Consider the following 72,089-nt stretch of genomic DNA (forward strand, 5'->3'; position numbering starts at 1 on the left):
ACATAAATTTTGTTCAAAAAAGAACAAACACTATAATAATCAAGGCGTGTGTGTACAACTTTCACTTTAACCCAGGCATTTTTCTCATGGGAATATTTGTGGACATTTATTGTATCTATTCCGTCGTGTTTAGCTAACACGTAAAGTTCACACATGACGTTAAGAGACCAAAAGCAATAAAATCCTGAAAATTCAGCTAAAGTTTCAAACTTGTCAAAATTTTCAGCATCAACTTTTGTTATAACATGATTAGTTTTTTCATCATAATCCTCATCTAACTCCTCAAGTCCTTCGCATACCAAAATGCAGAATTTTTCCTGGTTGCAATACCTCGTCTTATAGTTCAGCGTTGGTCTGTCTCGATAAAATTCCTCTTTGTTTTCAAGAATTTTCTTTGTCATTTCCAGACACTCTTCGTTGCTTTGGAACACAGTAGAGTTGCGCGTATTGTAAGATCTGCCTAAAATTTTCTTCAAAACTGATTCAGAAAGCAAGGGAAGACGGACTGTTAAAAGAAGATCCTTTGCAAACTTATTTCTCCGATTATAGTAATGCCTCAACCAAGAATCAGCTAGATTAATGATTTCCAACTCCGAAGTGATATTTAATTCAGAGCTAGATAGAATTTTTCTTACTGAAGCATAATCTAGTTCTAAAAAGTTATTTGACTGAACAACTTTAACGAAACTACGCTCAATATATTTAAAGCAGTTGTTGGCAATTTGAGGTAAGTAAAACTTTTTTGCTAAAAAATATGATAAAAAAACACTGCGTGAACTGATGTTTTCTTTTATAACTTGAGTTATTCTGGCTTCGTCTTTTTCTTTTAAGATAATTTTTCTTGTTTTCAAAGCTAAAACTATTTCACTATTATTTATTGATCCGTTACCTAACAATATAATTATAAAAGTTAATGAAATTTATTAGCCTTAGGTGTTAGAAAAAATTACAAATCTAATTTTGGTTTTTAATCGTGCTTTTATAGCAGCTACACTGAACTACTTTTTAAGTAAAGAATGTCGTCAAAGTAAAATAACTCAAGGTCAACATACATTTTACTTAATAAAAGTAATTTCGCTTCATATAAATCAATTAAAAGTTTTAAAATGTCTTTTGTTTATTTCGATTGCTTTTATATAAAATATCTTTTGATTTAAAAAACATTTTAAACAACATCATTTTGCATATGATAATAGAATAAGTTTATCAGTTAAGTTTATATTACGAGCTTTAAAAGATTGTCCTGCTCATATACGATAAGAGGCTAGTGTATAAATGTTTAAAAATTGTATGATTTAAAGTTCTTAACACACTTTTTAGAAACTAGAGAGTTAAACCAAGCTAAAATAAGAGAAATTAGGGGAGTACACATTGAAAGCTAGTTTCATTATCTCAACTAAAACTAAGTTTGCTTTCTAATTTATGTAGTTTTTTAAACTTTTTCATATGATAATAAGAGACTTTATTTTAATAATATAGCTTTTTTTGGTAAGGATAAATTAAAATAATGACAAGTTTAACAAGTAGTATGAATAGTAATAGTATGTTCCTATACTTAAATGATATAATATTTTGTGCAATTTTAAAATCTTTTTAAAGTTTATATATTTAGAAAAATAAATAAATTATTATTTTATGGGCGTTGGAAACTATAGTATTATACTTACTGTAAAAGTTAGAGCTATTGAAAATAGGTTTCTTTTCACAACTATTTCATAATGAAATAAAAACTACTTGTAATTTACTTATTAGCTAATGATAATTTATCTTCAATTATTTTAAATCTTAATGTGATAAACTCATGAAAATTAATTTCCACCAAAAAATATCAATTAGCTTAATTACAAATTAGTTAAAAACTTGATATTTAGTACGGTAAATTTTAACTCAATTTATTATTTTAATTTATTTTATTGCTTCATCACAACTTAATACATGTAAACAAAAAATTACGGCTATCAAATTGTACTACAAAATTATGCGAAATTATTTAAAACTATTTCGAAAACTAATATATGTATACTATAGGAAATGCTTAAAAAAATTCTATTAGATTCTTCTTAGCTTTAACTTATGAAGAAAAAAAAGTTTAACTATTTTTAAAAATAATTGGTCACCTTCAAAAGTAAAGTTCATCACTTTTTCCAATACTTTTTTATCATCATCTTTTAAAGTGTTGCTTTTGCATGACTTAATAAACTCATAATTTTCAATTTTTCTTGGGAATGCAAAACAACTGCTTTTATTGTTATTAACATTGTTGTTTTTGGTTTTCTTTTCAACTGATTCTGCTTCAACTTTTGACTTTGTTCTTTTAGGCATTATTTAAGTAAAAGGATAATCTAAGATAAATTTTTGATGGAATTTTGTGGTTTTAAAGTTTTTCGTAATAACAAAAGTGATATCTACACACTTTATTTAAACTCTTTAACAAATAAAGCACTCTGTTTTAATTTTCGTAGCTTAGCTAAAAATATTCAAAGCACTGTGTATAAGTATCAGGTTTAACATCGTTATAATATCAGATTGAAAATCCATAGGGCTTGCATTACTGAATTTCTAACTTAAAACTCTATAACTTAAAAATAAAAGAAATGCTGTTTTAAAAGTTGTATAAATATTGTAAACTACCTTAAAAATTCGTGTTCAGATAAATGAAAAAAAACCTGAGATAATGAATAGCATTTGTAAAATGAGAGTAAAACCTAAACTCTAAAAAATTAGTATAAAAAAATGCGTAGAAAACAAATTGAATATATCATGCAAAACTATAAACTTAACAAAATTAAAAAAATTTCTAACATCTGGCCGACATTAATACTAGAATGTTTTTCTTGAAATATATCTAAAATTAAAAGTAGCCCTTACAAGAAACAACAAAAAACTAAGCTAGAAGAGAGTTTTTTTTTTAATAGAATGTTGTTATTTTTTAATTAACTATGAAAATAAAGTTAAGAAAAAGACTAAAAATCAGAAAAAAATTAGAATATTTATTATCTCTAATGAGAATTTCATATTTAAAACTCGAGCTTTAAAACAAAGGTTAATTTTTGTAAAGTATTTAGTACCGTTTTATAAAGTAAAACTTAAATTAAAACTTTTATATAAGCTAACTAAACTTTATCTATAAAGTTTGATACTCTGAAATTAGCCTTGAAGGTTAAAATATATTTAAGTATACAGGGTTACCACCTTTTAAGTCAGAAAACTGTCCTGAGTGACCTTAAATTGCCTTGAATCATACTGACTACTTTGAAATCTTTTAAAAAGCATTTTTAACTTTCTAAACTAATAAAAATCTAGTTATTTAATCATTTTGATTATAAATCAAAATAAAATATTTAAATTAACCCAACTAAATCTCATTTAAAATCTATAAAAAAATAAGTCCTGAGATTATTAAAAAACTTAAGACTATCTTGATTATTTCATAGAAGAAGGATATATCCTGAGTTTAAAGAAAAAAATCAAATACCCTAGAGTTATACTGAACTGTCCTGAACTTTTCATAAACTTCAAAATACCTTGAGTTATCCATAGTACCCTGAAAATAAGGCAACCCTGTACAATATAAGTTTTTCAAATAACTGTATTAAAACCTTCATCTAAACAATTTTAAGATTTATTAAACAAGTTTCAAACAAGAAATGAAATTCTCAAGCACTACATAAAAAACTAGAGTTTATATAATTTCAAGTATATGCTCAAAACTTTAAGTTTTTTAATTTGTCATTCTTTTTGCAAGATTTTTCCTATTAAATAATTTGTTTAAAAACTTTCGCAAAACTAAATTATATGCAGTATGCTTATGCACAGAGTTTTTTTACTAAAAGGTTGATGTAAAATTATTCTATGAGTTTTTAATTTTTAATAACAGTTAACTACTTTATTCATAAAATATAAAAGAATTGCAAATGATTTGTTTTTAAAACATTTTAAAAGGTAGCGCTAAAAACCATAAAATCATTTTAATATTTAACTAGTTACTATTTTTAATCAGCATAACAGCTAAAATATAACTTAAGTTAAAGAAATCAAAAATTTTACAAAGTAAAAAATTATATTTACATTACAGCCTAGTTCTTAAAGCTTTAATTTTATAGTACTTTTTATTTGATAATAAACTATAAATGTAAAAGACAACTTTTACCAAAAACGAAATGAAGTGCCAAAGAGTACGCATAATATATTTTCTAGAAGTATATTTGAGTTGGTCATTGCTTTTATTATTTCTTCGAATGAGGCATTAAATAGAAACTGTTGAAAAACATTTATAAGAAATACAACATTATAAGAAATATGATGATAGTGTAAAAGAATTAAAAACTCAGAAAATAAAAATAGATGTTATAAGCAGACATGTTAAAAAGCTCTGCTTTGTTTAATCGAGCGTGAAATTACTAACTTAAAACAAACCAAAGTTTATACGTTTCATTGCTGAATTACCATAGTAACTATTAGCATTTTACCAACTCTGGTTATAAGTCTTTGTCTATATAAAATAGGTCTGATTACGTTGAAGTTTAACAATAACTTGTTACCAGATAACTTTAAAATTTACTAGAAAAGTGTAAAAAATGTCCATAAGTATCATACAAGGTCTTCAGAAACAAATTTTTTCCTACCTAGATTAAACAGTAAAATAGGTCATAAATCGCGTAAACGAATTTAAATACTGTAACCCCTAATATTTACCCTCGTTCGTTGAGTTTTATTTTCTTCTTTTTTTATAAATAATTTTAAGTTGTTTTATTTCTCGTTTTTCTTTTATTAACAGTTTTTATTAGCTATTTTAAACTTATAATTTTGCTATCACTGTTACTTCTAACCCTTACCCTCGGTCGTTAACTTATTTTTCTCCATTTATTTCACTTGTTAATTTATGTTTTAGTATTTGTTTTCGGTTTTTTCTTATACTAGTGCAAAAATGACCTTTTGTGCAAAAGTGACCCTTCGTGCAAAAATTTCTTTGTACAAAAATTACCAATTCCAAATTTACTCAATTTTCTTATTGGTTTCACGCTTGAATGGATAAAACAGTGCTTTTTCACACTAATAGAAACCTTCTCAACTTTGATTTAGAGTTTTGCACACAGTATAACAATTATGATAATTTATTTTTGTTAGACTCGCAAATGAAATTAAGTTTAAAGTTAAGGCGTTTAATCTCAGCCTTTTGATAACTGCGCTTACTTATTCATCATATGTTTAGCTTTTTTTATTCGCTCGTAAAACCTATTTTGGTTTAAATAACATTTTGGCTTTTCTCCTACAAGAATATAACAAAACAAATAAACTTGTAGGTAACTATTTTTATTTATTTTAATAATGTTTTCCTCATTTTAATTTATTTGAGTGAAGTCTTATCTGCATAGCTCAGGCCTAACCAGGATTTTTCTGAACACTATATAAAGGTTATTTTGAAAATTTATGACATATATTCTAAGGATAAATTTATGGAGTTTTAAGTAGGGAGGTCTAGCTTACAAAGACCATGTAATTGTTAAAGTATCTTTTGTTGGGGTAACATGGTTTTCAGTCTCCATTTAGAGAAGTTATTGAGTATTTATTCAATAGTGTCAAACATGACTTAAGACAAAGATTAATAGAATTTATATACTTCACTTTTACCCTATACTTTTTTTAACTTATCATGTTATTGTGTCATTGTTGAGAGATTGTTAATTGTAATAAAAATCTAAGCTATGATAAGGTTGTTTTTTTTAAAGATTTTTCATATAAAGGTCAATTATTTTTACAAAGAAAAAAATGCAACTTATGTATGTAATATTAAAGCAGATGTTTGTATACTTTTATGTTAATGTTTTATTCTTAATCAAATTGGTAATTTTAATTTATGACATATGTCAAAGAGCTTTAAATATTTTAAAATTTTATTTTCAAAATAAAATTCTAAATATAAAAACTTGCTAACAATAAATACTTAAATAATTTTTTGAAATTGAAAATTGTTATTAAAACAAAATCTTATATCATTCTTTTAAACAGTAAGTAAAAACCTTTCATTGTTATTTCTATCTAAATACAATGTTTTAAATAAATGATATTGCTAATTTTATACTGCTTTTAATGTGGAAGCATAGTTTACGAAAACCATAGTTTTTAAATAATTTGTTTGTTTTCTTTTATTATTTTCTGAAATTCAGGGTTGCCACACACTTAGGGTAATCAAGAAAGCGCAGGTTATTCTTAAATTTTAGATAATCTCTGAGAAACTCAGGGATATTCATGGAAACTCTGGATATATTTTTCCTGTTTTTATAAACTCAGGGTGAATCAGGGTAATTTTAATTTTCATAGGTATCTCAAGGTAATTTAAAGACTTTTAAAAATCTAAAGCTACTTTTTTCATAGATTTTAAAATGAGACTTAGTTTATTTAGTTTCAATAAGTTTTTCTAATGTAATGTTAATTGAGGTTATGTTGCGAAAAGAGCTGTAAAAGCTAGCCACATAAAGTTTTATTGAGATTTGAGTCAAGACCTTAAAAGTGTAATTTAAGAACTAAACTATTTTACTATTTTTATTGTTTCTTGTAAAGATTTTTTTTAAGCATGTCATTTTCTAAAACATTTTTCATGAAAAAATAAGTTATAGTAAAAAAATAACTGTTTTTTACAGCTAAAAATTTCAAGCAACAAATGCTAAAAATAACATTAAATAAGACATTTACTCATCATAATTTTATATAATAATTTTGATAAAAGTACAACAATTGCATTTCTAAAAAAAAACTGAGTTTTGTTAAAATTTCAACATTTTTTTGTGTTAGAAATTAAAAAAATAATTAGTTCTGTTTAAATTTGATGTTGTATATATATTCTATTTTTCAGTAAATCAAAAATAATTTAGCATTATTATCTGATAAAAGCAACAATTGTTGCAAATATTCTCAGAATTATGTGTAATTTATCATTAATATAAACATTAAGCTTAGCTATCATGTTTTAAAACAAAGTTGTATTTTTCCTATACTAATTAAAAAAAAAATACTATGAGTTTTCACGAGCAACAAATGAGTAATAATAGGGGGTCTGTAATTAGCACCATATGTTGTCTCATATACAGTTACTTATCATATATAGAAATTAATTAAATTAAATTTTGTAAAACTGCTTAACTTAATATAATAGTTTTTATTAATTAGTTATTTAATTTATTTGATTGTCTTTTTTACTAATAGTTTTTATTTATTTTTTAATTTTTTACTATTAATCTTACCCCTAACCTTTATCCCCGGTAGTTGACTGTTATTTTCTTCTAATTTTTGATTAATTTTTTTTAATTGCTTATTTTCTTGCTTTTCTTTTATCAACAGTTTTTAATAGCTATTTTAAACTTGTAATTTTGCTATCACTGTTATCTCTAACCCTTACCCTCGGTCGGTAACTTATTTTTTTCCATTTATTTTTCTTGTTAATTTATCTTTTAGTATGTTTTTTTTTTGTTTTTTTTTACTAGTGCAAAAATGACCCATTGTGCAAAAATGGTCCTTTTTGCAAAAATGACCCATTGTGCAAAAATGGTCCTTTTTGCAAAAATGACCCTTTGTGCAAAATTGATCCTTTTTGCAAAAATGACCCTTTGTGCAAAAATGGTCCTTTTTGCAAAAATGACTCTTCCAAGTTTACTCAATTTTAATTCAAAGTTAAATAAAGTGTAAAACTACTTAATGATTTCAAGCTTGAACGAATAAAACAGTGCTTTATAACACTAATAGAAGCCTTCTCATTTTGCACACGGTATAAAAACTATGATAATTTGTTTTTGCTAGACTCTCAAATAAAATTAAGTTTAAAGTTAAGGCGTTTAATCTCAGCCTTTTGGATAACTGCGCTTACTTTTTCATCATATGGTTAGCTTTTGTATTTGCTCGTGAGCCTATTTCGGTTCAAATAACAATTTGGCTTTTCTCCTGCAAGAATATAACAAAATAAATGTACTTGTAGGTAATTATTTCAATTTATTTTAGTAATGTTTTACTCAGTTCACTTTATTTCAGTAAAATATTATCTGAATAGCTAAGATCTAACCAGAATGTTTTTAATAAACACTCTATTAAGATAATTTAAATTTTTTTACACATATTTTAAAGATAAATCTATGGATTTTTGAGTAGAAAGGTCTAGTTTACAAAACCATGTAATTGTTAAAGTTATTTTTGTTTGATTAATATGGTTTTCAGTATCTATTTAATGATGTTATTGAGTATTTATTCAATTGTGTTATACATAACTAAAAACAAGGATTAATAAGATTTATTATTTTACTTTTACTCTAATTTTTTAAAAATTTATCTTGTTAATGTGTTTTATTTTTTTGAGAGACTGTTAGTTGTAGTAGCAGATCTCAGTTCTGATAAGGTTTTTTTTTAAGACTTTTCATACAGAGGTCAATTATTGATACAAAGAAAAAAATGCAACATATATATGTATTATAAAAGTAGATGATTGCATACTTTCGTGTTAATATTTATTCTTAATTTATTTGGCAATTATAAGGTAAGACATATATCTTGTAGCTTTAAAAATGTAAAAATTTTGTTTTCAAAACAGTTTTCAAAAGAATAAAAAATGATAGAAATAAAATCTTTATAATTTTTTAATAAAATTTAATTTTTTAAGTGGATAATTGTTATTAATGCACAATTTTATATCATTCTCTTAGCAATAAATAAAAACCTTTAATTGCTATTTTTCTCTAAAGACAAAAGTTTTAAATAAATGATATGCATAATATTATAATGCTTTTAATGTGGAGGCATAGTTTACGAAAACTTCAGTTTTTAAATAGTTTGTTTGTTTTTTATTTTTATTTTCAGAAATTAAGGATTGTCACACACTCAGGGTACTCAAGAAAATGCAGGTTATTTTTAAACTTAGAAAATATCCGAGAAACTCAGGATTATTCAGGGAAATTCAGGGTATATTTTGCTTCTGTTTTATAAATTAAGGGTGACTCAGGGTTAATTTTAATTTTTCATAAATATCTCAAAATAGTTTTAAGACTTTTAAAATCTAAAGCTACTTTTTTCATAGATTTTAAAATGAATTTTAGTTGATTTAGTTTCAATACTTTGTTATTTTATAACCAATTTAGTGAAATAACTTAATACATAAATATAAACACTTACAAAAGTATATGTTCTAATTTATTGATGGTCACAATAAAAACTGACTCTTAAGTTAAAAGTAAAATGTTTTAACCTTGTTTGTGAATTGTTTTCTGCTTTAAGAACTTATTCAAGTCGATAATTTATTTATCTTGCTTAACAAAAACACAAGTTAGTTGTTAATGTAAGGGTTTCTACTTTACCTGAAATCCTTGAAAAACCTGGAATTTCGCAATTTAGGCAAAAAAACCGGGAATTTCGGAAATTTTGAAAAAAAACCTGGAAAAACCTGGATTTTTGAACAAAAACCACTAAAAAAACCTGGAAAAACCTAGACTTTCACATGTTCAGTAGTAAAATTTCGATTTGACTTAAAAAAGCTACCATAAAAATGAAAAAAATTTGTCATATTTTAAAGACATAAAGCTACCATAAAAAACATATTTAAAATACCTAACAGTATCTTTTTAATGTTTTTTACTTCTTAACAGAGTTTTTTACCTTTAACTTAACTTTAAATTAAAATTAGACCCAAAAATGAGTACATTTAAAAACCTGGAAGAAATTAGGAAAACCTGGAAAAAAATTTGATTTAACGAGTGGCTACCCTGTAATGTTGCTTGCATGGATATCAATAAAATGTTCGTTTTCCAATATAATTTTGATATATTTTATTAATTTTAAAATTCAAATTTTTAGTTGTTTATATTAAGATTTGTTTTATTTTTAGAACGCACTGTATATAAAGGCTTTTATTTTGTAATAAAAAGTTTTTGTTAGTAGAATAACATTTTTAGTTTGATGTTTTATAAATCTTTAAATAAAAACAAACTAAAAAACTTTTTTTAATTTTAGGATTAAGATATAAAAGTAACTAAGTAGCATATTATCATGTACGAAATTGTCGATTTATTGAAGAGTAAAGTTAAAAAAATATATGAAGAAAACAGTTCAAGTCGATTATGTGAGTTTTCAAAAAAAGGTAAGATAATTTGATGTTTTTGCATAAATTTGCTATAATAAACCTTTGATAACTTTTATAAGTATAAGGAAGTACCACTAACTGTATTTCAACAAAATGTTATATAAATTAAAAATATTTATGTGTTAAAAACGCTAAATTATTTATATGGAAAACAAAAAAAAAATCAGCACAGTTTTTTTTACCATACATAATATACAGATGTTAAACATGTTGACTCCAAACATTTTAGTAAAGTTTCAGATAGACTGTAAATAATTTTTCTTATTAAGAACTAATTTATCACATACTTAACTATAAATACAAAATGTTTTATAACAGCGTTTGTAAACTGTACAAATCAATGATCTCAAGTGACCGGCAAGTGGTAATAGGCTTTTTACGATACCAAAATATTAGACTAATAAATGTACATTGAACAATGTAAAAAAGGGTTTATTTATTTTTAAATGTTGTTTTTTTTTTTATTTGTTTTAAATACATATGTTGAAAATCTTTTAGGTTTAAATAATAATAAGCCTATAAATTTTTTGTTCAAAAATAGAAAACTACTGCTTAATTTAGGTAAAAAACTTCTACCAAAAACATAAGAATACTGAAAATATATATACAAAATTTAACACATAACAGCTCTCATTGATAAACACTATAAGTTGTAATAAACTTAATGTATGTGTTAAAAAACACAATTATTTCTGAATATGCTAATCTTGGTTAAATTTTTATGTCATTTTGTGACAATTTAACAGTATTATAGATTTCATAAAGCTTAAAAATTCAAAAATTTTATTTTAATTTATGTATCAAGAAGAACTTAAGGTACAGAAACTTTAAATATTTTCATAGATATTTCGTTAATGGAAACTAAGTTTTTTTAGGTTTCTGTGAACAATATTTTAAACAATTTTTACATTTAAATAAAGTTGTTATAAAAAATTATAACTCTAAACTTTTAAAAAGATTTTTTTTGGGTAGACACGATATTATATTTACAATATATTAGAAAACTAGTTTTAAAATAGTATCTATGTCATTATTTTAGTTTATTTTTGCACGTCATTTTTAGACAAAACTTACAATAATTCTTCAACTCAAAAATAACAGATACTGTTTGCATTTAAATTTATAAAAATTTAAACTATTTTTAGTATGATTTTATGTAGTATTAAAATTTTTTTTTTCTTTTTTTTTTCTTTTTTTAGGGATCATTTATTTTCTTTCGTTAATGTATTTAAAAAAATAAATTCTCTCCTTTTATGTTTTCTAAGTTACAATAAAATTTTTATGTGCATTAAACTAATAAAAACTATATGTCTTTTACTATACGAAATTAAAATCATGTAAAATGCAATGACACTTAAAAAATACTTTGTTCGGGTCATATACTTATCAAATATTACTTTAGAAGCAAAAGATGAATTGAATTATGAACTAATTTCAAATATAAAACTGAATAAGCTCATGATGAAAGAAGAAACTCACGCAGAGATAAGCAAACACATCAGTGCAAAGATTTCTGTTAAAATTGTTCCGACTTATCATAGCTTGGCTAAAATATACAACATATTCAGCATTAGTGAACTTTCAACGAGCTACATAGCACGTTGTTTTACAATGGTAGCTGATACTCAAAATTTTTTGCAATTAGATTTTAAAACCGTTGCTAACATACTCTCAAGTTCTATTTGAACATTCACTCAGAAGTAGAAATGTTTAATGCAGCAATTAGCTGGATAAATCACAACATTGAAGAACGTAACAAATATGCTAAAAAGTTGTTATCAACAGTACGACTATCTCTGTTATCTGACACATCTTTTGAATACATTTTATATAATGGTTTGTCAGTCATTGAAAACAATAAATTTTCTAAAGAGTTAAAAGAAATTTTAGTTGACCAGAAAAACAGTTTTCAAAATGAGTCAAGTAGTTATTATACAAGTAGGTATTGTGACCAAAACAAGTTTGACCTACTTATTTTTAGCGCTTTCAAAAACAATATAGAGTGTGAAGAAACTTTTAAAATTAATCATCAAGTTGATGCGAGTGATTTTACCAAAGTGAAAGTTTTACCTTCAATGATAAAAATGAGAGACAATTATGAAGCTGTAACTGTAAAAGGTGAAGTTTATGTTATCGGTGGTGATAAAACCGTTGAAAAATATTCGCCCCACACTAACACGTGGATTGAAGTAGCTGATATGTTTGACAACCGGGAGCACTTTTGTTGCTGTGCATTTAGGACAACATATTTGTTGTTGGGGGTACAGTTTGGAATAGAAACCTCGTTAATACTTGTTTACAATTCAACACTAAAGACAAAAGCTGGGAACAAGTTGCCGGAATGGAACGAGCGAGACACGCAGCAGCGTGTGCGGTTTATCGAGGAAACATCGTTGTTGCGGGTGGGGAGGGTTTTGAAAATATACCTTTGAAAACTGTTGAGTCTTACGACGTCTTTTCCGGCAAATGGTCACCGATGCCAGATATGATAAACGGTAGATCGGGTCAAGGTTTGCTAGCAGTTAAAAACAAGCTGTTTGCTACGAGTTCTCCGTGGGAAGTGTTCGACGATCAATGTAAAAAGTTTGTTGAGCTTAAAATTCCTTTTGATGTTGTTCCATATCGCCAAATGTCAATTGGTAACAGAATAGTAGTCATTGGAAATTACAGCCCAACAATATATATATACGATGTTGATGAAGGTAAATGGACTGAAGAGCCGTGTGAAGTTACAAAAGATCTGCATAGCTGTTCTTGTGCAAAGTTACCCTGGTACCAGGAGCGTAGCGTGGGGAGGGACACTAGCGCATGCGTGCCGCTCAAAAAAAGAAAAGAAATAAAAAAAAAATAATGTAAAATCTTTATCCTTTATTGTTTTATTTTTATGCTTAATTTGCCTTTTTTCAACTATGTTTATCTAGTATTCGAAAAGATAAACGAAATTTTGAATACCAATTAGTGACAAGCTAGGGAAATTACTCAATATACTGATTCGGTGCAAAAAGTATTATTGTATCTTTGTAAATATAAATTCTTTCTCATACGTTTGTTTTTTTGATATTTTTTAAAGGTTATACATTATTTATCAGTTTTCATTAAATTTATTAGAAATATTTCTTAAAAATATTATTAAAGTTTAAGTTGGTTTGTCATAAAAGGTTAAGTTTTCAAAAGTATGAGGAGTGTATTATGAAAAATTTTAAAACGTTTACATTTGATAGTTATTTTTTATCCTATAGAACGTATCAAATAAATAAAAAAAAACTTATAACATGTTAGTTATGTTATAGATAAAATAAGTTTAGTCTGTAGTCAAAAACGAACTTATTTTTGTTTTGTACGTTATAGATAAGACTCCACAACATTTTTCATGTTTAAATTCCTTTTTTTTTTCTAATTACTTTGAAAAACAAATTCGTAGAACCATTATTGGTACAAATACCGATGTTAAACAAACTTATCTAGACTCTTACTTTGTTTAATTATTTAGCAGCTGCGATATATTATAATTAGGTCATTTACAGTACTTGCAAGCATGTTATGTTAAGCAATTAATGAAGTTTTATTGAGCATTTTAAATTTATCACTAAAAAATTAGCCAACTAAATTAAAAACTTAGATAGTGTCTTTAATATTTTCATTCACAACATGATTAACAAATCTATTGAGATTTTTAATACTTAAAAAAAAGTTATTGGACGGACAATATTGCTCAACGAGCGAGATTAGGTGCCCGGCTATAGTTTAAACAACTTAGAATTGTATATAAAAAAAAACGTGTTTGGTTTTTTACATGAAGCAAAAATCTTTGTTTCATGAAAATGTTTATCCTTTTTGAGACTAATATTATAAATTATATTTTTATATTGTTATTTTCGACAAAATTTTTATGAAAAATAAGTGGTTTTAGTTATTAAAACACAATATTTTCACAACCCTAAAAAATTAGTAGTGTAATGGCATTTAAAGACAATTTTAAGCGTTGGCTAACTATGACGCCAACTCACAACCAAAACAAATCTGATATTTAATGACAATTGAATGGCGCATGTCATTAACAACATTAAAAGCTCATCAAAAGTATTTTGGCAAAGCCTTAAGTTTTGGGCTCGGGTGATCATAACTGACTACTTTAAAAAAATACGTAAAATTATAAGTTACTTAATTTTAGACCGACTAGTAATTTTGAAAAATTTAATGAAATTAATAAAGTAATTATTCATTTAAAAATTTTCATTACCAGTTTCAGTTTTTACAATTTAGTCTAGATGTTTCAACAGCGATATAAGTTGTTTATAATTAGTTCTAGTGGCTTACAAAGCATATAAATTTTTCTTACCTTACTTAATATATAACAATTATAGTCTAAATTTATCTTACTTTATGTTTCAAGTAGAGGAAGCAACTCTAAACTTGCTATGATAGTTTGAAAAAAATATATTAGCCAGAAAGGCGTTATGCGATTTTCACATCAGTTTCTACTAAATTTATAATATAAAAATTCAAAACTAAGTGCAAAAATATCAGAAAAAATTAAATAAATGTATTACAAAGCATTATAATTTTGAAACGAATGTATGTTACTACAAATCTGCAGCAACAGCAACGTGTCAAATGTGCTTTTGTTTATATGCTTAAATTTAAAAATAAACATGCGTTTAGTTACTGTTAAACAATCGGGCTAAAATTTGTAATGCTTTTTAAGTGTACAAAAATTTAAGCCGCTAACATAACTATTCTATTTGAAAAAAAATTGTTATTGAGGACAATTTTTTATTTTTAATACAAAAACTGTATTAAACTGATTTTTTTTTCTAAAAATTTCCTTAAGTTGCTTAATAAATTAATTTGAATGAGCTCTTACAAACTTTAAATGCTTTATCAGTTCTTTTTAAATACAAGCAACTGTATTTTTACTATTAACATAACTTCTGTTTAGTTAATGTTTCATATCATTTCAACATTTTTTAATTACAGATGATTACAATAAAAAATGTTTAAAAAATATCTATGACCAAAATACCGAGATTTAAACTAACATAGACATGATTGAAAATTAAAAATCAGATAATTTCATTTTATCTTCAATTGCTTTATACTTTATCAGCACATCAGGCACACAAAAACAATGGTATAAGATTAGGAGTGGGCAACTTTCATTGTAAATAGGCCTAATTTACCAATAAACTAATTTTAAGAACGTGCTCATTAGAAATAAGTGTTAGCATCGGAAGTAGTTTTGTGAAAATATTCTTTTAAAACAAAAAAGTGTTGCAATATAATTTCAATGAACAAAGTTTTCTAAATAATAATATAATGCTAATATAATTGCCGTAAGCTAAAAAAACATGCGCACATTTCAAATTATTTTTTATAAAAAATTTAACAATTATTTGTTTTACAACATGTTTTTAAGCTAGAAAATACGTTGCGACCATATACGACCATATATGTTGTATACTGAATAATAAAAACATAAGTATACCTAAAAAAATATTTAAAAAAAATTAGAACAGAATAAGCCACAAACTACTACTGAAGATTGACGGTTATTACTAATTATTACATTTCAATTAAAGTTTAGCATGTGAAATCGGAAGTTATTGAAAAAAAGCAACTGGTAGAAAACTCCGACTTGCTTGAAATGTTTCAGTTGCAGTAAACAATGCACGCATCAGCTGTTTTTTCATATTTTTTGTGTTTTACCTGTTTGCTGTTGCTCACTGAAGTGTTACGACTGCGAAAATGGTTTTCCCGATGCGCACTGCGACAACCCGGTCGTAATGTACCGATGAGAAAAAGCACGATTTTTGCGCGACGGGCTGCCACTTGAACTATGGAAACAAATATTTCGACTGCGCAAACCAAACGTACTGCGTGGAGATGGACTGCGTGGATGATTATTTCTGTGACTGGCCGGGGACTGTGGTGGCTTCTTACGGGGATGGCGGCAACAAAACTTTCACGGTTGAATGTTGCGCGGGATACTTGTGCAATCAGCATAGTTACAATTCAGGCGACACTGTGAATCGGAATCCACTGGCTTTAGTTTTATGGTTAAGCTTGTTTGTGTTTGTAAATAATACTATTATAGAAAAATTGTGCCTTGATTATTTTATTATTTAAAATGTGAACAATAAACATTTAAAATGTAAACTAACATCATCGATTGTCATTGATTAAGTATCAGTTCAACACTAAAATATAAATTTAAATTACACTAAATAGTTGGTTTTAAAATAAAAATTAAATTATTTCTGAAAAAGCTGTTTATTTTAAACAACTAAGAACATTTATACTTTTATTTAACTTTTTACTTTAATTATTGTGTTTTAACATGTTTTCAATTAGACTACATAATTTATATTCTTATTATTTACGAATATAATTGAATAAAAATCGCTAGTCTTTTAAATTGAAACACTAAAGTATAGTTAAGTAGTTTTTCTTATCAAAGTAATTATTTTTAAATTAAATCATTCATCAGTCTAATTGCATAAATGTTGTCAACAGTCTTATATTTTATGCCTAATATATTGTGAAATAGTTTTTTAGTAAAATTTTTAATAAATAAGCTACGTATTTAAGACATTTATAGCTATAAAAAAACAGCCTTTAAGCATTTTTCATTCAAAGAATTATACAGCACTAAATATTAAAAACAGTATACAACGTAAAAACTGTTTGAAAACCTTATAAAACTGTATACCTGCGTTTTTGAGTAAATGTGCTTTATCGCATAACATTTATTTTGTAAAGTTAACTTGAAAATATGTTAATTTATACTGTTTAAATTTATATGATAATTTGACATCTTAAATTGCTTTTAAATCAGCTTAGATATAAAGAAGTTTTTATAAAAATAAATCAGCTTTACAAACTTTATACAATAAGTAAAAGTTTGTAAAAACCAACATAAATATTAATTAGACTTAAATTCTAAAACTAGAAAGTTTTTTTCTCTATGAAAATCTTTAGAAAAAATAATTTGTTTGATATAATTTTTTAATGAATGCACTAATAAAATGTTTTAACTAGAAAAACAAACTACTACCATTTATTTGTACGTATAATTACTTTAACATATTTTGTTCCACCAATTAACACACAAATAAAAGTAATAGTTTAGTTTGTTCATTAACAACTGGGATTTGAAACTTTAAAAAATCACTGTTAATATAAAGAGTTTCTTTTTAACTCAAAAATCGTTTAATTTAATTAGAAAGTTATTAAAAGTCATTGATTTTTATTAAAACACTTTATTTAATTTACTTTTAATTGTGTTAAAGAAAAAATTATTTTACTTTAATCAGTTAAATTATTAATTAAATACCAATAAATTATTTTCGGAAGTTGTTTATTAATTAACTATTACATTTTATTGCTTTTTCAGATAAAACAAACAAACAGAAGTTTAAACTCATACAAAAATAATAATAGTTTATCGAATAAAGTCGTTTCGATCTTACATCAGTAGTTCAAAAACACACAAAAATGCTAGTAAATAATCTATGTAATATAAAATAACATACGTAAGACTCAGAGGTGGACAACGTCTGTGAACCGGTCAGCCTCGATAAAACCGGCACGAAATGTTTTTAGATTAAAAGCAGCTAAAATCTCTTTATTTGATATGTTTTTAAAAACTATTACGATACTGTTTACACACTTTTAGTTATTTTAAGTAACATTTTTGCTAGTTAGGAATTAGTAATTCTATTTTCCATTTTTTTATATAAATTAATAGTCACTTCGAGGCTGCCTTGAATAAACTCAGTATAGTCTGTAGTCACTCAGACTAGCTTATCTTCCTCAAACAGTGGCAACCCCTGATGTTTTATTTAATTTAAAGTAACAAATTTCAAATATTAATTTCATGATCCAACAATAAATTTTTATTTTTGAGTATTAAAAACACACATACCACACACACTAGATAGGTATTTATTTTTTATATGAGAGTTAAAAAGTATACTTAATTATGCATTTCAGTAAAAACAATTGTTAAAAGCTTAAATGAATAGTACCTTACCAAAAGTTTTTAACTTAACCGAACGGTTTTTTCATACACCAGTTCCTTAAACCAAACTTTTTAAGTGTATTTTGTGTCGTTCAATAAACATTATATTTCAATGTAAAATTAATGGTTATTGTTTACTGAAAAAAAAATTAAACTATTTTTTTCAAAAACTTTTGGTATACAGTAACATTATTTAATTTAAAACAATTCTCAATTTAGTTTAGTCACTTAATGTTTGACTTATTTTTTATATAACAGTTAAAGACTTTTCTTTAAATAACTTTTGAATTTTCTTAATTTGAAATTAATGTTACATGAAAAATTTAGAAAAAATTAAGCTTAAACAACTAACAGGGTATTGTCATACCTAGGATAGTTTTTGAAATGCTCAGTTTTACTCAAGTTCATTGAAGTTCAATTGCAAAACTCATGATTAAAAGGATAGAAAAACTAGTTTTTTTGACTTCAATTTGTATAAAAAAAAAGAAGTTTTTCAATCAATCTATAGTAATATGACTTTTACTGTGGTATTTTTAGTTATAGGTAACTTGTTTAACTATACACGTAAAAGTTTTAGCTTTTTATTTAAAACTCATAATTTCAGTTTGACAAACACTTCTACTTAGGCACTAAGGAAGAACTTTTTGTTTTACAAGGTGTTAAGTATATTGTTTTTAATTTTAAAGACTGTTTTATACTACTTGTAACTGAGTTTTTTTTTCTATAAAATTTATATGTCTTTTTTAATTAGGAGGTAGAAAGTTGTCATTTAATTAAGTCTACATTTCTTTAAAAGTTGCATATTATATTTATATTTAGAGCTCTTCAGAGAGGCTTTTTTATTGTCTGTCCTTTGTTTTGAGGTGCACTCTATTTTTTACTGAATAAATATGAAATAGATAAAATTGTAAAATATTTTTAATTATTTTAGTAAGGTTTAAAAAAGGTAAAGACATGTAATTATTTACCAAACAGGTTTGCCATACACTCACAAAAACTAAGACTAGCTAAAATATTTTGTAAAACAAAGGCTGACATATGCTTGCTTGATTTTTTTTGTAAAACACGGGTTGGCCTTGATAATTTTGTAAATACCTTAAAAAATTTTATTGAATATTTTTCAATTTTGTATGTATTAAGTCCTGTCATATTGTACTTAACAGCAACGCATCATGAAAATAGTGGCTTACCTGTTTATTGAAATATTTGTAAAAAAAAATCTAAAATTTTGTCAACACATTGGTTTTACAAGTAGTATTTTCCTTACAAGTACTAAAGCTGTAAAACAGTTTGAATTTTTTAATTTAATTTTTATTAGTTTAAAACTTTATATTCTTTAAAATGCAATAATTATATGACTTGACACTTAGGATACGGAATGAGAAGTACCATTTCAGTGCAGCATCAAGTGAACAGACGGGCGGTGGGCAGAAAAAAAGCTTTTGGGTAAATACAGCTTTCAATGAACTCAAATTTTCTAATTGCCTTTATTCTGTCTTTTTTAGCTTTTTTGTTTATACCAAATAATTATAAACTAAAGTAAATAAATACAAATTTTATGCGTAGTAGTTAGTTTGTTACGCATACTAAGATGACTAATTTTTAGTTGTGTTGTTTTAATGTTTTAAATAAATTAATATGAAGGATAGTGGTGTGCAACGTTTTCAGTCAGCGGGCAAATCTGGAAAAACTTATCTATTGGTGGGCCAGAACATTAAATTTTCTTTTTAATACAAAAAAATAATTAAACTATTTTTGACAAAATGCTACTCTATATGAACTTTTTTACTAGGAAGTTTTATACTTCCTAAGATTTATTTTCCTATGCATTTTCATTCCTAGAATTTCTAATGTAAGTGTTGACTCTTGCGGGCCCTACAAATATATTCAGAATGGTTATTTTCTCACCGTAACCCCCTAAGTAAGAATTGAGCTGCAAAAATATCATTGTGAAAAAAGATTGATTAAATAATTTTTAAAGCATAAAAAAGTGCATAATTTTGGTGGAGATTTGTGTGAATACTAAGCTAGTGCTAACAAAAAAACGCAGAAATCGCTTCAATATCGTTATTAAGGAAATTAAAGTTATTTACATGTTTATACCGCTAGCGGCGCAGTTTTTAAGTACACAGAAGCTATTTCTGAAAGTTTAGTGTGCATGAACTTTTATCAACTTGACGACCACTGATCTAAACAACCCAGCAATCAACATCCTAACTAGCAGTTTGCCTGTCTAGAGAAATGTGTCATCTATTATTATAGTTTAGTTTAGTTTTGTTTTTGTTCAAAAACTAATCATTTCATAGTCCTAGACACGACATTAAACATTATCAAAGTAGTGTACGACTTGTTTGCCGAAAGATTTTTTCAAGCTCTAGATCATTGGACCGAAAATTTTTAAGTGCTTTTTTTATCGTTCCATAAGTATTAAAATCTTTGCAATTTTTATGTCAAAACGATGATTTACTGACGTTGGTTTACATTCCTTTTTTCTAAATAACATACTTTAAATACAATTTTAATTACCTAAATTGTTGTAAATGACATATACGAAGTTCTGTTTGAATTAATAAGTTGTATTTATTCAAATTTTCAACGTGATAGAGTGGCTTTTATTTAATCAAATGTTTATGGTTACTCAAAAAATCATTTAGTAAAACAAGATGTGATAGTTAGCGTAAAAATGAAATTAAGAACTTCTGGAAATGTGCATGATTCTATTTATAAAATTCTAAAATAAAGCTTAGTTAGTAACCGCAGCGTGACGGTGACATATTAGAATGCACCAACTTATTTTTTAATGAACAAAAAAATGTGCACAATATAATTTTGAGAAGCCATTTTAGAACGAGGCCACGGCCTTTTTAAATTTCTTCGAATGGGACCATTAAAAAAAGTTTTGGAAATCGTAGTTTAGATTCTAGATTTTGTTTTAAGTTTTATTTTGTTAACACTGAAGCTAGCTTTTAGTGTGTTTAAAGAAACTTAAGAGATAGAAATATTCTAAGAAAATATTCTAATTGTTCTGCTAAATAAAAATTTATGTAAGGTTTGTTTTTTCCTATAGTAAAGATTGTATATTAAGTATAAAAACTATAACAAAATCACTGAACAACAGATTATATGATTTATTCAATGGCTAAAAAATTCATAATCAAAAAAGAAATATTATTCCAAATGAAGGTAAACAAACGAAATTGTTTTTTTCTTTTATAACAAAATTTTAGTTAAAATTACTAAATTTCTTAGCTCATTATAAAGAACTTATACAATTTTAATTAGTCATAGAGGGATTTTATATTAAACATTAACTCTAATTAAGAATTAGTCCTAAAAATAAACTAAACAAACTTACAAATTGTTTGTATCAAGGAAAACTTTTATTCGATCCAATCAAATATATACTTAACTATTTCTAAAAACTAGTTTAACTGGAACCTTCTGACAAATTAGCGAAATTTCGAATTCTTAAATTTTTAAATGCGACCGAAACAAAAACAAAGACAAAGCGAACACCAAAAAAAGTTTTGCACCAAAATAGGCAAATGATATCATAGTTTAAGTCAAAAACGTCATAATCACACTGAAAAATCAATTGCGTCGACAAATGACGTCACACAATCATTTCCGACTTATAGGGCTTTAGTATAAATCCTAAAATTCAAACAAAGTTAAAACTACGACCAAAATTTTACAAAAGTAACGTCACAAACAAATGACGTCAGATCATGCATGACGTCACTATCATTTTCCGTAGACGTCAGCGATCTTGTTGAACTTCGGCCCCCACTCGTTCAAGTAGTTGTAATCCTCGTCACCTGACTTGACGCTCTCGTCCAATGAGGAGAGAGAACCGACCCTCGATCCGTCCCCCTCGTATTCGTACACCTTTGATAAATTTTTTGAATATCGAATTTTTGACAGTTTTACCATAAGAAAGTTTATTTGATATTTTTACTAACACCTAGGATTTTAACTATTTGTATACTTTTTGAAATACTTATTATAAGTTAACATAAGATAAGTTCTAATATTTATTAGTTTTTTTAATATAGAGTTAAAATTACTAACTAATTAAGATGTAAATACATAACGATATACTAATTAACTTTTTAAACTAAACGTTGAAAATAACTTTGTTTAACATTCAATATGTGTTTTGGTCAACCTAGTATAATGTTAAAAGTTTATATAAGTAGTGTTAAAAATCACTCAACATTAAATCATAAGCATATGTTCTAATCTAAAATTGAACTTATTATATTATCTTTTTTTAGTATAATGTTTTAAGTTTAAATCTAAACTCTTTGGATTTGGTATAATCAAATTTATGAAATTCATTTTTAAAAAAAACCAAAGTAACTTTACTTTCGATGTTTTACAAAGAGAAAATTTAGAATTTAAAGCTGGCCTAATGAAATCATATATATTAGTGAAATATTATCCTCTTAATTTCAAACGAAAAATAAAACTCTTTCAACTTGATATAAACTTTCAAATTAAATTGAAATGAAATAAAATATTGCCTCATTACATAAAAATTACTACTTTAAAATGCAAATAAAAAGGATTCGAAATTAATGAAAACTATAACAGAGAAACTTACACACATGAGAAAATCAAAGAAAAATAAGTTTTGCTTTACGCATATTGAAAAGTACATAGGTAATATTTAAAGAACACTTACCTGTATTGCGTCATAAGGGAGATTGTTTGGGTCATTGTCTGTGTTTTGTTTGCACTCATCTATCATTTCTACGTCTACGTCTGATGCTTGCCTGAATAAAAGATCACTAATTAACAATTAATACAGTAAAAGTGTAATGAAGTATACATTTTATTCTTTTTAGGAAAGACAAACATTAAGATTTGTACCCTAGATAAAGTATCATGGTATTTAAATACAAACTTTATGTTTTTTTGTATAATAAAACCGTTTTACATGCCATAAACAAAACAGAACTACACTTTTTACACTAGTATACTTTCAATTACAAAATATATGAATACAAACTCTCGTCGAATCATGTTTGTTTGTACTTGTAATCTTAACAAGTTTATACATTTCAAACTCTACAACAAAAACACCAACACGTCCTGCTCGTTTTCTTCCTCGTTACTCTTCACCTTCAGCTCCATGTTGCCCCACTCCATGTTGTCTTCCTCTCCTCCTCCTTCGATCTTCTCACCTGGAACGTCGCTTCCCATCTCTCCTGACTCGATGTCCTGTGCGATTATTATATAAATACAATTAGTTTATAGAATTTTGTTCTTTTGTTACAATAAATAATTACAAATAGTGGTAGCCCAATGTTCTGAGACACGATTGTCGTTTGTCACCTGATTCGGGTCCTGAGCGAAATAAAGTGTTATATAATAACAAATTGCATCATATCGAATACAAATAGATTATATGATAAGCATCTGATAAATTAATCTAGTTCTTGAGCATTATGCTAGAGAGCCGTAATATTTGTAACTTAATCTTTACTTTAGAGTATTTAATATTATTACTGTAGTAGTAGTAGTATTTAGTGTTACAAAGTATTATTATTGTATCCTGTGCGGGATACAATAACTATATCTGATAAAATAATTTAGTTTATGAGCATTATATTAGAGCGCCATAATGTTGGTAATTTAGCGTTTTGGAATATCTCTTTAAGGTATCCTGATTCGATGTCCTTCTAAAGAGGAGATACAGTGTGAATATACATGGTATGCATCTTTTATACCAGTGGTAAAAGATTGATATTTAAGCATTATATGATTAAAATCGTAAACAGTAAGTATATTATTGTTGTGTAACGTAGTTTATTTTTATAAATTTAATTTCGTTTTTATACTTAACCTGGTTAAAATAAACAATACAAAAATATTGTTGGATGAAAATCTATAAGCTTTAAGCGCTTAGATATTTCTTTTCGTAAATCACTACTTTTATCAAGTTTATTAAGTACAAACAAACTAAATTAATTTTTGAGACCTGTATCGTTATTTGAAGAAATTGTTCGTTTTTTACCTATTTCTAAAGTACTTTTTCTTTTATGAATAATATTAATTAATTTATTCAAAAGCTTATGAGTTAACATTATACTGAATACGATTTCGCCCACCTTGGATAACCTTGTAAAAATATAACCTTTTTATTTTTAAAAAGTACATCAAATAAACTAACATGAATAAGATTATTCTTCAAGTTTCTGTCGCGTTTGGTTTTTCTGTAGAAGAATACAGATAGTACAACTGCAAAAATAAAGTAAATTTAGTTTTGTATGTTTTTAATGATTTAAACTTTCTATAAGTTGTCTTTTAGAATTAAGTAGTTGTAATATTGTTTAACTGGTAACAATATTTAGGCAAAACACCTGTAAAACTTAAACAAATCTTTATTATACAAACATAACTTTTATCTAAAAACAATAAACAAAACAAATTGGTATGCTAAGCTTATACTATGTACTGTATTTGGTATTGTAAATAAGTAATCTTAAACAACATTTCAATAAATAATACAAACGAAATGCATTACATATAGTAAGTTCCTATAAATATAATTAGAACACACTTTTTTTAGATAATCTGTTGTTAAACTTTACTTAAAACATAAACTATATTAACTCAATCTTTTTTTGAAAAATTCCAACTATAAATTACCGATTAAAATATAAACATTCTGAATAAAAGTTTTAAATAAATTTCGAATAATGTTAGTAAAACAAGTAAGAAATTCTATAAATATATTTTCTCACTAGTCATTTAACTAGCTTAATACTTATATTTACAATAAATAAAGACACCTTTAAAAATGAACTTGTTTTAAATCAAACAATTTAATCGAAATTATGTTTTAAGAGCATTTTATTGTTTTGTATTGAGTCTAAACATAATACTTGTGTTTAGTTTTTAGTATACAAGTTTTTATGTTTTATAAAAAAATGTAAAACATAATGCAGTTTTACTACTTTTACAACCTACTCGCGTTCAAAACGTGTTTTAAAAAGTTAAGCATAAAAATATTTTTTTATACTTTGACAGTTTAATTACACTTAGATAAAGTCTTAAATGAGTAAAAACTTAATCGTTAGTACAAACTTTTTAGAGATATTAAAAATTAGACAAAAACGTTTATAATATTTAATTAATGTTTATGTTGAAATTTTTATGCTTGTTTGTTCTAATTGAACCGTAAAGTTTGAGTTCATAAAATTAAAAAGACCATTAAAACTACTTATACAGTGATATATAAATAACCTGTTTGCATGCAACTTGATATGCAAACTTATATTGTAAGTAGAAATTTATCGCTATTAAATATAATTATTTTGTGATTAAGCTCACCTCCTATGACAGCTAATAAAACGCAGGCTACAATAACAACAATATTCACTGTATTTCCATCACCTTTTTGAGGTTCTGTTGTCTCACAATTACCATTTTCTCCACATTCGCAAACGTTTACTGTGTAAAAAACATAATTTATAATTGCTCGTAACAAAATATTTATTATTAATCCCACAATCTTATCCTAAAAATGTTAATCTGTAATTAAATAGTATATTTTTTCAAATTGTAAAACTTTTTTCTACAACTGCGTATGCTTTAAGGTATTATTTCAGTGGTAAAGTTTAAATATTGTTTCTGCTATTTGCTTAAAAGCGATATTTGAACTTTGAAATGAAAATGTTACGACATAATTCACTTAAAGGTTTTATTTAATTTACAGCCATGTTTAAAAATTATATACTAAGAAGTATTAAAGAAACTTTGAATCTACAAAACTAATTCTAATGACATTCTTTCCTTACCATGTATCACTTAAATGAAAATATTTAAAAGTAAAACAACTTACCTTCCACGGTATATGTTCCTTGTAGTTTATTGCTTCCATTGTCTGATATTACATAGCTCAATGTGTACTTATCAGTAACCGACTTGTCAAAATCTCCTCTAAGTGTTCTGATGTATCCTTGACCTGTTAGAATAAGTTTGTGTATTTTTAAAGTTATGTACATTTTCAGATCATGGCTTTACAATTGTGGCAGTAGGCATCTTTTATTAATATACACGTTTTATGTTGAGATTGTATATTTAAATGTTCTACTTTATGTAGTTTATAATTCTATATTGTTTATTAAACGAAAAAAAGCGCTCAAAACATTTGGTTCTAGGACCTGGTGTATAAAAAACCTTTCGGTTATCGATTATAAACAAGTTTTAATGTTTCACTCTAAGAGTTTTATAGCTATTTTGATTCTATCTGTTTAGATTTAGCAAGTAACTGATAACATTACATTATTTTGATAAACTTTGAATGATTTTTTTTTTTAATTGCTTGAAACATAGGTTTGACATAAAATGGTTAATAACTGAATAAGATTGAAACAATTGCAAATACAATTTTAGCTGCATTGATTTTAAAGCAAACTTGTTAGAAATTAACTTTAGGTAAAAATGAATCAACTGTTTACCATCTTTATTAAACAGCTCGAAGTTTCCATTATAAGTTTGATCAGTTGGGTCTTGCGAAAAAGTTAAAAGATTTCCATTCACATCCAAACTATCAGCGTCTGAAGCTTTTAACGCTCCTTTCAATACCTAAAAAATCAAATTTTAGGAAAATGAACACAATTAATTCAATTTACTAACATTTTTTCCGTTTGATAAGTTGTTATAAGAATATTTTTTTTTTAACTTGCTTAAAGTCATAAGTAAAAAACAGTATTTAGTTTGGCTCTATATTTATCAAGTTAAACGTCAAAAGTTTCTTATAAGATAAGATTTTACCACCAATAACAAAACAAAATACTATTTGTTAATTAGTAATTTAGCAAATTGTCACTACAAAAGTTATTTGCTTTTTGTTGCTGTAGAATCTTGCGCCTTTGGGAATTAGTTTAAAGTACTTTAATGGCATTGTATTAAGACCAGCTAGTTTTTACCGCCAACTTTGTTTTGTAATTGTTACTTGGATATATAATGTTTTGATTAAATTACGATAATTTGAAATTGTTTCTTAATTTATAAACTATTTTTGATTTTTGTAATATCAAAAACTAGCTTTTAAAATATTCAAGGTTAACACTTTTTCTTTGAAGAATCATTCAAGTATTAAATAAAAGTTAGAATGTGGATATTAAGATTAACTGTAAATACCTGAGAAGTATTATGATTGTTTTGACAGAGAGTCAAAACTCTTGATTCGTTTAATGGTACTGGAACATTGTCATTAACATCTAGTATTTGTACAAAAACTTTTTCTGTACTTTTGTTGTTTCCTTTTGATTTATCTGATGAAAATATTAAAACGTTTTTATAAATATTCAATTAATTACCAATCTTTCAAATGTTGTAATGTTGTAACTTCTTGGCAATGATAGATGCGGAATTTTTTTTGATCCGTTTTCAACAACTTTTTTATAGTAGTTTAGTTTCTAAGTTACTTAACTACTTATTTTAACAAGTTTCAAATTGTTTTTATTTCAAAATCATGAACTTTAAAACATGTTTACCAGTAGCCAACTCAGTCATAATATTTGATGGTTTTGTTTATTGTTTAATTAACCGTTCTAAAACAAAAAGCAAATAAGTGTTTATAACACAAACTTATTTTATAACACAAATCAAATGATAAACTTTCAGCATTTGTATAGAAATTTAACACTTTAAACTTTAAAATATATTAATAAAATTAATATAATCTAATTGCCTATTTAACAACTTTTATTAAATTTCAATAATATTGGTTTTTAATTAATTTAAATACATTATTATTAAAAGCTTGAACAAATAAAATCACATGTCAATTTGTTAAAGTTTATTACCAAAAGAAATACGCATGTGTTTAAAAATGAATATTTAATAAAAGAAATTTTTGAAACAGTTTATAATTTTTTTTAATTATAAATGTTAAGCAACGTTGCTTCAAATATTACAAAACACTCAGTCAGAAAATTTACAAACTAAACTCATTTTACTTACCTTTCATAGTAACTTCTAATTCATACTGTTGCTCATTTTCGTAATCCAACTGATGTTTAAGAACCACATCACCGTTTTCACTGACTGAGAAGTGTTTGTTGGATCCTTCGAAACTGTTATTATAATGTTTAAGCTTTCAAGTAAGTACTTTAAACGTAAGTATATAATTATGGAAACTAAAAAATTGATAAAACAAACAATATATTTTAAAAGAAATGCTGTTGTTGTATATCTGCATTTGTCTGATTTTAACTGTTTTTATTACAAAGTTTTAATATTAAACAGCTTTGATTGTTAAAAAATCTTAAAACCGTATAGTGAACTGAATTTATTCACACAAGTTATTTTTAACTAGATTGTAAAGTTGTAAAGTAAAACATGCTAACAAAGATAAGCTTATATCACCTCAAGCTTCAACCATGTGTAAAATATTTAACTCACCTAAACGCGAAAAAAACTAGCAAAAATTTGGCAAAAACCAATCAAAAAAAATTCAACATTTGTTATTAAGATGCGTCAACACTTGTCAGTTTTATAAAATACGCATTTAAAACCTCGTAAAAAGTTATATTAAAATTATAAAATAATTATAATTATGTTGACCATTTGGTCAAATATAATGAAATTTAACATTTTTAATGATGACGTAACAACTCATGAAAAATAGTACTACATAAGTGGGAGAATTTTTTTTTTTTTCCTATTCATATAAGCTTATTGTACATATACATTAATGGACAATCTTAATTAAAATTAGTTACGATGGTTTTAGATTTAGGGACGTTTTTAATATGTGAACTTTGATTTACTTTTTCTAATTTTACTCTGGAATAGCACCTTTAGTATGTAGATACTTGGTTTTTACAAATTTGAAATTTTTTGAGCAAAATAAACTCATAACTTAGTTTAAAACTACCCATTAACAAAACAAGTTGACTTTTTGTTTACAAATTAGTTTTAACTTTATATATAATTCATTTATATTATAAATATCAATAAAAACAAACTTAAAAGCATCTCCTTCTGGGTCTTTTGCATTCAACTTGGCAACTTTCGTACCGACTTCTGCATCTTCAGAAACTGAATATAAATAAATAAATGTTATTAAAAGTATACTTTACTTATTGAACTTCGCAACTTTTGTACCGACTTCTGCATCTTCATAAACTGAACAAGTTAATACTTTTTTTTTGTTGCGTTTCGTAACTTTTTTTATCAACTAATAAGTTTATATCTAAGTTTATACTTAATAAAAAAGCTTTAAATTAATACTGTACTCAAAAAGAATCATTTGCATAGCCTAATACATAATAGTTTTTAGCACTTTTTGGCCAATTGTAATACTAGCTACTTCAATTTATATTTCCATACAGAGTTTTCTTACTAAACTTAATTGCATTTTAATTAAAAACGGAAGGCTTTCACTTAATGACTCATATACGTTCATATGAATGATATATGTCAAAAAAGTTTATATAAGGTTTTGACACATGCTGTCTAACACTAATTTATTTTCACTTAAAACTGCGTTGTAAGATTTTGTTTTAAGTTTAAAAATAAACTTTAAACATTTTTTTTAAGTAAACACTTAATTTTAAGTACATACAAACATCTTAATTATACGCTTTACATGGATTTTATATAATGAGATTAAACTGTAGAACATTTGTGTTTTAGATCATATGGCATCAAAGAAAACCTTGATGTAAAGTTGTTATTTAATTATGTAGGCTACTCTGTATCAAGTACACTGAACATTCAACAATTTACTGAATTCAAACTATAGTTTAATAAAATTACATGCTTAAGTCATTTAAAAGTACCAACAAACACACTACATGAGTAAATACGTTTTTTTTTTTGCAACACATTCAGCATACTTATTTCTTAATGTTAAAAGTGTTTATTAATTTCCTATATATGTTAGGGTATCTTTTTGTTAAACCAAAATAAACATAAAACAAACAAAAACCTTTTATGCTTTTAGAATCTTCTAGCAACACCGGTGGCTCGTTGACATCAACAACTTTGACTTTAACATTAGCTTTATTGTTATTTGGTGTTTTAGTTCCTTCTACCAGCTGATTTTTGTTAGAAACTTCAACCACTAAGTTGTACTCTTGCTGCTTTTCGTAATCCAAATTCTGTTTAGAATTAAAAAAGTATTATTTTACTTATTTTAAGCTAATATTTTTGCTTTAATTTTGGATAACTATATGTCTTAAAACCAAAATAAAATTGATAAAAAAAACTAAAATTATTTAAATTAATACTAGAAACTGTTTTTAGCAATGCCAATAATTTATATTTTTAAGCTTTGAATTTGTATATGCATGGTTTAAACAAAATTTAATTTTATACCTGCTAGACTAAATTTTATCAAGGTTTAAAGTTGATCAACAATTTTTTTATTTTTTCAACATTTAATTTTACTTATATATGCTTTTAAAAAAATATAATAAATTGTATAAAACGCTTTTAAAATAGCTTAAAAATACATATAATACAGAAAACTTTGTTTGCTAAAAGTATAAAAGTTGTTCAATAACTTTTAAATTTCATTATAACAACAAATTGAAAAACTGTACAAAACAGTTTTTTTTTCAATATTATGTATCAAGATTTTGAAAAACAAAAGTACGAAACAAAAGAAATTCTTTTGTTTTAATTTGTTATGACATTTTTCTAAGTATGGGAACATTCTTTGTTTATTTAGAAAATTATACTAATGTGTCGTTTGACAGTTATTAATAAAAACAACAAATCAGTTTAACCTTTATCAGATTTTTTCGGTCGTTAAAACTTAATTTGTTAAGTTTTAAACTTTGTAAAATAAATGCTTCTGAAAACAAGGTAGTTTTTAACTTTGGAAAACAAACTTTTAACACAAAAATAAACACATTTTTGTGTTTTTGTATGTAATACTTTGCTTAAGCTGTTTTTAATATGTAGATAAAGTTGAAATATTTTTTTTTAATGAAATTTCAGATAAACTTTGTATTAAGTTTTATGTGACCATATTTAATTTAAAGTAAACACAAGCTCATTTTAAAAATATTAAATATAGATGACATGTCTAACTAGTTGAAAACGGCGTTTTTATAATTTAAGTCGAATTATAGAAAAAAAATCAAACTGATACTATTAAATTTAAATATAACTGATACTTATGACAGCGTACTTTTAAAAAACCTATCTATCATAGATTAACACTGAGTTTTTTAAACAAGTTTTAAAACAAACAAACCTGTTTTACTCTCAAAACTCCTTTATTATCAACAAAGAACATGTTATTTTCATCGTTTGACAGCTTGTATATCATTTCTGCATTATTACCTAAATCCTTGTCAACAGCAGTCAACTTCAATACTTCAGTATTATAAGCTGTGAAAAAAATAAATAAAAAAAAAAATATTTATTATTTGAAGGAAATACTTATACTTAATACTAATCAATAAATAAGCTTTTGCACTTTACATTTATAAGTTACTATAAAGAAGTTTTCTAACATTAAATGTGTTAAATAAAATTCAGCTAAGATGTGTTGAAAGGAATCTTTATAAATTTTTAGTACTCAAAAACCTTATTTAGCTCTTATAAATAACTTTTTAACTTTACTATCAGCTTTTGTAACTACTTTATTAAGTGTACGTGTAAACATTTTTTTTTAACGAGAATCATTTGACCTAAACAATGAATTAATTTTTTTACAAATGTTCTGAAAAAAAGTAAAATATTTTAGTCTTTAAACGTAATTTGAAACAAGTATTTTTAAGTATTTTCAACTAACATTTTAATTTAAAACCCAGTTGAACTTCAAATACTTTATAAAGTAGTTGGCACATAATAACAACTATTTTCTTTTAATAGCTTAGTACAGTAAAAAAATCAAATTAACAAATTAAATTATGTTGCAAAAAAATTATTTTATTACATTTCTAGACGAGCTTTTGGCAATGAAAATCAAAAATATTTATATTATTTTTATTCATCCACAATTATTTTTATTACACTGCGCACAAGTTTAAGTTTACATTGTTTCGTTAGAAACCAATATGTTCGTATAATATTCATGTAATATCACATTTAAACTACTTCTGATGAAAATCGAAACAAAGACCGCTTGATTCACATTATAACAAAGCAATAAGTTATAGTTAAAACAAAACACTTGATATTTATAACAATATACTCACCAGTATTTTCAGAAACTTCAACGGTTTTCTGGTTCCAGTCGAAGTAGGGAGCGTTATCATTGGCGTCTTGAACCACCACTGTGAACTCTGCTTCGTCGGATCTTTTTACTATGTCACCCGGGCCTCCCACTCCGTCTGTTACCTACAAATGTTTGTTTTAATAATTATAACTGTTAATAAGATATTATAAAGGGTCAAGCAAGGTTTTTGATTATTTTTTATTTTCTAAGTAAGATAATCATATTTTGAGTTTTGAAAACTGTTTAGCGGAAATATGTTAGTTTTAATTATATGATTTGCCAAAAATTTTAATTGCGCTTATCGTTAACAACTAGAGGTGTTGGGTATAAAATGTTTTTTGATAGGCATAGACTACGCAAATTACTTCTTTAGATTAATACCAATTTCTAGTTTTTCAAACAGCATTCTTTTTATTAAATTACTTACAGTCACAGCAATTTTGTACTGATCTTTGGTTTCCCTGTCCAACTTTGAGCTCAACGTGACTTCACCATTTTGATGCATGACGAACGGGCAATTAGTGACGTCATCAACGCATTTCAGTTTGTACTCCAACCTTGCGTTGTAATCGTAATCTTTGTCTGAAGCTTCTACGTGGAACACCTTATCGCCTGTTAGAATTTAGTAACTTACTTTTTAAATATCTATTTCTTAAAAATAAATTTGTTTTTTTATTTCGTATTAACTGGCTTTATTATAATTTTAATTAACACAAACAAAATATTTTATGTATACACGTTGTAATTTTATCTTAAAATTGGTGTTTTATAGCTTCGGTAGATTAGCCTTCAAAATTATATGATTTTAGCTTATATTTATTATGTTTAAACCACTTTTAATTGACAAAATAGTTTAAAATATACTTAAGATTATTGAAAAAGTAAAAAACATGTAAATAATTTCATTAAAATACGTAACAAGAGCGGTATAATTAAAATATAGTATATTTAATTACTTTAGATTTATTTATTCATACCATATAAAACACTTTGAATCGTTCATTTCTAAATAAATAATAAATTATTAAAGTATAACTGTATGTAAAACGTTGTTAAATTAAATAACTCTGTAAAATAAACTTCATAAAAAAGTTTACTATCTCACAAAGTTAAATTCTAACACGAATAAGTTTACTAACACTATAAAAAATTTACATTTTTGTTTTTAACTGTATAAAACAGGGTTAGAAAATTAACTTGTTATAATGATAACTCCTTGTTTACGTTTTTCCGTAATATTTTATTACGACACAAACTATTTTTGCTCAAAGTTTTTCAAAACACGATCAAAAATTTAATTCAAAAATTAATCAAGAAAATTACTTTGAAAAGCAAATATTTTAAAGGTAACCTTTTAAGAGAAAAGTGTTAACTCCCGCAGTGTAAGTACGATATAATTCAATTATTAAACAAAACTAGGATTTTCTAAAGTTTGTTTTGCCTTTTAAGGAGTAATAGTTTTCAGAACACTTTACGCGTCTTTTTTGGAAAACTTCTTTTCAAACAGCTATGTATATACAAATTAAAATATTCCAATCAGGCAATAAACTTTTTTCAGTTTAGTTGAAGTTGTGAATGTTTGCTTATGATTTTGATTTAACACTTCTAACTTTTCGTCAAATTAAACAAATTCAAGAATGCTGTCAAAATTTACTTATTACAAAATACTGTTACAGGTTTTATAAAATATTACAATTGTGTCAAAAATTTTATAACAGTTAAAATGTTAAACAACTGTTGTAAAAACTAAAATAGTTTTACGAAGTAACATATGTTGTTATTGAGAAACCGACACACAGCTATTTTTATAACAATGACCTGAAAGTTTATAATTACATTTTGCTTTTTGAAAATGCTATTTCACAACAGTATACATATTCAAAACATTTTTAAGATTTCATGTAATTTTTTGAGTTTTTTAAGCACAATGTCTGAATCTACTATTTCACGAAGTCATAAAAACTGTTTTCATCAAACGGCAAATATCAAGTTAAATTTAAATTTTATAAGCAGACAATTAGTTTCCGTAAACAAGTCTTTTCTGTAAAATAGTTGGCTTGTTTAGATGTATAAACTTTCTTTTTAACTTAATTGAACTAAAAACTTTTGCTCTTTACAACTCATCGTGCAAATTATCTAAAACTTTAAGCTTCATTCAAAGAAATTTTTTTTTTAATATTATTTTTCTTGGTATTCTAAACATTCAAAACTACAAAAGTTTGATAATTTTTTTAAATTGAAAACTCAAAACCTTGGTCCTGTTTAGTTCTACAAGCTGCTTTAGCTACTTCTTACAGAATTTAGGACGTAAATATGCTTTTCTGGTACTCAAAAAAAAATTGTAAATCTTTATAACAAACAGCAATATGCTACAAATATCATAATAGCATATAGGTTATTGAAATTAAAATAAACAAACAAATAAGTTTTTTTTTTTTTTTTAAAAACATGTTAATTAGTACAAGGCAAATTTTATAAAACTTACTTTTATGATTATAATTGTAATCAATAATCATGTATAAAAATTGTTTAACTTTTATAAATATTACTGTTAGTAACTTTATTAACATACATATTTTCATCTACTGGTCATCAAATTTGGTTAAGGTTCATGCGTTATTTGACTATTGTTTATGAAAAGTTAATTAAAAGGCCAGATTGTAAAATGTGCATTAAAACTGTATAAATAAACTCTCAGAATTCAACCGAAAACATGAAAATATGTTGATTAAATTTATCTAATATGTGACATTTGACTTCATTAACCCTTTATTATATTTAGATTGAAGTTTAAAAACATTGTCCGCTGACTAAAGTTTTAATTAAATTTATTTAGCATTAAAAGTTTGTTTAATTTTATAAATTATTTTAGTTAAAGATTTATTAAGCATACCTTTAAATAAAAACAATCTAAGTTTTTTGTCACGCTTTCTTTTAATTAACTAAATAACACTTTCAGACTTTTCAAAGTAGTTCGAATTTTTTAATTTCAAAAGCACCGAGAATCAAACAATGCTTACAAAAACATAATATATTTTCAGTTTTTAACAATCTTTACTTGTGCGAATAGTCGAAATTAGCATGTTGTTACTTAGTCCTAATACAACTTAAAACAAATAAGAGTTTTTCTTATTTTTTACTTATAACAAATATGTGTCACTTAAAATAACTATCTTGGCTTTGACCATTTTTTCATAAAACTTTATTAGTGTTCAAATAAAACAGTTTTGATTTGATTAAAATCATTTTATTTATTCTGTTCTTGTTGTCTTACATAAAGAACTTCAACCTACCAATTTTAATTGCTTCTGAAACAAAGTATTTGGTCTGCTCTTTATTGATGACCGGTGAGTTGTCGTTCACATCTTTCACCTCGATTGTTATTTGTTTCAACGGGAGCTCTTCTACTTCTTTACCATTGTTCAGTGTTTTCACCTAGATAAAATAGCTTACTGGATTATCGATAATCAACTTTTTAATATTTTAAATACATATTGAAAAAAATGTATAAAGTATGTAAATACTGCTGTATCAATTTTTAAGAGTAAGTACTTTCTATTTCGAGTTATCAAAGACCAAAACAATAAATATTTATCTTGAAATCAAAAAGTTAAACAAATTTTTAACACTAATCATAAACTTTGAGCTGCATAAATAGTAGTAAACTTTAATAAAACTTTTTTCAATTGATAATCAGTCTACTAAAAAAGTACTTATTATATTTACAACAAACATACAGTTATTTGGTAGTATTGTTTGGTTTCTCTGTCCAAAGGTCCTTTCGCGAACAATTTGCTTCCTCTCATCTCAAACATGTCAGTTTCTCCCATCAGCTCGAAAGTTAGTCCGGAGTATTTACCAGAATTCTTTATTTTTGACTTCAACTGTTTGAAAATATTTAATTAGTAGATTTAACTTTAGTTTTATTAAAAGATAAGCTTGTTCTCAACAGCAGGCTATAAAAACTTTAACAGACTTGATTTTATTAATTTGAGTACAAAAAAAAACAGCTTAAAATTTGCTCCAATAACATATGTATTTTTTGTTTTGGTTAGTTTTATGATTTTGAATTCAAAACAAGGAACTATTAAGTTTATAATTTTTTTTTGAACTAGAAAACCAACACCAAAAATTTTTACAACATACAATTGATTATTAAAACAAGTAAATCACTTACATCGGCAACCGGCCTGTTGGGCTGCATGTTTTCGTAAACACTGAAAGAATTGAACTGCCACTGACAACAGCATCAAATATTTCAACATAACTTACTTTTATATTGTTTAAACTCTGAAAAATTGTTATTTGGTTGTTATATTAATCATGTTAACATAACTAACTATTTGCAGCTATAGATTAAATGTAAAAATTCAACTTGTCAAAAACGTTTAGTAAAATTTTAGCCCATCCAAATTTTAAGTTAATGTACAGTGTACATGAACAGTAAAAAATATGAGATATATTTAGAAGCAAATTCTAAATTAATGAAAACTAAAAGTTAAATAAAATAAAAGAACACAAAATAAATTTACGATACATCAATCTTTATTTATAAAACATCTAAAGTTATGTTTGTTCATAATATAACTAAAGTATTAAATTTCAAAACATCCTTTGCAATCAATTTTTATGCCTAGCTGCCCATAAACATTGTTACAAATTTAAAATATTTTTAGAACTTTTGTAGCTACAACTTGCTTGTAAAATTTTTATGACAAATATTTTCATAACATCTAAATTAAATCAAATTAACAGCAATATATATTTTTGACCGGTGAATTTAACAATTTTAAGAAGTGTTTAGACTTGAAGAATATATATTTTTATAACTTAAGCGCTTAAAAGTACATGCAAAGATATAAAGTTTAGCTACTAAATATCTCTTCCATAAGTATAATTTAAGCTTTTATTTCAAGTACTATAAGCTTTACTAAAAAAAGTTTCACATTCTGACATAATTAACTATAAATATTATTTAGATAAATTTTTACTACTCTTATTATTTTAATATCAATATCCCAGCATAGACATACAACTCAAAAAAAAGGTAAATAAACTTTACTACAAATAAAAACAACGAGAATCATTTAATTCTTTTTTTTAAACCGTATTTTAATATCATATAAATTAATAAAATAAGAAGTTTACCTCCAATAAAATGACAAAGCTCGTGTAAACTGAAAGTCTTAAAATTCTTGAAGTCTGAAATTTAAACCTAAATATAAAAACTTAATCTTTGCTGAGTTGATATACAATACAACAAAAATTCATTTATATATACAATTACATTTTTCTTTAAAAACGCTGACTAGACTTCAAAATTTCTTGGTGATAAAACTTGTAACAAGATACTTGTAGCAATGATATAAAACTTTAAATCTTTAAATATGTAAGAAAAAGACTTTTTTAAGCTATCTATTAAATAGTTTCCTAAAAACTAAGATTCAAACAGTAAAAAACGGCTTTATTTATACTTTAACAAAACACGCAAAACGAGCTTAATTTTGCAAAGTATCAAAAGCTTTTAAGTATTAAAGTATATAAACATTGCGGACCGTTGTACTGTTTATATAATAGACGATTATTTAAATTTTATTTATTCCAAAAGCTTTATAATGCATAAAATTGTGAAGTTTTAGAATTTACAAATTTAAACAAAACTTCAAATGTTGTTAAAAAATTAGTTAAAACATTTCACGATGAAAGCATTTAGAAAAAAAAAACATTTGAATTCTTAAACATTAACATTTGTAAATATTAACCAAAATAACTATTAACTTAACACAACTAATTTTAATCCAATTACGTAAACTTTAGTTTTTTCTTTTTAGTTTGATATAACAGACAGTACAAAAGTTTTAAAATCTTAAAAAAACACTTATACATGTAAACAAATTTTCAACAAATTACGAAAACTAAACTTTTATTTTTGAGTATGCTCTGCTACTTAAAAAAATATTCATTAATAACAAACCATGAATAAAGCTTTACTAAGAAATAAAAGGCAGTTAAGATTCATTCTTTTATATAACTGAAGTAATTTGAAACTGTAAAGCTTTAGACTTTGAAAATTAAACTTGAATATTGAAATAAAAGTTTTGCTGAGTCAATATAAAAATAGTTCAATAGCAAATTAAATTGTTTACATATACGCTGACTAAACTAGATAGCTTTTAGGTGACAAAATTTGTAATATTACAATTGTTAGTATGTAAGAATTTACCTAATTTAGGTATAAATTTTTTTTAAATACACTCTTAGAGTTTGTTTTACTTAAAAACTTTTCAAACAGAAATCTAATCACCTAAATTTTAAAACCTTTTCTTAAACAAAGCTCTAACAAAGTTCTTATCAAGAATGCTGAAGCTCTTAAAACAAAAATCAACTTTTTTCAAATGAATTTTTACTTTTTTTTTAGATCTCTCATTTTAAATCTCTCAACTTTCACAAAAGCTCAGACTCTTTTTTTCAAACCAGTTTTTTCTATTGATTTTTAAATTGGTAAATTAAATGAAAGTTTTTTTAATATATTGTAAGCTTATAAGTTATATATCAGTGTTATGATATCAGTGTTCTAAAGCTATCTTTTCCATAATAAAAATTTAAAAAAACTTTTTTTTCCGGTGCATAACTTATTCAAAAAATATAACAAAACGCATCTCATTTTTATATTTAGATTTGAAACTATAAATGATTAAAATCAAAATAAAACTTAATATGCTTATTTTTCTAAGCTTAAAGAAATTAACTAATTCTTTACTTCAAATATAATTTTCAACAGTAGTATAGATTAAGTTTAATATATATTAGAGTGACACTAAAAAATCATATAAGTAGTTTATTTTAAGTTAAATAGGTATTTTAGTTGATTAAAGTTTTTTTATGGAAAAAATTTGTGCTCAGAAAAATAAAAATAAAACTAACTCTTATCTTATTCTGGGTTCTTAAAAGTCTATACACAAAAAAAATTACTGTTACAACGACAAACATAACAAACACAATGACAGTACATAACTTGAGTACAAACATTGAAATTAACATAGCTTATGACAATCTTTTTTTTCACAATACAGGTTTATTATTAGCTTTAAATAAAACTTGTTGTTAATGCAAATCATTAAAATTCAATTAGCTTACAACAAACATGTTTACAAGTTTATTTACTCGTGATTATATTTCAAATTAATGTTTCACTTAACCTATGGTGAACTTTGAATAAATCCCTTACTATAGTAGGTATTTATTTGACCTGGACAAAGGGTTAAAAAGTAACCAAGTAGTGCTTGAATAGATATAAAGTTGTTTTGTGTTTCAGCTCCTAGGACAAAATATTTTGAGAGTTTTTTTTTGTCGTTTAATAAACAATATTTATATAGGTTTTAAGAAACTAATTTACTATACAAGATTTTTTTTTAAATTTAAAATAAAAACATTTATGATATTAAGCTTAAATCAAGTAATTTATATTAAATATTTTTAGACTTCTCAAAACTAGTGAGTAGTGGCTAAAACTAAACTATTAATATGGTGCTAATAAATTAAACACAATACTTTGAACAAAATGTAAATCAGACACTTTTATCTAATAAGTATTCAACTTTCTTTTTTTATAAACACATAGTATAGGATTAAATAGTCAACTTATAGTAAGAAATTTACTGGTATTAAACAAAGAAACAAAGCTAATGTTAAACCAAGCTTACAATTATTACAGATTTTTTAACTATTTAAACTAAAATCATAGTTTATATTTTCTTCTACTACAAAACATTTCATCAGGATTTAAAAGTGCAACTCTGCTTTGAGGCGATAGTTATTGGAAATCTAATATTGTAAGAAGATCTCTAAAAAATTGAAATCAATATCCATTTTTTCAAGCCTGGAAATTATTGATATTGTTAAGTAAATAAAAAAACGTTTCTAAATATATAGAACATATTACTGAAAAATTTATATTAAACTTAAAGTTTAAAAAGTTTAAAATTTAAAGAAACTGTCAGAAAGAAAGTTTTAGAAAATCAAACTGCCTGTATTTATTTCAAGTTTTTCACGAACTTTTCTGTAATAAAATTTTAAGCACTGAGTAATTTTATATTTCTTTATAGTACTTAAAAAACACACAAAGTATCAGTGTTTAAATCGACCAGTATTTCTCAAAAATTTTTAAATTACATTGAAAAATCTTGAAATTAAAGAATACATATTCATGATAACAATATATATTTAAATTAAATACTAATTTTAAAAACAAATAGTTTATTGCACATTATTTTTAAGTAAAAAATGTACAAATTTATTTATTTTATAACAATATAACATAGAAATAACTAAATTTCATAATCAAAATTTAATATCAAAAAATTAAAAATAGATACAAATTTTGATTTTTTTTTTCATTTCAGAAAAAAAAAAATTCAATTTAACATTTTTTTTATTTTGCTGTGATTATTTTTTAAGAGTAACGGAATTTTATAATAACTTTAGTAGTATATGTAAAACACACCAAGTATCGGTGTTTCAATTAATTTGCTTTTTTAAATAAAAACTACAAACTTATATCAAAAAACAAATTAAACTTAGTATAAAGTACAAGTGTATCACTAATATTTTATATAGGTATACATATTTATGTATTTATTTTGTGAAGATGATAACACAGTCTCTTAACTTTCTGTAGGTTTAAAAAAAGTTCAGTAAACAAAAACAAATTTTTTACTTGTACAGCTATTTTTGCGTTAAATTACGCGTTCGTCTGTTTATGCTTGTAATTTGCATTGTAGTATATAAAAGCCTTGCAAAAAAAAACGTATTAAGCGCTGTAACAGTTGTACGAGGTTTTTTTTTATGTTCTGAATTTATATATTTCTACAATCATAACATTGTGTTCTGCAGTATAACAAAACTAATAAAAATGACTTGTTAACTACTAATGATTATATTTAAAAATAGACTGACAAATATAAACATTTTGATGATGTAACTTATCTTCACTAAAATATTATTCAATAAAAGTTAAAAAAACAAATATGTACCACCTAAACCTAAAATTCAAATATGTACTAACATACAATATAATGTCAATTTTTAAATCTTGTCTTGAAAATCTGTAAACACACAAAGCTAAATATACTGTCACTTATAAAACCAAAACATAATAACAATTCATAACTTGTGTAAAGTATTAAACCTCAATTAGCTTGTAACATTTTTATTTACCATTGTGCAAGTTTATTTCAAACTGTGAGTTGAAATTCCCAGTAGGTTGAGCCTATATATACATTTTTATACTGCTTTAAATTACTAATAACTAGTAAACAGTGGTTAAAATTAATTTGTTAAGTTGATACTTATAACTAATAAGTAACGCTTTGTGATTTAAGTGTAAAAACATCAACTTTATTTAATTAGTAATCTACTTTTATTTCATAAACCAGTAATCTAGAGAGATTAAGTTGTTAAAATTTTAATTTGTTGATGCTAAATTAACAAACTAGAACTAATGCTAAAACTAAGCTTACTAATTTAAGAATATATTTGACTGACTAAAAACTAATAACTTAAACAGTTAAATACTACAACAAATTTCATTAGAAAAATTAAACGCTAACTTAAACTTAAGGCGATAATTTTTCACAATTTAGTATTAGTAAGTAGAACTCATGAAAAAACAATAATATTCTAGCCATTTAAACAAAATCTAAATGTTTTTTATAATCAAAGTATGTAAAACATATATATATCAATAAAACGCTATTAATCTTTTTGAAAAATGTATTGAATTATTTCTTTAAAGATAATATAACTATAACTAATCAAAAATAAAAGAAACTTCAAAAGGTTTTAAATAGTTTTGTTAAGAAACGACTCAAATAATTTTAATCAAGTCAATTTTTTACCTAGAAATTACTGTTAACAAATTTAACAACCTAGAATTTTTTAAATTCAAATTATACCATAGTTTTAATTTACCAAAAACACTCAGAGTGTCAGTGTTGTATTAAGATAGCTTTTTTAAGAGAAATCAAATTAATTTTGAAAATTAACTTTTATAAAATCAAAAATAACTTTGTTGCTTATAATTTATACATAGAAATATTTACTTTGTGAAATACATAGATAATTACAAAAGCTTTTTAACTTTCCTTATGTGAATTATAACTAAAACCAAGTACTTATTAAAAGCATTTTAATGAAATTTGACATGTTTTTACGATTAATATAATTGAAAAAATTTCATTCATATACATTAGATTTGAAATAACAAGTGTATGTACGCTATTAACTCCGCTTCCATTAAAAAATGATCAAGTAACTATTTTAAAATTTCAGAAACAAATGAGTATAATTTATAAATGCATTCTAATTAGAACCAACTATAAGAACTAACTATATTAAACTTTTACTGAAACAAAGTTAGATAAACAGTTATTTAATAAAAGTACATAATTTTTTTTCAACAATAAAAATCACTTAGCTCGTAGAAACGCTTTTATTCACAATCCAAGTCTATTACAAACTATTAATAAACACACTTAGTAGATTAAGCTTATATAAAATTCCTTAAAGTGATTTAGATTACTAAAAACTAATAAACATTAATTAAAGTTTAATTTTAATTTATTACTTATCACTATAATAACACTTTAAGGTTTAAGTGTGAAATTAAAAACTCTTTACGATAGTTTAAAATAGTAAAACTGTTTTTTATTTTTTTTTTATTTGTTTACAAACGATTTGTTTAGTATTTTAATCTTACTAAACTTAAATTTTTTTATTACGGGATTTTTTAAATACTTGTAAGGTTTTGAAGACTCCATAACAAAATACCAAACGTTGCGATTGTTATTAAGTAAAACTTAGATATAAATTATAATTGTGCTCATAGTTTTTAAAATTTAAACAATTAAAAAAAAGTAATTTACTATTCATTTTTTAAGTAAATGACGATAACTTTATTTAAACTTGTAGTATTAAATACAAGATAATTGTAATAATAAAGTTAAATAACTTTTAAAAAAAAAAACTAAACATATTAAGTCGTTTAGTTAATTTATTTCGGAAATAAATAGTAATAAACAAAAATTGTTTTTAAATCTCGCCTATGTGTTAAAATTTAAACCTTCTACTAGCCTGCATTGAATGCAAACTCACGCTTAGCAACCTACTATCTTGATTTAAAAAACAATTGCGGAAAAAGGGGAAACTTTGCTATTAATGCGTTGAAATACGACGGTGGTCTTGATCACAATAAATTTGAATTCTACCGAGTACAAAACGAAGAAAATGACAAGTATGATGGATACAAAGCAGATCACAATGTCTTCATTTTAAACACTATTCAATACAAATGGAGTTCGGAATGCGTTCAGTTGTTTAAAAAATATTCATATAAATTTTTTTATCTTAAATACTTTAATCACTTTGTTCAGTTTACTTTTTGTTTTTAAAGTTTAACTGTACGCTTGCTCGCACTAGATAATCACTTTAAATTTTATAAATATTCATTAACTTTTACTATAGCTAAAACTAGTTGACATAAAGGAAATTTTTCTATTGTAGATTTATTTGAAAAATAACTTTTTTTTTAAAGTTAAGCTGAGTGAAATAAAAAACCTAGTTCATCTTTTTTTTAATTCAAATTGTATATAAACAAAAGTATATATGAAATAAAAAGTAGACAAAGTTTTTAAAAAGTTTTATTTACCCTATAAGTCCAAGTTTATATTATTCTTCAAATAGTTATATCTAATGTTTAAGATAAAGATATAAATATGTATTTTATAAGCATAATTTTGGTTTTTAAATAATGAAATTTGATTGTTTTTTTTTTTATATCTCGGGTGTTAATAAAAATATTTTTTTAACACAAAATTGCAAAGCTTTTTAAGATTATTTTGTGAAATATACTTGTTTAGCTTAAAATAAATTAGCTTATTATTTACTCGTTTATAGCTTACTTCTTAAATATTTTTTTCTTCGCACTTTGGACATTACCGGTTGAGTATATACTTTTTCGCTGTGTTCGAAATGAGTATTAAAGCGGCTTGTAACTGTATTATTTGGAATAATATTTGAAGTGCTTATACTAGGACAATAGTCATTTCTTTTAATGCGCATCGAAAAATTGACACTAAGATTAGAACTTATTTTAAAAATTTCAATTTTTTTACTTCTAAAAGTACTAACCGTAAATAAATTAAATTTTTATCTTTTTTTTTAAACTACAAAATGCTACCTTTTTTTCTGAAACGTAGCCTAGTTTTTTTAAAAGCCTAGAATGTTTTTAACAGACTCATTTTTACTGACTGCTAGTACATTATGCTAATTTTTTGATAAATTTTAGTTAAAGTTAGTTAAAATTACACTTTTATGTCTTGTAGACTTAAAGTAGAACAATTTAAAAGTAATATCATACAACGACCAGTTTCTCAATACTTTATTCATATTTGTTTATTAATTTTACATTCAAACATTTCAACAAATGTCGCTTTCAATGACGCACAGCGCGTACCTGGAGTACGAGTAATCCGAGCAGTAAGTGTCGAAAATGTAACTTTCCGTCGGTCACCACGCAGTTGTACTCGGTACCGTGGTAACCGTAACCGCTCGCCCACTCAAACGGGCTCTCTGTGACGTCATACTGCTCCCCGGATGACAGGTACCTCCACTGACCTTCGGTGTACGAGTCCGTCAACCCCATCCAAATGTGACCCAGTCCGCTGGCGTAGGCCGATTTTAAAATCGCTTGTATCTGACTGAAAAATTTAGTATTTTTTATTTTGTATAAATCTTACATTAACTTTTTCATGACTAGCACTGCACAAATTTTACAAAGTTTATTGAATAATGTAAAACAACTTAAAGTTCTATAACTAAGACATTTTGTTTAGTTTTAGTCGTTAAGTTTCACTTAAAAACTTCCTTTGTGTTATATTAAAAAAAAATTATACGCCTTTATAAGTAAATAATACTTTGTTGTAATTTTTTTTAACCACTAAGAGTTTTTAATATAAAATATTATTACTTGTGATAATAGGTTCCCTTTTTTCCGAGTGTCTCCATGAGCACATCTCCACCTAGTAACAAACACATCCCTCTTGAGTGTTCGAAAGTCGCCTTATTTGGTGTTAATATAAACATCTTTCCTATGCAGTTTTCTGAAATATAATGAATAAATTATTATAAACCAAACACTGTACTGTGCGTTGTTTGTTTTAGTTTTAGTTTTAAGCAACCTTAAATATTAAAATAAATCATTTTGAACAGTCAGTGTTTTATTTTCATTTTAATGCTTTATTTTAATTAATATAAAGAAAGCTAAAAACTGCTCACAAATATGAATTATACTGTACAGTTCTAAACACTGTTAATGACTTCAGTTTAGTTTAATTATAAGAAATGATAACGAAATATTTTAACATAAACTCACGTTGTACACATGAATCGCTGCAGACATCCAGAACTTCAGCTGATGTATAGACAAGAAGTGAAAGTAAGAACACAAACAGATTAAAAATAATCATTTCTTTACATAAAATAAATCTGCCTAAGGTTATAAAGCAATAACTTTGTTGCTGCTAGTTAAAAAGATTATAATTAAAAAAAGATTCTTCATACATTTTTTAATTACGTGTCTATTTCTTTAAAAAAAACTTTATTACTGTTAAATTTTGTAAACAGTCAGCTTTCTTAAGTGACAAAACTAAAGACTTGGTCAATAGTTTATGTACTGTAATCTCGAGGAAAGGCCATATGTTATTATTTCCAGTAAACTTAATTTCATCAGTAAGTAAAAGTTCAACTTTTGTAGTTTAAATGTTAAACAGTAATAAAGCGCATTATCTTAAACTTTAATTTTCTTTGAGTAAATAATTTGTTTACTCAGTGAGTTTACACATGTGATAAGTTTCTTGAATACTTGAGTGTGTAAAAATCCGTTCTTATGTTTTTATAGTTCAATAAAAGAAAGCATACTTGTTTTATTAATTGTATCAACGTTTGGTTTTCCTGTTTGTTCTTTACAATGCAGTAGAAACCTGACATTTTAAACTCAGAAAAAAGTGTCAACCTACCAGTTTTGATTGAAATTATACTCATTTTACACTAAATAAAAGCTAATTTCTATTTATCAATCAACAAAATACGATCTACTCTAGTTTATTTTAAAATAATAGATTATTACAGAGTAATTTGTTTTTTTTTTTTGCATTAGTCAAGTAATTTATACTTATCTACATTTTGTTACTTTAACTTCATTTATTTAATAACATATCTTAAAGTTGTTTAAAATTATGATCAAGTTCCACTTATTTTTGAGACTAAGTGAGTATTTTGCTTGGGTGCGTACCTCATAGATTGCATATTTTATCTCTACCCGTAAAATTTCTATATGATTTAAAGCTAAGTTGTAAAAACTAGTTTTTTTTTTGATATGTTACTTTTATACTAATCAACTAGTCAAGATAGGTCTGAACGGAATTAAGTTATCTTAATAATTTATCCATTTCAAAAGTATATATTTATATATATATATAGATATATATACAATATATACATATATTTTTAAAGTATAGAAATGTTAGTTTTATTAAACTTTAACATTTATTTTACAAGTTAAGCTATAAAGTATTTTAATTTAAAGTTATTCAGCTAATGTATAAATTTAAGCTACATATACAAGTACAAACTATTTTTTATTATAAGTTATACTCTAAAATATAGTTTGACATTATTTTTTCTAATCTTTTTCATATAGAATATTATAACTTTTAATTTGTCGATAACTTAGAGTCGTTAAATATAAAACAATTACTTTTTTGTTAAACACTTTTTATAAAATATAATGTATTGCGATCTCAGTAGATTTTAAAATGTTTAAAATATTTAGACCATTCTAGTTATTCTAGTTCCAGTAATAAGTTGTGTTAGTAAAAATGCAATAAAAACAAATATTACACACTTATTTTATAAGCAGCGTTAAATGCTTGAGAAAAAGTCATATGTTTTTATTCAAGTGAATTATAACGTCACATATTTGTCAAACATAAATACACCGAATTATTTTAAGCAATTTTTTTAAACGAGCGAAGTTTCTATTTACTTATGTATCAATAGCTTGTCGCGGGTTTGTTTGATAGTTAAGAAAGTTTAGAAAATAGCTTATCTATGTAATTGTAATAAAAACTGAGAACAAATGTTAGTTTTTATGACAATTACATAGATAAGCTATTATTTAGAACCGTTTTTTTGTTTTAGTTTTAGCAAACTAATCTGTCAAACTTATATATTGTACAAAATATTTATCGAAAACTTCAAATAAAATATGAATAATAAAATGTTTTTAATTTGTTCAAAGTTTTTACTTAAGTATTCAATCAGTTTGTTTAATTGTACATGTTAAGTCTTCGGACTCAATATAACTATTTATGATAAAAAATAATAAACCGCTTATCTCCTCACAATCGTTTTAATGAATCAGAATATATTTTTTTGACAAGTAAATATTTACAATGTAGAAATTAATTTGAGTGCTTAATTATTATTTTAAACTTGACTTGAAACTATTATAACTTATAATTAACTAAAGCTTGATAGAAAAATAGGTTGCTTTATGTCTGGTCATACTGGCTTACATACTTAAATAGGTATTAGAAACACTTTTTAATTACTTATGATTTCCGTTAATTTCTTAATCATCCAAGTTTTAAAAGTATAACAATTTATTATTATAATAAACAATGAACTTTACCGCAAGATCAACAACAACAGCATCCGAGACAATCCTACGACCGATTTCGTCCTTATTAGGACTCATCAGGCAGGAATAGTCGCGAGAAACCGCTATTGTGATCTTAAACAAGCGGGCTTCAGTACTTCGTACTTAAGCCCGCTTGTTTAAGATCACAATAGCGGTTTTCTCGTGACTATTCCTGCCTGATGAGTCCTAATAAGGACGAAACCGGTCGTAGGATTGTCTCGGATGCTGTTGTTGTTGATCTTGCGGTAAAGTTCATTGTTTATTATCGATGGCATAAAACATCTCAACTTCGTTGATGATGGCCGAAATAAATACTGGCTAAAATTTATTATTACAATAGTTTAACATAGTTTAATTTTGATTTACTAACTTTTCATTTATGTTCTACAAAATCGAAATACTTTATAAATAGTATAAAATTATTAAAACTTTTTAATATTGATTAGGCTTTTCGTTAAGCTAATTTTTCAATAAATAAGTTTTTACTATATTTTTAAATGCCTCTAAACATTTTATTCTATGAATATTTCTTAAAAAATCTAGGTAATAAATGTGTTAAGTTAGTTAAGCAATTTTTAACAATTTTATTTATTTCGTGTAGCAGTTCATGTATTTTATAAACAAAAAGTTAAACTTAATAAGTTAACTAAAACTCACTTGGTTTTAATTTGTCACATAGTTTTAAACCTAAAGTATAGTACATAATTTTTAGCATATGCAATCGAATCTTTAATTAACTTAATAAGTTTTAATTACACGTTGTAAGTTTAGTAAATACTTTTTAAATCAAAATAGAAAGCTATTAAGAAAAACTATAATAAAAAATTAATGAACATAAAACTTTTTTTTCAATCTTGTCATCATCTTTTGTTATAGAATTTCTTTGTTTTTCGCTTGTCTTAAAATTTAGTTGTCAAAAAAAAAAACCTACAAATATCGATCAACATATAAAACATTTTTTTTTCTAATTTATGCCTTTTGAAGACAGCGCTCATGAAAAGTGCGTTTCTCAATGAAAAGTTTATTCTCAACAAGTTTCTTGTCTATTATTTTTTAATTATTGAAACATTACTGACCAGTAATTATACTAAAAGATAAACAAGACACATAACTTTAATAAAACTAAGTATATTTCGATCGACTCTCATCAGTTGAGTAAAAAGCTAACTAGAGATAAGATATTTCAAACTTATATCCAAGTAATCATAAAATAATTAAAAGAGTAATAAAGGAAAACAGCAATTAGTAATATTTAAAACCATTTTAAGTTTACTTACGCTATAATTAACCTACAGTAAAACTCTACATTTATATAGTGACAATAACACGCCTTTTAAAGTATCACGAAAATAAAGAAACAGTACGTACAAAATATTTTTTTCTTATTTAAAATAGGTTTTTTTAGTAACATAGAAACATCTTCTAGTTTTATCAAATAGAAAACATTACTACAAATTTTTAAAAGTTTTTGTCTAAATAAAAGCTAAATTAAAAAAAATGTGCATCCCAAACACAATTTTTACTTTTTGTCTAGTTCTAGGGTTTTGTCTCTTCCTCATCAACCCTAGAAAATTTAGTGTAAGTTTCAGATTATTGCCTTCTACCACTCCCCCCTTTTTACAACTTAATGGCTCCTTAAATTTCTTAAGTTTTTCCATAATGTCTAGTAAAAGTTTCAAAATTGTTTTTATAAACACTTAAAGCCTTTTTTTGATCCTCACTCAGAAATCCAGATATGAAGTGTAAGTTTAACATTTTAGGATTCTTTTTTATGCACACCGAAACACACCAAAAAAGATTTCGTGCATACTGTGTGCATCAGTGCGCACTTTGACGACGACTGGATAATTTAGTGCTTATAAAGACGGCAATCTTTGAGTTTTTAGCTTGGCAAATACCACAAAAACATCCTGTGAAAATGTTAAAATCATTTGAAGAAATTTCACCAAAGTAGTTTTCTATTTTTTGGAAACCATCCCAATGTAAACTGTATGGGACCCAATTTTACATGTTGCATTTATCACAAAAAAAACGTTAGACACGTTTTAGACAATCTAAAGAAAGTTTTATGAAGACACTTCTTGATCTTTTTTAAAAAATTAGTGAAATTCAAGAAAACTTATAAAATTTGATAAAAAATTTCAAGCTAAAATCTTTAAGGACTTAAGGTTGCATTTTTTTAGTCCTATTCGTTTTGCATTTGGGTGGTTTTCAAAAAATGGAATTCTACTATGGTGAAAGTTTATTCTATCATATTTACTAGTTTTTGTAGTACTTGCCGAATCCATGAAAACTTTTAGCTAAAAACTCATTTTAAGTTACCGTTTTTTTAAACACCCTAGTAGACTACCTTTATTTTAAAGTATTTTTTTCTTATAAAAGGTTTAAGAATAATTAAGTTTTGAACGCGTTATTTTTATTTAGATTAACTTGTTTGTTATATTTTTATAATTTTTTTTTTTTTTGTTATCAAAACTTTCTTTGTAAAATCGAAGATTTATAAAAAAAATTGTCTGGAGTATTTTAGAACTATTTAAAAGCCATTTATATATGATTGTTAGAAGTTTGTGTATTAGATCCAGTATAAATAATAAAGTAACACTTTACTTTATATACTGTTTATTGAACGATAAAAAAAACGCTCAAAAAGTTTGTTCTAAGGACCTGATGTACAAAAAACATTTTCAGTTAAAATAAGACTATAAAAATATATTTATACAAAATCTTTTTTAAAGTAAAAATTACTTTACTTTTCGTTAAAGTATATAAATACCACTTTTAACAAAAACCAAATAAAATAATTTTTTGAAACCATTTGAGTTATCGAGTATGTATATAATACAAAATTTACTTAAATCAATGTTTAAGTAACTAATTAAGCTAAAAAAAAATACTATTGTATGTTAAACGACAAAAATAAAAGCGCTCAATATGTTTGGTCCTACGAGTTACGACTTGCATAAAAAACCTTTCAGAGTTTTTTCGGTAGATCTTATTCTTTTATATAAAACTTTTTAATGCATATAGCTATTTTTGTCCACTCATTATTGCTAAAAGTGACCATTTAACCAAAATCTTACTCTGAGTCTAGCATGACCTCAACAAAACCATATTTTTATCTTACCAATTATAAAAGCATAAAATAAACTTTTTAAATATTATTTGCTTAATATTTAAAAAAAAAATGTTTTTTTTAAATAAATATTTTTTTATATAGAAAGTTAATGAAAGTTTTTGCTAATGTTCATAATGTTCAAGTTAAATTTGTAAACTCCATAAAAGTAGCACTGATTGAAATTCTACTTTTTGTTTTAGAACTAAATATGAAATGCAGCAAAAATTAAATGAACAAGCAAAATATTTTATTTTCAATCCCTAAAAACAATTATATTAACAAATATCTCTATAAACAAGTTCAGATTTATGTCTAAATAAATTTTAACTTGGTGGTAAACAGCCTCTACTGCAGAATTTTAAGTTATAATACTAAAAAATTATATTAATGTTGTAACTACCTTTTAAATAATTGGATATTACAAGTATTACCTACCATATCAGTTGAGAAATATGTATAAAATTTTAAAATTATTAAAATTCATAAGTAACACTTTTTCTTTTAATGTATGGAACATCTCCTGTAAATTTGAAGAAGATTCCTTGCAAAATGAAGGAGTGATACATTTTTGGTTATTTTTTAAATTTTTGAGAAAATTGATCCCAAAAAATTTATGTAACACCTAGGATGATGTCGCACCAATATCAAAAACTGAAAATTTATTATGATTTTTAACCATAATTATAGACTAAAAATCATTGTTTTAAGCTTAATATGTTAAATCTAAAAAGATACTTTCTTTTAGAAAGCTTTATAAATAAATAGCAAAAATTAAATTTAGTTATGATAAGCTAATTTTTTTAATCATTATTGTAATCATTATTGTAATCAATATAAATTATTAAATTGATATAATTGCATTATATTTTCAAATAAAAGCAATTAAGTATTTTAGTTTCATTAGTTTATGATAAATAAGGTTAATTTTATTTATGTATTTTTACAATATAATTTTTTAGATGAAAAATATGGTTAAGAAAGACATAAAATATAAATATTTTCAGTTTGATATTGGTGCAACATCATCCTAGGTAGTTACCAAAATTTACAGCCCATACATTTGTATCTAAAACTTTTTACAAAAAATAAAATATCTCAAATGTTGAATGATATTTTGAATTCTTTTTAAAAATTTACTTGTAGTTTGTACTTCGAGATTTCATATAAATACCAAAGTAATTTTTGTAAAAAAAAGTGTTTGACTCCCTAATGGCATTAACTGCTTATATAAATATATAGCACATTAGTAGGTAAAAATAAGCAGTAAACACAAACAATTCAATGTTAAACTTGGTTGGTTATAACCTATGGTTTAGGGTATAATTAATCATAATTAAAAGTTTGAGGGGGGAGGGGGTAAACCACCTTTTTCACAATTCTTATTTTATTGAATTTTAACTAAGCTACAATTTGCTTTTTAAAGATTTTAAGTCTCAAAAAAAATTTTGAGAAGGTCAAAGTAGGAGACTACAAAAGGTTCTAATGATAGACACAAACTAAAACGGCAAATAACTAGTAATCACTAAAAATATATCTTCTACTTTTTTTGAGATAATACCTCAAACTTTTAGGAAATGTTCCTTGCAATTTTTAGAAAATTCTGTCAGAAAAAAGAAATAAGACAAGTAACAAAAAAAAACTTTTTTTTATAATTTGGTTTAAAAAAAAAATTCCTTGCAACAGAATTTTCTAAATATTCCAAGGAACATATCCTAAATACCTTCCTAAAAGGAGGTATTTATCACAAAAAACATTGGAGGAGATTAATAAAACATGATTAAGTATTTTTGCAGTTTTAGTTTAGGCAACCCTTAAGGAACCTATTGTTGGCTCTGACTTTGAAGTGCTATATCTTAAAAAAAGTCAAGTTTTAAATACCAGTAAAAAACATTTGAAACTTAAGTAAAATTTTTTATCAAGCAACTTGCTCACAACTAAACCCATATTTTATTTCTAAATATGAAAATATGTTTTGTATAAAAATTAAGGGTCCTTATAAGTTCATGACCCTTAATATAACTACAATAAAAACCTAATGTATCAAAACATGTGTGTTTTTAATAATTTTATAATTCCTTTTGCCTTGAAATATAATACTTCTAGGGGTAGGGAGTACATCACAATTTTTTGATCATATTGTAAGATTTGTACATGTACATATGATTTGGATGTGTTTTTGCTTCATAAAGAAGAATCTAAATAAATAAAAAAAAATTGCAAAAATAAAAAATATGCCACTCAAAAAACTTATTTCAACCCCAAATATTACATATTATTTGATTTTTGACTTAAACAGTAATAAAATCACTTAATTACAAGTCCTAGACTTGTAATTTATATCTTAAATGAATGATTATAATTATTGACATTGATTTAAAGACATACTAACTGCATTTGATTTTATTATGATGTCATAATTATCCTAAATATGCAAATTTTGTCTGTGAGATGGTGATTTTTTAAAAATTGAAAGCATAGTTTGTTAGTTATCTTAATAAAAAAAATTTTACTAACACAAAACTTTTTAGGTATACTTGCTTACCTTTGAAAATTTAGGTGATGTGGTATGAAAATTAGCAGGATGTATGATGTCATAGTTCATTTAGCTTTAAGTGTTCAAAAAACCCTTGGATAATTATTCAAATAGCATTATAACAAATTAACAAAATATTAAAAAGTTTTTATTTTAGGCAAGATAATGTTGTATGTCACTGGACATTAAGTTAATGATTGCAAAATAAAGACTTTTACAAAGAAATAAAGAATATTGCAAAAAAAAACAAGCATTTACTGTATCATTTAGTATTAAAACTTACATTATTACAAAATGACTGATACTTTTTAAAATTTTAATATAAAACAGCTGTCACATGGTTGATAAAATCTGATGAACTATCTGTTTAAAATAATTAGGTAATTGTAATACTTATAAACATTTAAAAAACTATCATTTAACTTTCTGTAAAATACATCTGTTTTAAAAAAGATCTATTTGGATATGGTATTATGGAAAAAGTAAAGATCTTTCATTAAAAACATTTCATTCCCCTTTAATTTTACAATCAAGAATAGAATCTATGTGCAAGTTCAGCAAAATCACATTTAGGTGGGTGTTTTCACTTCAAATTATTTCCATCTCCAATTCTCATGAGGTGGCCAATCTTTATATCAGTCCATATAGTAGTTATCCATCACAATAGAACTATCTTTCAGCTGAGAATTTAATTTTTTGACAAAGTTAGTCTTTATATGGTTAAAAAGGTTGGCATATAAACCATTGGGTACATAAACAACAACTGATTCTAAAAAAATCAATTGGTAGGTTATTAAAAATTTTATTTTTAGTGTGGCATCATATTTACTGAATGGATTTGATAGAGTTTTGTCAGGTAACATTTTTAATTCCTAAGAGAATTAATAACAGTGAATAAATTGTGGTGTATCAAAAATAATTTACAAAACTGACTAAATCTTTACTTTGTGGTGATTAAACTATACAAAACTCTATCTTAAAAAGAACTTTAAAATTGAGGTAATGAAATTTTTATTTATCTATATATTTAAAAAGTTATCATAGAATCATGAACAAATACTTTTGAAAAACATCATGCTTATAAATATTTTACCTTAAACAAACCATGTCAAATCTGACATGCTTTTTTAAAAATTATAAAATTAAGGCCATTTGGGGAGTAACTTTTTTTCACAACTTGATATTATTTTGGTGAATTTTAACTAAGCTCAATGTTGATTTTTACAGATTTTCAAAATTTAAAACAATTTTTAAGATATAGATTGTTAAAGTTGAAGAGTACAATTAGCTCTTTATGGAAGTAAAGAACTAAAATGGCAAAAAAATAGAAACAGGATTCCACTTCCATAGAAATCCCTATAAATTTGCCACATCTAAAAAAGACAGAAAGTTCTCTAGGATATTTTTAAAAACTGTAACATCCCTAGACTTTCTTAAAATTACTTTTTTTGCTTGAAGGTTGAAATATTTATGATGGTGTAACTGATATTATTATTGATTTTAAGTTTTATTTATATTTAAGAGTGTTTTGTAAATCTAAAACTATCAGATGGCTGATTTAGAAAAAAGTTGTATTTTAAGGCCATAGGGGAGTCCACCTTGAATTTTAAAAGTTGATCTTATTTTGAAAATTTTTATCTGAGCTATCAGATATGTGTAACCACTTTACAAATTCAAAATAACTTTTTAGATATAAACAATCTAAGTCATAAAGATATAAACCTCCACAGTTTCAATATAGAAGGCGCAAACCATAAACACAAAAAAAGACTTTTTCTTTAAAAATCTATCTTCTCCTTCATTATTAAATCAATTTTTTTTTCAAAATTTCACATTAGGTTCATAGTTAATATTTAAATCAGTTGAATGCAAAAAAAAAAATTTGAAATAAAAAAAAGAAAAACTTAATTTTTTATGTTGTTTTAATCTAAAATTTTTAAGTATTTACAAAAGCCCAACATCAAAAGTCTTTTTAAACTATAAAAGGATTCTTTCCTGAATGTTTGAGGACTTAGCTCAAAAAATGAAGGAGAAGATAGATTTTGAGTGAACTTAGAAATCCTATGAAAATTATCATTAAAAATATTGTGGCACATACATTTGTAGTACAACATTTTACAAAAATAACAATATCTTAAAAACTAATGAAATTTATACATAATTAAAAACTGGGGCTTGTACTTTATACATAATGCTTTCATTTAACAGCCAATGTTAAATTTATTTTTTAAATGTTGAACCCCTATATACCCTTAAGTTTTCAAAGTTATTTAAAACTTAAAAAGTAACTTAATTTTTACCTTCTTGTTGTCAATCATATTCAAAATAGTCTGTATAACTTAATCTTAACGAAGATAAAATATTTAAAGTTGCTTAAAATAAATTAGGCCTTTTTGGCCTTTTTTTAATATTCAAAATCCCTCATATCTTAGTTATTTTATTGATATACTAAAATAATACTCCTCCACGTATTTTAATACTGTCCATAGCATAAGGTTTTTATTATGAGGTATAAACTATATAAAATAAGCATGAAGACTGAAAAATTAAACTATATTCTACAAAAATAAACTTAATAACTTGAAAAAATAACAGCAATATCAATTTAAGTCAAAGAAGAGTATGAATCAACAGCTTAATACAGTTGTTAACTTACACAATCTGAAAGACATATATTTTTGGTAACTTTTCCTTGAAGTTTGTTATTTTCCTATCGTATTTCCTAGAAATAATTTTTAAGGTTTTGATGGGAACCCTGTTGACAACACAAAAGTCTATTTCCTATGTTTTTAAAATCAAGTTTTCAGGAAATGACCCTTGTTTAAGGAATTTATTTAGTTTTCAGGAAATGATCCTTGTAATATTTGGAAAGAATTGATGAATCAAATTTAAAAAAAAGGCTCAATGTCTTTATAGCTTCATAACATATTGAAATTGTTTAATTACTAAAAAGTTATAGAGCAAAATTTTTAAATCATATATTTAGATATATATTTAGCTAAAGAGCTTTTTGTGGACCATGCACACTGGCTTTCATATAATTGCATATAAACTTGAGACTTTTTAATAAACTCTAGATTACTCAAGTTTATTTTCAGTCAGGCTATTTATTTTTTGACTCAATGAGTGGAAACATTTTGTAATTGTTTCATGAAAGAAGCATAATTAAAACAAATGAAATACTGTTTTTGTAAAAAAAAAATATTTAAATACACAGGTCACTCTAAATAAAAGGATCATAAAACAACTAAAAATATTGTTGGTATTTCTTATTCATATTTTTCAGTTACCATTCTAAAAAGTATCCTTTAAAAGGAAGTGGGCTGCTTTTTAAGTTACCAGGTCTTATTAAGCAGAAAATTTTTATGTGGTCAATTTTGTACTATAAATTTTATTACAACAAACCTTTTCAACAATAATTACAATCAAATTCAAGGTAAATCAACACCACTGTTATACTAATAACAAACAATTTTTTTTTCAAAACAAGTTTTATTTGGTTTGCACCAAATGCTTTCAAGCTAAAACATGTGGCCACTAATTTTTGGTACCCTGAAAGTATTAAAGAAATAAAAATTATATTGTTGACAGAAGTTAAAAAAAAATATCCACAATGTCTTCCATGCCAATGAACCCCAAGCCGTTTTTGAACCAGCTCACTGGAAAGCCCGTCATGGTCAAGCTGAAGTGGGGAATGGAGTACAGAGGTTAGTATAGTTGTTCAATCATTATATTAATGATTAGTAACATTTTTGTTCAACTTATTATCATAAGTAGTCGTTTTTAAAGTAAATAGTTGTTAAATTATTATGTATGTGTTTACATGAACATGCAAGAAGATATTGGGCTAAACTTGAAATAAAAAAAACTAAAACAAAAAAAAAAATAAACCTTGTAGTTTCAAGCTCTCAATTTCAGTCAATTAAATTGATCATTCTCCTTATCATAAAGTTGAGAACTTTTACTGTTATCTATAAGTAAAAAGTACACAAAACTATTATATTAATGATTAGTAACACTTTCATTTAAACTTTTATTATGATAAGTAGTCGTTTTACTGATGATGATTTTTAGTTGTTTTATTAAAAACCTAAAAGTAGTTGTACGTCCATTGATATTTTATCTTGGTATTTAGTATATAGAAACCTTGTCAAATTTGCTAACACATGAAAAGGAGGTATTTCTGCAATAGACAATTGAGATGTTTATTTCTTAAAAATACCCTATGTTGTCCTATACACACTGATGATTTTGCTAAAAGAATAACAGTTTTTTGATAAGAAGTAGTATATTTTTTATTCAAAGTACTGAATTAGAAATTATTTTTTAAATAAGCATTTAGCTAGAAAACATCTTTGTATATAAGCTTTTAAGGTATTTTTAGGACTTGCTATAAGCCTTAATAGTTTTGACATATATTTTAGTTTTTATGACTTATTTTTAAACAAAATGTAGAAAAATTTTGCTACATTTGTATGTATTTTTTAAAATTAATTGTATTCTCCATATAAGTTGCTCAACAATTGTTAATAAATATACTATACAATTTACTTTTATAAACATTGTTAGCAGTCATATATTGATGCTTATTTACAGAATACATAGTGATATTTGATAACTAAGTACAAAATATACTACATTTAAGCTTACAAAACTTTTGATAGCAGAATAGAACCATACCAAGTTTTTTAAAGAAGTTTAGCTTTTAACAATAATTTAACCACCAACTTGAAGTTTTTAGTCACTAAAATGGCATATGGCCGCTTGTCAGCCCACTGTGTTGTTATGGGTACGTTACAATGTTATCTTCATATTCAGATAAATAAAAAAGTATCTTATATTACTTAACTAATGTTTTTTTTATTGTTATAAATTAAACTATCTCATACTTATAATTCTTAAGCTTATATAGTTTACATCAAAGTTTTACAAAATTTAAAAGTAAGTTATGTAGATAGTTGTTTATTATCGAAATTGATTAATATTATTAACTTGAATTTTAAAATTGTGTCCTACTTATGTATAATTGGACTAAAAACTAATTTATAAAATTAATTTGAATTTGCCTCTGAGATTATTACTTTAAGATCCAAACATTATGTTTAGAGTGCCACCCACATTAGATAATGAGTTTTTAATTATCATCTGAAGCTACATTGCAAATTGAAATCTTTATAAACTACAAAATGCTAAAAAATAACTGTGTATATAAATCAAAATTGTAAGTTAAATTTTTATTCTTACTATAACTTTTAAGTAAGTGAACTAATTTTGTATATTTTAATAAATATACTAAAAAAACTTAATACTAATTTAATGTAATTAATGGAATAATTATATTATTTATTTACAAGTTGTGTCTTATCTTTATCAAATCAGTAAATTTTAGAATAACATGTTTGGTATGAAAATTGTTTATTTACTATATCTAGAAACATAACATATTCAATTTACTTTCTAATTTTTAAGTTAAAACTCTTCAATTTATTGAAAACTTATAACTTGTTTACAAAATAATTTGGATTAAAAAACTAGAAATGTACACTGTTTTGTAAATAGATAAGGTAATTGTACTGGTATTAGTTTTAAATTTCCAATTAATTTTTATACAGTTATATGTGCTTTTAATAACTTACATTTTATTTATTCTAAAAAAATATAATAGATACTCACTACCATACATTGTAAAACAAATTTGCTCTACATAGTGAATCTTTTGGAATTTAATATTTAAAATCATGTTGTATGACAAAAACTTAAAAAACGTTTTAAGTATAAAAACACACTTTTTATAAATTCGTTTAGTTTAAAAACATTTTTTACAATTAATAAAATAAAAAAAAGTAATAAATGAAAAAAGTTAACAAATGCTAATAGGCATTTTATAAACAAATAGTAAAATTGAACTTAAAATTTTGTCTATTTTAAAGTTATGCAAATTAAAGAAAGATAAAAATAATTGTTATTAATTGATTTATTTCCTAAAAAATTATGAATTTTTTTTTTGTAATTTCTTTTTGCTAAGGATACTAGATTGCTGTAAGTTTATGATATGTATTTTTTTAATGTTATATTTTAATTCAGATCATTTAATTATTGATCATTGTAATTAAAAGTTTTATTTTGCTAGTAACTACTAATTGGTTCTTATTATTTTACAATTAAGTATACTAATTCTTAAATAGTTAAACACTATATTTTTGAAATTTGATGGTATTCTCAATATAATAAATTGCTCAGCAATTGTTGTTAAATAAACTTAACAATTTGGTTTCTTTTAAAATTTTTAGCAGTCACATGTTGATAGTTAGTGAATTATGTGAGCTTAATGATATTTGATAACTATGTACAAAACGCAGTCAAAAAAATCTGTAGCAACTATGCTAAATAAACTTCATTCCTTTCAAAATTTCACTGTAAAGTTTCAAAAACAAAGTAAGATAGTTTTAAGTTCTTTTAATTCAATAGCATATATATAACCACTTCAGTTATTGTTTACCATGGAGATTCAAGTTTTTCAAGCTTTATAGTAGTTGCAACTTACTTGTAGCCACAAATGAAGCTTATTCACTAAATAATATACCTAATGTTTATTAACAACAACAATATTTTGAATAAAAATATTATTTGTAGTTGTTAAAAGGATATATGAAGTTGCAACTTTAATTTCTTCTATGATAAATTAATATACTAATAGTAAAATAAGTTTTATCTGGTCAGTGTTGACGGATATATGAACATGTATTTTACTAACTTATGATATAAATTTAATAAAATAGCTAATTATATTAACAGGATATCTGGTCAGTGTTGACGGATATATGAACATGCAGTTGGCCAACACCGAAGAATTTGTTGAAGGTAACAAGGCTGGTAACCTCGGTGAAATTCTCATCAGGTACTAATATTTGATGAAATTGTATTGAAATTGAGTGAATTTAATTAGAGTTAGAATTTTTTGGCCATTAAGGCTGAAAATATTTTTTACAAGTATTTAAAATTTCAATTTTGCCAACAAAGCTGGTAATAATTGATTTAATATGAGTCAATTTTATTTGGTTCTTTTGATATATTTTTGTTTAAATATACAAATCATAATTATTAAACTATTTTGAACAAGGTTTTGTTAAAGTTTTATTTTACAACAAAGTAGCTTATATTTTTAATAAAAAGTTTTTGTTGTTTAGAATAACTATTCAAATTAGTTAAATGTTAGTAAACAAAAACTTAAGTAGAGTGCTTGTAAAAATATTTGTCAAAAACAAATTACATTGTTAAAAAGCTTATAATTTAATGATAGTACAAACTGGTTACAAAGGCTATTGAGTTAAGTGTGATCTGTTTAGATAATAAACTAGTTCAAAAAATGCAAAGCTTAAATTATTTAATTATTAGTTGACATTCATTCATATTAATTCATTTTAGTAGTTGTATAAATCACAGGTTTCAAATGTTACTTGACTATAAAATATGATTAAAACTGAACTAATTATCTGAATGTGATTTTTTGGTAATGAATGAAAACTGAGTTTTTCAATAAGGTTGATATGCTCTCAAAAAATTTCTTAGTTATAAATTTATTATTACACTGTTACTTCAATGTTTTTTTTAAATACAAAAGCCAAACTTTGAATAGATTTTAAAATGCTGAAAATCATTAGTTTAGTTGTAAACTCACTCATTATTACATAAACTATATCCTGCTTAAATTTTCTATTGGTATAAAATCTTATTATTGTTAAATTTCGTTATTTAGTTTTGGTTACAAACATCCTAAGTTGTATTTTTATTTATCCTGCTTTGATATTGTTCTTAAGCTTAAGTTTAATATCATAACAGTTCATTAAAAAAATTATGCATCTTTTCAATTTGTCAAAACTAAAAGTAAATATTTTTTTTGGTTATATGAAATACTTAAAGATATTTTGCATAAATTTTTCACGGAAAAAACTAAGTTTATCGATGTTTTATACCAGAGAAGATTAAAAAGCTTTAAAATAAATAGAGCTACTCAGCTCAAATTTATATGTTTGAAATAAAATATTTATTGTCATGCTAAATTTTTTTAAGTGTCTATAATGGTGTCAATTTTTCCATCAATAAACTTTTGACCACAGTTTAATAAAGTGTTTTTAAAATAAAAGCTTCTATTTTTATCAAAGTTATAATATGTCATCAAATAAACCTTGGTTTTAATTGCAAAGTTAAACTAAGCAAACGTAATTTTTATGCATTATAGTCTGATTTAAATGTTCTGAAATATGTAGTCTTTTCGCTTATTAATACAATAATGTATTCTATCATTTCAAAAGACACTGATATTAACAAATTACATTTATTTAAAAGTTCATTTTGCATATGTATTATATATCTAAGAACTAATACTAAGTGTCCTCTTAGTATCATTGCTTTCCATAAAACGTTTTCGATTAGTACTTGCTTTTTCCGCAACTTAAGTTATAGCACTCAGCAACTTTATAAATTAATAAAACTTTATCACAAGTAAATAAATATCATATTTTATATTACAGATGCAACAACGTCCTCTACATCAAAGGTATTGAGGAAGGCGAGGCCGGTGAGGTTTAAACGATTCTGATTGGCTCAATCATCAAATTGCAGTGATCTGATTGGCTCAGTTGTTCACCAGTGTACTTCAAATGAGCACTTTATTCTTGTTCAATTTTTCACACGTGTGCTGCACTTTTTTTTTACGATGCACTTAATATCATGTTATTTTAAACATTTAAAATTAAATTCAAGCATTCCTATAATGCGCTTTTTATGAACTTTAAAAAGTTTGTTAATTTAAAAATTTAGTCAAACCTTCTGGGTTTTTAGATTAATTAAAGTTGTTTTGATTGTCAATAAATTGATTCAGTTGTCTATTAATAAATTTGTTTTGTATAAAAATTATGCCTTTTAAATTAAATATTAGTATATTTAAATTTTAATGTTTCTAATTGTTTTTTTCTATCTATGTATTGTTTTAATAGATTAAAATTATGTCTCCAATTAAAAACTATTGAATGAAAATTTTACTAATAATCAAAAAGTTAAAATTAGTAAATTTTACTAATATTCTAAATTTATGGCTTGAAATAAAACAATAGCTACTTATATTTACTTGGTAAAAAAAAGTTAACTAATCCCGTACAAATTTATTTTAGGTATGATAAATAAAGATTAAAATAATATTGAAAGAAAAATAAAACAAGAAATTAAAAGTAAAATAATAAAAGGATAAACAAGTATATTAATATCTTAGTTACTGGCTACGCTAACATAATTAGTTTTTCATTTACAGATACAAGTTTACTTATTATCTTTAATAGCTCTTTTTCAGCGTTGGTGTTAAATACTTTGCTAGCTGCAATTTTTTTCTTGTGTATGTACTAACGGGTGGGTTACAGTGTAAATACTTTTAACGTCATTAGGTCCCTTAAGTCACCGGAGCTACAAATTACAAAGCATTGTTTATAAATGGGGAGAAATAAAAAAACCTAAAAATTTTTGAAACTTTGTTTAAGATATTTTTTAATAAATAAGAATGAAGTAACATGAAAAAAAGAACAAAGTCATTCATTTGGAAAGCATTTTACTACAGTTTAAAGTTAGTTTAAAATTTATATCGCTTACTTCTATCGAGAATAGTTTATAAAAAGTATATTTAAATAATACACATGATAGTGATATTGTAACTGAAGAAGAGCTGCTCTAACTTTTAGTTAGCTTTTTTTTTGAGAAATCTAAGTAAAAGAAAGTAAAAATAAGTATGTATTTTTATAAAGGCGGTACTCATGAATATAGACTTTACAAATTATGAAAGTACTTAACGACTCACTACAACTTACCAAAAGAATATATTTTTGAAGACTTTTTTGACATTCGTATTATTTTAACTAAATGTAACAAGCATTTCACAATTTTAAGCTTTGCTGTATTATTAAATTACAATATTTTTTAGATAAGTGCATTTATATCAAGTCTTTTTAAGACAGTTACAATTTTTTAAATATATAAAAACTCTGTTCAAAGTACAATAAAAAGTTTTAAATACTTTGAATTAAGTTATTTAAGCTACACTTTCAAAATTAACATTTGAAAAAATTCATAATCAAGTAACTGTGGTAGAAAAGAAGTAAAAATAAAGAACTATAACAAGACTTCTAGTACTAATTATTTAACATAAAACTAAAGAAAAAATATTAAAATTTTTAAATATGTTTAAATTTATTTCTACAAAAGTTTTTATTTTAAAACTATGATAGATGTAAACAATCTTCTGTATTTCAAGTTTACTTTTTCTTTAATCTTTATTTAATGTTCTAAAATAGTTCATCAATACTTTCAGCCAGTAGTTTTGTGTGTGCATTATATCGAACACGTTCTACGTCTTCTGTTATTAAACAATAGAAAGTTAATCAGTATAGAATAATGAGTAGAAAATTTTTCTACTATCATCAAGAGTAAATTCTGTTTGTACATAAATTATAAAAAGTCAAATATTCTTAATGGCATTTATTGTTTATATACTTTTAATTGTTAATAAGTTTTTATAAAACGTAGAATACTAAACACAAAAGTCTGCAATTAATTAAACAGTGGATGATTTGATTTTGTTTATAACATGGTTTCCCAAACTTCTTTTAAATGGCCCCTTTAAAGAAATTAAAAAGCTATAGCCCTCTTCAACAAGATTACTCAAAAACTACAATTAAAATGACCTAGGATCTCTTTTTAGATCTTCATCAACAACTCCATAATATCTAGTGTAAGTTTAAAACTATGACCTCACCCCCCCCCCTTTAATCCCTTTGCTGCTCAAACCCGCTGAGTATTTTTATAGTCATCTAAGGGGCCATTTGATCCACTTTGGGAAACCTTAGTTTATAAATTACTTTCAATTTTTAAAAATTTTTAGCATTTTATTTCGTGCAAATTTTCATACAAAAGTTAATTAAGAAAATAATTTTTAATTACTAGTTTAAACAATTTAGATCTACTAGCCAAATTGAGTGATACTTTAGAAAAATAAAAGAAAAAGCATTTATTTTGGTTGTTTAAGTCTTTGAATACTTTATAATGGAAGCCAATTTCACTGCTGTTTCATTTAGTTGAACATCAAATGTTATAAATTCAGTCAACCAGAAAACCAGAAAGCAGATTTACTTTTTTAGATAAAAAGAAAAAAGCAAGCCACTGTGTGATATCAGTGACATTCTAGTCAGAACCTTCCAGATGGAGTTGCAGAACTTAACTTGACTGAAATTATTTGTTATTATATTTTTAAAGAAAATTGTTTTTTAGATAATGTTTATTTCTTATATTAGACTTCTTTATTCTAATTCCAAGTATTTATTTCTTAATTAAATTAAACATTGGTATAGTATGTTATATTAGATTGAGGGTTGTTAAAAAACTTGAAAACCTGGAAAAACCTGAAATTTGACAATTTTGGCGAAAAAATCTGAATTTGAGAAATTAGAATAAAATCCTGGAATTATAAGCATAAATCACTAGAAAACCTAAACAAACAAGGAATTTCGAACCATTATTACACATTAAGTAAAAAAAAATTGATTTTACACAAAAAATCTACTATATAGATAAAAAAAACTTTGTCATCATCAATTTTTTTTAAACATATTTGAAGTAGCTTTACAGTATATTTTTAATGTTTTCATACTATTTAATACATTTTACCATATACTTTACTTTAAACTAAAAATAGACCCAAAAGTGTTAACTTTTCAAAACCTGGGAAATTTTTTTCAGTATTTGAAAAAACTTTGACAAATACATTTTGCAACCCAGTAAATTTAATTCTTGTTTAAAAGTTTAGACAAAATTCGAAGAGTTTTTTTTAAATAAAATATTTTTATTTCTAGTGTTTGATATGTTGTTTTATATAACATAAAACCACTAATATGCCTAGTTTTTATAAGTAAATCCTGTAACTTTGAACAAAAATTACTAAAAAAATCTAAAGTTTTAACAATTTTCACATTTTAAGTTGTAAACTTTCGATTTGACTCAAAAAATTTATCATATTTATAAAAAAAATTTGAGATCATCAAAACAATTTTTATAAAAAAACATAATTAAAGTAGCTATACAGTATCTTTTTAATATTTTTATACTATTTAACACAGTTTCTTACCTTAAACTCAAATTTAAACTAAAAATAGATCCAAAATTCTGTACGTTTAGTTTTAAAAACCTTAAAGAAGTTTGGTAACCTAGAATTTTTTTTTTAAACGAGTGGCAACCCTGTTTATTTTTAAGTTAAATTTAAGTTTAATTATGGTTTTTAGTGTAGGGGTTGTATGCTACAGTTTAACCTTTAAAGGTTGTAAATTAAAGGTAATACCATTATCTATCTTAATTTGAAAGTATTGTGTTTTTTCATATCTATTGTGATATTATGAATTTAAGGCCTAAAAACAGTTTACTAAGAAATATATTTCTTTATTTAAGTTCCTTATTTTTAACTTTTGTTTTAATAACTATATTTCATTTGTACTTGTCATTAAATTTCTAGGTAATTTTTATACAAGTTAATAAAATATTAATTAAATTCATTAAATTTATTAAATTTTTAAACTTAACTAAAGTTTTAACTTTGCCACAAATCCAAACTTAGTATTATAACTTAACTTGTTTTGATTTTAGGTAAAAATTTGTTTTAACTATAAGCTTTTATATAAAGCATTTGAACGGGATTTCAAATTTTCATAGCAATTAAAAGCACAAGATTGTTTAAATTTTCAATAATTACGTCTAATTTAAAATAAGCTACAATAAATTCAGTTCAATTTTAAGCTCACTTTATTAATTAGACTTTTGCTTAAGCAATGTTTACTATGTAAATTAACTAGAAGGAAAAAGAAAGCTACATACAGCTTTAAATATAATTATTATTATTTTTATATTGATTTTAAAACTTCGCTAAAATTTAAACTTCACCACCTAAAACTCAGTATTAATATTAAAATTTGATTTGTTTAGGTTCTTAAGTAAAAACTTTGAGAAAAATTTGGTTTTATTCTATTTTAGTTGTTTAAATAATATTTTCTATGACTGTTACATATCTTTTTTAGATTTATTTAATCACTGACGAGGTCTTTGACCGAAACTTAGTTTGTAAAATAAATTTTCGAATGAACAAATTCAAAATATTAATTAAGATAGCTTCATATCTTTTTAATTTGATTGGCACAGAGTTAAGTTATTTTTTTAATAATTTGTAATTTTAAATAATTCTATAAGTAAAGTCAAATGATCTCAATTACAACTTAGTTTTTAATGAAATGTATCTAAAAAAATTCGGCTGCACATAAATATATTTTCTACAATTAAAAAATTTACACTAACGTAAAATTGGATTTTTTGATTGGTTTTCACTGCACAACTTTTTTATTATTTTTAATTGAGTTTTTATTCAAGTTACTGCAATGATTCTTTTTTAAAACTTTATCATTAGATTAAAATATTTTTGAAATATTAATGAGCTAATAATAGTCAAAACTAGTTTTATTGGGTTCAGTTCTTGTACAGGCTATTTCTTAATAATACTGTAGTAAAAACTCAACATAAAAAATATAAGAGAAAGCAGGATTGCTGTTAAAATAAGTATAAGTAAAGGTTATATTGAAAACAGCTAACAGTAAATGCGTTTATATTTTTTAAAGTTTTAGTGGTATCACATGTTAGTCCAGGAAACTTATTTAATTTGCCGCTGGTCTCTTTATTTTTATACGCTTGCTAATGTTACTTTGTTCAAAATCAAGCCTTTTTCACCTGGTTGTACTATTAAACTTACAATCTTAATTTTACACAGAAATTTACACCTTAAATTAACAATATGAAAAGAACCACTGCAGCAAGTTATCAAGGTTCATCACATGAAAGTCTACCTGGTAAGACAAAGAAAATAAAAGTTAATACGAAAAATGAAAGTTCACCCAATAATAGCAATTTATCTTGTACAAATACTGGTAATTCTTTCTATGTCAAGTCATGTAAAGAAAATATTACGGCTCACAATTCTGGTTTATAGGACTGGTTAGAAAAGTTTTTATTTTTTTAACACAACACTAAATTATATTTAGAAATATTTAACACTTACTCTAAAGAATAATTTTTAAATTGAAAGTTTTAGACAATAGTTTTAAAAACCTTACAACTTTTCTTACTAAAACCTAAAGTATTTACTAAGGTACTTTTAATTTATTTTTATTAAATTTTCGAAAAAAAAGTATCACATTTATTAATTTTGGTAAGAACTCAAAACTTTAAGTTCTTATAATCCCCATGTAGAATAGAAAAAAGAGTAAAAATTACAATAATGACCTTGTTTTTTTAATGCAAGGTAAAACTATTTTTTATTTAAAAAATTTTTTACTAAAGCCTGTTTATTTTTTATTTTTACTGCAACAACTTATTTAAACAGAGAATTTGTTTTTGTTTAAAAATAAATCTTTTGAAAATCAGTAAATCAAAAGTATTTAAGACTATATAACACTATAACAAGCGACAAAAACCTATGGTCAGTATGTTAAATTTATTAAATTCCCTATAATATATATTCCTAAACTTTACAAAAAGTTTTAGTTATTAGAAAAACATAAAATCAGTTCTTGCAAAATGATTTATTTATACATAACATAATACTAAGTGTTAAAACATTTACTTTGTATTCAACAAAAAGCACTTCTAAAAAAATTTTTGATATTTCTTCTACTTGAGTAAAAATTTTTCGATAACATTAACCTGCCGCTTGGGTACGCACTTTTATCAAGGCGTAAAAATGCGTACCTAAGAAAGTTCAGTTTTTAATTTCCTATATTATGCCAAATACACAAACTTGTTAAAAGCCACTAAAGAATGCATATGTCATTTTTTTTCAAAATATCCAAAAACAAAAACATTTCTATAAGGTATTATAAATTTAGAGCTTTTATTTACATATTTAAATATAAATTTACTCGAATACATACGTTTAATCTATCTTTATTTCCTTGTTCCTCGAAAATTTATAGAACATACACAAATGATTATATACAAATGAAGATTTATGAAAACATTGACTATGCTTTTATTAGTTTAAGTATACACATAAAAGATAATAAAAGGTTGTAATTTTTTGCAATTTAAATGTTTGCCTTGAAAAAAAAAAACGAAACTAAAGATATGACCAAAGTAAAGTATAAAATAGTGTTCATTTAGACTGTAGTTTCCTTAGTCGATACCGGCAGTAATAGATTTTAAAAAAGTTTTTAATATTGAAAAAGCTTTCCCTTTTACTTAGTTCAATTATATGTGCTTATCAGGGATGCTACAATCTAAGATCACTTAAGCTAATTAAGATATTTCAGGCTGGTTAGAGTTTTTTTTTAACTCCGTTTAGATTTGGTGTTTTCATTAAAAGTTTTTTATTTTAAATACTGTAATTTTATATTTTTTAACTGTTTATTCAATACTGATACCAAGTTATATTTAGTAATTAAAATGTTATGTTTGCAGAAAACCTGTTTATGGACGAGGCCAATTTTATGACATCAATAAAAACTAACAAGATTTTATTACCTGAAGCTGAAGAAATTAATATAAAAAGGTTTATATTAATCAAAACTAATAGAATTAGTTGTTTAACCCTTTATAACTTGTCAATATTTTCAAGCTATCAGCTTCTTTAAAACACTTTAAACTCTTTATTGAGCGTTGTTTCCCAATAGTTGCTGATACTGACAACTTTTTAGAACTAGATTATATCTCGGTTAGAAAAATACTCGTAAGCAGTGGATTAAACATTGATTCCGAACTGCAAGTTTATAATGTAGCAGAAAGCTGGTTGTGTCATAACATAACCGAACGTAGCAAATATGCAAAACAACTTTTGTCTAAGGTTCGACTTCCGCTTCTATCGATACCAGCTTTATACCAGATACTAGAAAATAAATACTCTTGAGTTCCATCAATGACTGTGCTAGCAGTATTAAAGAAGTTTTATGGAACAAACAACATTTAAAAACAGCAAATTGCAAAACTACAATAAGGTATTGCAACCAAACTAATTTTGATATAGCTGTTTGTGGAAGGACGTATATCGGATGTAGGCTTGTTACTGTTGTTAGATCTTTAAACTCAAACAATCTTTGCAAAGTAAATAATTTTCCACCAAAAAGTGACTTTTCTTTGGATCCAAAAATAGTTTGCGTTAAAGGTATAGTTTATGCGTTTGGTCCCATTAGAAGAAACAGTTTTAAAAGGTCCATGATGTCAGTGGGAAAATACTCAACTTCAACTGACTCTTGGGAGCTTTTAACTGATACGTGTAAAAAACGTGATTCTTTTTCCTTCTCATCTTTTATGGATAGTTTTTATATCGTGGGAGGGCATATTAAGGGAGAATACATAACAAACTGTGTTAAATTCTGCACGAAAATGCTTAAATGGAAGGAACTATCCGGTATGAGGCAACCAAAAGCACATACTGCTTGCTCGGTATTCGAAAGGAAGAATTGTCGTGTCTGGTGGTTTTAACGATGATGGTAGATTAAGCACTGTCGAAGCATATGATCATGTAGCTGACACATGGTCTAGCATGCCAAATAATGTTCAAGGAAGATACAGTCACAAGTCAGTGGCTGTTAAAAACAAATTGTTTGTAGTAGGTGGATTTATAAACAATTGTGAAGTTTTTGATTCAAATACTGATAAATTTACCTTGTTAAAAGGACCGCAACTAGGTTTTAGAAACAATTTAGACACGCCTATCGAAGCGATTACAATTGGAAGCAAGATTTTTGTGTTTAAGAACGAAATAAATGTCTTAACTTATGATTTTAAATAAAGATGAATGGTCAGAAAAGTCGTGTAAAGCAACGAAAAATATATTAATGTTTTCTTGTGCTAAGTTAGCCGTAAATATGTTTAAATGAAATAGTTGAAATGTCCGGTAGAAAAATAAAAAACATGTTGTTATGTACAAATTATTTTAACTATTTTAAATTTTATGATTTTTAGTTTTCATATAATATAGGTGACAAAGTAATTGTTTAAGTTTACTTTTCTTAATAGAATTTTATGTTATATTTTAAATATTTTTTTAAAAGATTTTTAAGGTTAAGCCGGACATTATTCTTAACTTTAAAATGCTACAAATTTAAAGAAACTTATTTCAATGTTAAGATATTAAGGATATGTGTAAGCTGATGCTGTTGATAAAAATATATGTTTTGTTATAAGATGTAACGTTAAAAGGCGTTAAATCCTGGAGATCCTGATAAGCTAAGCTTATCGGAATATATACCACAGATGTTATTGTGTTAAAACTTTATTACGACTAAAGGTGATTCACTGCTCTCAAATATATTTAAGGACAAATCTACGGAGTCTCAAAAAGATTTAAGAACAGATCTACGGAGCTATTCTTAGAGCTTTTTGAGACTCCATAGATCTGTTCTTAAATTTATTTGAGAGCAGTGAAACGCCGTTAGTCGGAAAAAAGTTTTAACACAAGAACATCTGTAATATGTTTTGTTATATTTACTGATATTTGACGAGACTCACTTTTTTAATTTTGTTAAATGTTTAAAATATATTTTCTTTATACGTGTAAACTTTTGATTGTTTGATATAAGTGTGTTGTGCACTACGTTTTTTTATACGTAAAAATAAACTTTTATTTAGTTTTAAGTCATATATTATAATAAATTTTCTTAACACTTCATAAAAAAAAATTGTTGTTTTTATTTAAAGTTAAGATCAGGGTTTCCCAAATTTTTTTCTGATCGCCCCCTTCAAAGAAGTTTCAAAGACCGTGGTTATTCCAATTTTGCTTCTCATAACTATACTGTGCACTTTTTTATATAAAAATTAATTTATTTAGTATAATAAGTACAGCGTCTCGCCACTGTTTCTTGAGACTATGTTTTAGAACTTTTTTAATAAGACTAATGCTAATTTCCAGACGTTCTTAATTATTTTTTAACGCTGACCATTACATCTGGTTTGGTTTTACTAAATGATTTTTATGAGTAACAATAAATATTTTATTTAAATAAAAGCCACTTTATTACAATTGAAATTTTAATAAATATTAATTCAAATGGAACTTCGTATGTCAGGTACAACAAATAAAATTGTGTAATTTAAATCGTACCTGAAATATGTTATTTGGAAAAAGAAAAGTAATCAAGGAAATTTTGGAGATACTTTTAACTGCTGTATCATAAAATTTACAAAGAAATTAATATTTTATTGAAAGAACAAAAAAACTCGAAAATATTTGGTCTAATGACCGAGTGCTCGAAAAAAACTTTTAGTAATTGAGTCGTAAACTA

General features: G+C 24.8%; 3 protein-coding genes across 3 annotated transcripts; 2 read left to right on the top strand and 1 right to left on the bottom strand.

Moving 5' to 3' along the window:
• The first annotated feature begins 12,201 nt into the window (after positions 1–12,201).
• On the top strand, positions 12,202–15,912 carry LOC145845741 (kelch-like protein 36). Its single transcript, XM_082952810.1, has 3 exons — positions 12,202–12,340; positions 12,433–12,929; positions 15,847–15,912. Exons 1-3 carry the CDS (start codon positions 12,202–12,204, stop codon positions 15,910–15,912), a joined length of 702 nt encoding a protein of 233 aa, XP_082808936.1.
• Positions 15,913–21,881: 5,969 nt separating this feature from the next.
• Positions 21,882–45,857, bottom strand: LOC145845742 (cadherin-19-like). Its single transcript, XM_082952811.1, has 20 exons — positions 45,764–45,857; positions 45,359–45,491; positions 44,846–45,089; positions 36,512–36,571; positions 36,072–36,218; positions 35,628–35,769; positions 32,762–32,946; positions 32,315–32,456; positions 31,366–31,502; positions 30,091–30,262; positions 29,126–29,198; positions 28,119–28,231; positions 27,294–27,427; positions 26,609–26,735; positions 25,990–26,112; positions 25,479–25,598; positions 24,316–24,383; positions 23,230–23,363; positions 22,825–22,915; positions 21,882–22,025 (listed from the first exon to the last, which is right to left on the bottom strand). Exons 1-20 carry the CDS (start codon positions 45,855–45,857, stop codon positions 21,882–21,884), a joined length of 2,583 nt encoding a protein of 860 aa, XP_082808937.1.
• Positions 45,858–57,328: 11,471 nt separating this feature from the next.
• LOC145845740 (small nuclear ribonucleoprotein F-like) lies at positions 57,329–62,514 on the top strand. Its single transcript, XM_082952809.1, has 3 exons — positions 57,329–57,446; positions 60,535–60,637; positions 62,271–62,514. Exons 1-3 carry the CDS (start codon positions 57,353–57,355, stop codon positions 62,326–62,328), a joined length of 255 nt encoding a protein of 84 aa, XP_082808935.1. The 5' UTR covers positions 57,329–57,352; the 3' UTR covers positions 62,329–62,514.
• The last annotated feature ends 9,575 nt before the right edge of the window (positions 62,515–72,089 follow it).

The sequence above is a fragment of the Thalia democratica genome, unplaced genomic scaffold (genome assembly GCF_965202585.1).
Source record: "Thalia democratica unplaced genomic scaffold, ktThaDemo2.hap1.1 HAP1_SCAFFOLD_147, whole genome shotgun sequence".
Lineage (NCBI taxonomy): Eukaryota > Metazoa > Chordata > Thaliacea > Salpida > Salpidae > Thalia > Thalia democratica.

Excerpts from the sequence above, each read along its gene's own strand:
- LOC145845741 (XM_082952810.1), top strand. The coding sequence starts at position 12,202 with ATGAGAGACAATTATGAAGCTGTAACTGTAAAAGGTGAAGTTTATGTT. Across the intron at positions 12,341-12,432 it reads TGACAACCGGGAGCACTTTT|ACAAAAGCTGGGAACAAGTT; the intron begins GTTGCTGTGCAT and ends TCAACACTAAAG. Across the intron at positions 12,930-15,846 it reads GGAGGGACACTAGCGCATGC|TGTTACGACTGCGAAAATGG; the intron begins GTGCCGCTCAAA and ends TGCTCACTGAAG.
- LOC145845742 (XM_082952811.1), bottom strand. The coding sequence starts at position 45,857 with ATGATTATTTTTAATCTGTTTGTGTTCTTACTTTCACTTCTTGTCTAT. Across the intron at positions 28,232-29,125 it reads CCAGAAGGAGATGCTTTTAA|TTTCGAAGGATCCAACAAAC; the intron begins GTTTGTTTTTAT and ends TTATAATAACAG. Across the intron at positions 27,428-28,118 it reads ATTAGAAGTTACTATGAAAG|ATAAATCAAAAGGAAACAAC; the intron begins GTAAGTAAAATG and ends TATTTTCATCAG.
- LOC145845740 (XM_082952809.1), top strand. The coding sequence starts at position 57,353 with ATGTCTTCCATGCCAATGAACCCCAAGCCGTTTTTGAACCAGCTCACT. Across the intron at positions 57,447-60,534 it reads GTGGGGAATGGAGTACAGAG|GATATCTGGTCAGTGTTGAC; the intron begins GTTAGTATAGTT and ends TTATATTAACAG. Across the intron at positions 60,638-62,270 it reads CTCGGTGAAATTCTCATCAG|ATGCAACAACGTCCTCTACA; the intron begins GTACTAATATTT and ends TTTATATTACAG.